We start from the raw sequence: 72,089 nt of genomic DNA, 5'->3' as shown, positions 1-72,089 counted from the left end.
TGTGTGTGTGTGTGTGTGTGTGTGTGTGTGTGTGTGTGTGTGTGTGAAAGAGAACCAATTTCGTCTCCCCGACCATCTGCCCAGCCATTAACGCAAACACTGACATCAATGTGAAAATGATCATAATTATGCAAAAGAAATGCTTGCTTAATCAGAGAGATGCCTGAATTACACTGCAGTCAGTACCAAATGAAAATGGTGTGTGTTTATATTATTAGACATTAGATATGGAGGCATTATCCTCTAAAAACAGTATTGATATTCATACTGTACTTAGCTTCTCATCTTTTTTCTCCTCCCAAGAACAAAAATGTCAAGGTCAAATAAGATGTCAGTTTAAACAGAGTTTTGGTTTTGGGATTCTTGTCTCATTTTCTGCTCAACCTCTTTCAAATCTACGATTTCCCCCATCTCTGAATGATAGTGAATTTTCAGTGTGGTTATGTATAACACAAGGTGTTTTGCCTTGTTTCAGCAAATAGTAGAAAAGTTCCACCATTGTTGCAGACTAAATGTAGACACAAACACAGCAGGTAGGATTAGGAGGGGTGTGACAATACATTTAGCTCAAGAGACAATACATGATATTGTTACACTATTTTTAAGAAATCTTTTGACTTTAAGAAATTACAAAATATATGACTGGAAAAATAGTCATTTAATCGACTGAAAGTCACAAAATGCAAAACAATGCAGGTGCACAAGTGCTGCCATACAAAGGATTTAAAAGTGGCAGGAGCATCTTCTATGCTAATGTCACCCTCACACTCCATCATGCTGATATTGTGAGACAGCGTTTCACCTGATACACCTTTAGATAATTTTTTTAAATTGCTTTAAGCGCTGAAGTGCATAACTTTAATAACCAGCTCTCCCTTTGAAATTATTTGTTAATTATGTTGGACATTTCAGGCAAATCATATTGCAGTGTGCGACCGCACCAGGCAAGGTTTTGTTCAAAAATAGTTCATCAGGTCTACGGCAAGGCTATCAAGATTTTGATGACAACTGTACACTTAATAATACACACTTAATAATGTTCTTGTCCGTCCCCTGAAACCTACCGGGAAGGAATACAAAAATGCCACACCTACATGGGCTACTTGCGTTCACTCATTACAAAGTGCAAATCTCCCTTGCACAAACTTTCATTATGGATGGAGAAGATTTTCCTGCTTAATTTGGAGAAAAGAAGATGCACAATGAAAAGCACTGCACTGAAAAAAAATCCTGCTTTATTCAGGCTATTCAAGGCTATTAGTTAACCATTGTCAAAAGTTAATAAAGCTATATACTTCTTTCCATTCCATTTTTGTGCGTGTGAGTTGTCCTTTGTGGTCTCCCTTGGTTACCTTTTACAGTATTTTGAACAGCCTTTTTTAGTATTTGTATGTCTTGTTGGATGATTCTACCCTCACTGCGGCCTTTTGTAATTTGACATCGAGATGTGTTAATATGGATGAAACTGTGAGACAGCTGCTGGGGTGAACAGTGTCTGTGTTGAAATGAGCTGTGGCTGACATTACTTCCAGAGAGAGTCGTATGGAGGAGATAAGGTCAGGGAGATAGTGGGCATTGTGGAAGGTATTGTGTGTGTGTGTGTGTTTGAATGAGAGAGAGGGAGACAGAAGTAGAAAGCTTCCTTAATAAATGGCCTATCAAGCAGAGGGTGAGAAAGGTGAAGCAAAGCCCTGATGGGCCTAATGTCAGCACGAGTGAGAGAAACAGTAGTGAGGAAGAGAATAAATGAGAGGTAGAGAGTGCATGTGAGACACATGTGAGACAAGGGAAGAAAGTGTCTGAAAGACTGATACAGGACAGACAGCTAACCAGAAATCTCAGTAGGACTGGACAGCAGACAGAAAAAACATGAGTAATGCAGGACAGATTATGGATGAGGAGGAGCGGTGTAAAGGTTAATATAGTAAAAGATTTATTGAAGTAATGATTCTCAGGGAGTGACCCCTTAAACTATTGAATGTGTCTTTGCCTTTTTGTAAATGTCCTCTGCTTAAAGAACAAATATTTCCAAATCAGTCATTCAGAACTTCAGAGAAGTCATTTTATTTCAATTATGGTTCCACTTTTTACTGTGTGGGCTGATCCACTGACGACTGTTGCCCTGCTGCTCTGGACCCACATGCCATGATTCAAGTTTAATATGCCTTATCAAACAAGAACTGAATTATGAATTCAATAAAATGGATATAAATTTTTTTTCATATGTAGAACTAAATGGATTATCTTAGAAACTGATTTGATTTTAGTAAATTAGCTGCACTTTGTTTCACTAGAAATGGATCAGTTGACTATGTGTACTGTCAAAGGCGTCACTCATACTGATGAACCCAAAGAGAAATACTATCTGTCTCAGCAGTGCCCCTGAGCTTTTTAGCCTTTTTTTAACACATACTTTTGGTTTTCTGGCCCGCAAACTCTGCTGTTTTCAATCTCTTTCCCAGGTGCAGCCAGCAGCTGTTTTTAGTGAAAAAGCCCTTGTAAACCCACTGTATGTTACCTGCCCAGCACCAAATGTCAGATGATAGATAAAGCCAGCGACTCGATGGTGAACATAGTGGAACGTTCAGAATAATGCAATTATGTTCAGAAACTGTTGTTGATCATTCATGAATAGTTTTATATTCCTGTATGTAAAGAAGCATCCCTACAAGAATTTTTAATCCCTACTTTAAATTTTAATTTACTGCATACTTTAGGAGGAAAACACAACACTCACAAACTTGAACTGATTTCTCACTACTAGTCAGCTTTTTACTGCTTAGTCATGGAAAAAAATCACTTTTCTGACGAAAAACGTTACACATTTGCTGTCATGATACAGGTATTGAAGTTTCGCGTTGGGTATTGTGCCAGTCATTACAAACTCAATTATTGTTCAAATTCGTAAAACTGTAACTTAAATACTAGTGGAGATTATATAGTTTTCTGAGCGTACCAAAATATGTCTGAATATTTGGATAATGTGTATAAAATTATACACAACACAGTAATTTCAACTGAATGGATTGTTGCAGATTTAGTCTTGGGTTTGATTATTTCACTCACTGTAAACATCATGTATGATGATCAGTGAGTCAGAACAAGCTGATGCTATATATTATATTTAAAAGTCTTTAATTTTTACGTCTTTTATTAAATGTATTCTTTTTCCACGATTACATGGCATAGTCATCTGAACATTAGGGACAAAAAGTCACCTGAATTGCATTGTGAAGGTGGCTGGTAAGATTAGTGTCTCACAGATTCCCCTGACTGCTATCTTTGACCAGCAGGTTGTCCGCAAGGCCAGGTCTAAATCAGACTGCACAAACCACTCTGTTAATAAAGACTTTGTAACCCTCCCCTCAGCTTGTAGGTTTAGAGTTTCCCGAGTCAAGTGCAATAGGAGAACAAATTCCTTTGTTCTCTGTGCAATAATTAATTTTCTCAGGCAATCTCTTTTAGAGATTGTTTTGTTTTTAGATTATTTTAAGTGTACTGTATGTACTGGTCACATTTTTTGTTTTGTTTTTGTTGTGTTGTTTATCTGATCCTTGTATGTTTTTATCTTGTGCCCTGATTGCAAGTCAAGTTTCCCACTTCACAATAAATGAAGTGAACTGAACTGATATTCATACTGTCAGTCAGCATGGATATGATGCTAAGACGACTGTTCTAATCAATATTTTTATGGTAACAATGGACCAAAGGACTACTGAAACATGTAAGGCCTTGCACATCAGAATCCGAACTCTTTTATGTCATTGAATGTAGTTCAACGAGATTTGAGTGCAACTACACTCAATGTACAGTCAGTGAAGATAAGCGAAAAAGACATAAGAGTAATAATAATCGACAGAAATTCACATCAATGGTTAAAAACTGTAATCAGCAGGAATAAAAGGATATTGTGCAATCCACATATCAAAACAAATATATACATAGTGACAAACAGATAGTGATCAGCTGACTCTGTGGTTCCCCTTAGCTCCACAGAGTGTTTAAGCGTCTTTCATTTCATTGTTTTGGTTTTACAACTCACATCTATATTGTTTTGGTTTACTCTCACCACTCTCATCAGCCCCGGGATTGCAGGAGTTGGTGGAGAGCAAAACAGAAATAAAAGCAAGATGAATATTGGCTTGCATTTATCAGATGGTCAGAAACACGACAAATGCTAAGGTTACTCACTGTCTGTGTAAATAGGCAAGTTTGGCATGTTAACTATATACGGTGATAATCAATTGTGTTTACAGTTTGTACTACTTACAGTCATACATTTTGAATTGGGAACAAGAGGAGAAACTGTTAATGGACTGCAGTTCTAATGAAAGATTGATGCAGAATGTATACACAGATACAAGCCAGGACTTTTATTTTCACTATCACCAGTATCACACCAGTGGAAAAAAAACAAGTGGTTTAAGAATGAATGCATGAAGGGAAATGTTCTAAAGTCAAAACGTAATTTCCAACTCACTAATACATTAGCACTGCGTATACATTTGTTCGTTTAGCTGACGCTTTTATCCAAAACAACATACAATTGTTATACATGTCAGAGGTCGCACGCCTCTGGAGCAACTAGGAGTCAAGTGTCTTACTCAGGGACACAATGATGGATGGGTCATAGTGGGGAATTGAACCCGGGTCTCTCACACAAAAGGCTTATCCATTGTGCCATCACCACTGTATACTATACAACACTACAAATTACCCAGATACGTGTCACTCTGCAAGACTGAAGTGAACGGCCAAGTGTCACGCTGGGATGAGAATCAGTGAGAAAGCCAGAGAGGACACGAGTGATAAATGAGAGCGGGAGGCACGCATCCTGCATAGTGAAACAGTGGAGGGAGTTGTGTTAAGAGGAACACTGAATGAATGAAGGATTGCATGCAAGAACGAGAGTGGTGTGAGGAGCAAACAGAGAATGAAGGATGAGAGGGAGGGAGTCCGCAGAGGCTGATGGAGGAGCAAAACAGAATGAGTGATGAGAAGGTGGAAACAGGGGCAGCAAGAGAATAGAGAGGGTGGCAGAGAGGGAAAAGAAGGATGAGGGGGAAGAAAAATAGATGAGACACACAGTAGCAGAGAGATAAATGCAGAGTGAACAATGAGAAAATGGGAAGAAGCTGATGAGAGGGGATGCTGAGAGAACACAGAAGTAATGGTCACCTTTATAATAAATATCATGTCATGTGGTCTCATTTTCACTTTCATTTTGTTTTTGTCAATAATTCTGATGCAGTTTTTATTGTACAAAATGCAAATCACTTGAGAAAAAGACATTAGAACATTCTTGATCTCACTGAGAAATATGCATACTGTAGAAAAATATGTATGTAGTTAGTCAGAGAATCCAAAGATGGACAACAGGGTGTTGTCTGAGGAGATTGTCCTCCCAAGAGAAACAACAGCAACAGTTGTTTCAGCAAAATGTCCAATAATGAAATATGTTTCCCTTCAAGTGACAAAGACCCCGTAGGAATTATGACTCTTCTTTAGCGGGAGCAAAAGAAGAAGGTCAACAAAATGTCAGACTTTGACTTTGAAGAACCTGATTGCTGTTTTCATACATTCCACGTTGGGTTTGTTTAACAATTGGTCATTAACCTTTTTAACCTAAGCTAAGTAGTTATTATTATAACCATGACAATAGCCATGTTTCCATCCAATTGTCATGCAAATTTTAAGCAGACTTTTGAAATGTCGCAAAAAAGAAAAATAAAGTAAATGCAAAATATGTGCGTTTCCATCAGCTGGTGTGAAGCGAATAAACCAGGCTACGGCAAGCGTCGTTACATCAGTAGTTGACGTTACACATGGTTGTAATAAACAAGACGTTTGGGTTCCAAACCAGAAACAAAACCAGTTGCATTGATCTGATGGCCATTGATCTAAGAAAAACCGAGAGAGGTCCACAGGAATGTGTTTCAAGTTGGCTACCAGCCATGTCTCCGCACGTTGTGGGAATATCCGGCGACACGCCGACAGCGGAAACAGCTGATCAGACATGAGTTACAAGTTCGCCACATCAGAACTTATTCGGCAAAAGTGTTTCCATCTCCTATTTAGTGCATTAACTGTTTTTCCACAAAGGCAAAAACCATCTCAAGCGAGCATAAAAACTTTTTTCCCTGAATTTTGCCGTTTCCATCAAACCTTTTCTAATGCGATACTTCAAAATGTGCATTAAAAAATGTTGATGGAAACACGGCTAATGAAAGTCCCACTGAGGTTGTAATTTTGACCCAAACCACAACATTTTCCAAATACTAACCAAGTTTTTTTTCTGCCCAAGCCTAAACAAACCTCAGTGATTTGTAGCGGTTTTACAGCTCACTGACAAATGATGTCGTACTGCTGATTGGAGTGTCAGATTATAAAGAGCTTATAGTTGCTGTTCTCAAATGGCATACTTTGTCTAAGTGTGATAGGCTTAGGGCATCAGTATGCCAAGTGCTCATTGGATGGTTGAACAGAGTCTTTCAGCCCCCAGCCTTCCAGTGAGGCATTTGGAACACAAACAACACATACATTAGAAGGATTAAATTAGCTAAGCTGTGGTGAAAATTATTTTATTTGTGGTGAAGGGTAATTCCCAATGAATTCATCACGCTCGCCTTTTGGAACCAGGAACGATTCTTAGTGGAAGTGTATTTTAAAGTGCGTTGGTATGTAGTGGTTGCTGCTTGATTAGAAATAAGTGAAGACTCAATAATATATCAAGTGATTCTAGATATTTTCTGCAGTGGGATTTGGAAATGTGAGGAGGAAGAGTAAAAGCTAACTAGAAAAACGGAAAGTGATGAGATGGCAGTGTGATGGCGTGGAACAAAGAAGAGGGTCAGTTACAGCAGGGTTCTGTACTCAAAAATCTCCTCTGTATTTTCACATAGGGTTTGTTTTATTGTTGCACTGCTCTTCCTTGAACTGTATTTAGAGGGCATGCAAACCTTATTGCTTTCTGTAACTGCTCAGAGTGTCATATCAATCCTTAAAACCTGCACTAATAAAAAAATTGATTGATTGTGCCACTGTATTATCTGTCAGTGCTGCTGCAGTAGCTTTAGCATACTGACTGACTGCAGCTCATGATTTATTAATGATTACCAAGGGTGATTATCTGACCTCAGGACTTTTGTCTTCTCCCCATCTCACCATGTCTCCCACCCCATCTGTCTTGCTCCCTGTCAAACTCCTGCTCCTCTCACCCTCAATCTCTCTCTCTCTCACTCTCTCTTGCTCCCCCCTAACCCCTCCCCTCCCCTCTCTACCTCAGGGTGAGTGTTCATCCAAGTGCTACAACATGTTCATCATAGAGACGGTGTGTGTGGCCTGGTTCTCACTGGAGTTCATCCTGCGGTTCATTCAGGCCCGCAGCAAGCTGGACTTCCTCCGTGGGCCGCTCAACATCATCGACGCCATGGCCATCCTGCCGTACTACGTCTCCCTGGTGGTGGCAGAGGAGGACCCATCCATGGACCACGAAAGACCAGGAGGAGGTAAGGGCTACTTGGACAAGCTGGGCCTGGTACTGAGGATTCTGCGGGCGCTGAGGATTCTCTATGTGATGCGGCTGGCTCGCCACTCTCTCGGCCTGCAGACACTGGGGCTGACGGTCAGGCGCAGCACCCGGGAGTTTGGCCTCCTCCTGCTTTTCCTCTGCGTGGCTGTCACCCTCTTCTCCCCGCTGGTCCACTTGGCCGAGAGCGAGCTCACAGGCACCCATGACTTCAGCAGCATCCCCGCCTCCTACTGGTGGGCCATTATCTCCATGACGACCGTGGGCTATGGCGACATGGTGCCTAGGTCCATTCCAGGACAGGTTGTAGCACTGAGCAGTATCCTCAGCGGGATCCTCATCATGGCCTTCCCTGCCACCTCCATTTTCCACATGTTCTCCCGCTCCTACCAAGAGCTCAAGATGGAGCATGACCGATTGTTCAAAGAGGAGTGCGCGGCCGCTGCAGCTGCTGCTGCTGCCACTGGGGAGCAGCAGGAGGCGGGAGGTGGGGGGGACTCGGCTCCATCTGCACTGGGATTGCGTCTAGACAAGGACAGCGTGCACTCACTGGAAACTCTCGCTCTGTTGGGGAAAGGTGGTGAATCTGCAGGAAACAACAATCACAGCCTGCCAGCAGCAGCTTTCTGAACAGTACTCGCACTGACTGACTCTGTCCTAAACTAAACTCTGTGTTGCATACAATGAAAGTACTGCAAATGACTATTGCTCCAAAGGCCTCACTTGCTGCGAAGCGGGTGAAGGTATCTGTGTTGCACTGGATAATAGGAGTTTAAACAAACTGTATTTCCATTGCTCTTCGGTCTGCTGATATGGAGTACAAGTGTGCACACAGAAACTGAAAGACTGAAAACCCTTTAAATTGGACAGTCCAGTTTGTCTGACCAGAAAGCCAATATTAGTAACCGGCTGCTTCTATAAACATGCAATATTCAATCCAAAGTTGCTTTTCCTTCCACTGTGAAAATACCAGCCCAACTGCAAGTTTTAGTTTTATTCATATTACTTTTCAATGTATTACCTACAGTATGAGCATACTCTGTCATGAATTCAAAAAAGTGCTCCTCTTGAGAAGCTTGAAGCCATGTTCTGAGAAGAAATATAAACAAACTGATAGTTTGGCTGATATATGATTATGATGTAAATTCATCTCTCTCTCTTTCTCTCTCTCATGTATGATGGTATGCTTGAACTCAAAGAGGTGGTGGTTTCTTCCATTCTCTTTACTACTCCAGGAAAATTATTATTATTGAAGATATTGCAGAAGTTATGATTGTTTTTTCAGTCAGGTGATGAGGAAATGAAAGGAGTGGGTGAGGGAGTGGTTGTGTTGGAGAGAGAGGGTGCGTGAGTGAGAGAGAACGAGCGTTAACAACCATAACGTGTACTTTGCAACGCTCCAAATAAAAGCTCTCCTAGTAATCTCAGAGAAATCCATTTTCTGGGCTGTAGTTTATTGGTTTGTTCTGGGTATGACAGTCTAATCTCCTTGGCTAGGCTGGGGTGCTCAATCAGAGTCCTGCCGCTGAACATTTCTGAGAGAAGAAGAAACAGAAACAGATGTCCAAGCCAAATACACAGATAAGTATTCTGTGAACAACAATTCTGTGGAAAACCCCTTCTTACATCACCTCTTTCTTTTCATGTGCGCAATTGCACCATGCTGGAAGGGTGCCATGTCTTTCTACAAATCTGCAGTTCGTGAAGGGGGATCTTTGTAATGTAAGCTCTGCTTAGTGCTACATCTTCATTTTAAACCATCCTCTCATCCTCGGTCAAATCCTTGGGTGGACTCCAAAACCGGTGGGGTCATGCCCCTTTTTCTGAGAAGAATGGCCAGCCACACCATGGGGTCCAAGAGAGATGAGGAGGCACGCAGGGATCTGCCAGATGTGGATATAATCTAGATTAAAGTTGAGATTAAAACCCCATGGGCAAACAAGTTACTGCCTGAAGCTCAACTTCATCTAGTTGCTTTAAATTTGTTTCCCCCTCAGAATCCCAGTAATTCCAGTGCAATACCTTTTGGGGTATTGTGGTGTCTATGGGCCATATGGCATTCAATATCACCAGCTATAGCTCGAGTGAGATTTATATCTACAGTGGAATTTGTAATTGGAGCTCTAGCAGAAACATATGGCTCAGAGGATATCAGTCTGAATGAGGCAATCCAACTTTTCTTGATGAGACATGATGGATTACACAGATTAAGGCTATTATCCATCTCTATAGTCAACAACATTGATATCATATTTATAAATATGCATAATGTTTCAAAGGCCTCATTATAACTCACAAGAATCATAATTCTAAAAATGATCGAGGTAATGCTTCCTCATCATCAGGTAATGAATATGCTTTTTAGCTGTTCAGATGGTTGGATGGGGCTCACTGGGTTTAATGATGAATCTCTACTTAAAAAACAAGTCATTGCTCCTGCTAATGTAACAGGAACTGAACTCCACCCCAAAGCATCATTTTCGTGTCATTCACTAAAGTGGCACAAAGAATAACATCTTACATGGCATTTTCAGAACTCCTTCAAGGACATTGACTTTTTAATGGCAAAAGTTAGAACTAAAGCAATCACTTAACATATAGAGCAAAAAAGCGTTTGACTTTCTTGTCAAGAATTAGATATGAATATTGATACCATGTCTTAATCATGGAGCTGGAGCCAGGAGGCAACTAGTTTAGCTTAGCATAAAGACTGAAATCAGGGGGACGCAGCTTGTCTGTCTGTTGAATGTCAACACTAGCACCTCTAAAGCACACAAATAATCACATTGTATGTCATTTGTTTCATTTGTACACAGAGAGAAATGTAAAAGCAAAGTTATGGTTTTACCAGGAGTTAGCTGGGTAGAGGCTCAGACGTTCTGTAGAAAAGCAAATAAGCATGTTTTTCCAAAAAGAGTGATTAAAGGAATAGCAACATTTTTGGAAATGCTTATTTGCATTCTTGCAGATATATAAATGAGAATATTGATAACCACTCTCAAAATCTGTATGGTAAATAGATATGAAGCTACTGCTAGCAGCTGGTTAGCTTAGCTTAGCTAGTTACAAGCCATTGCTAGCAATGCGTTAAAAAGTTAGATTAAGAACTGACAACAAAGGTCACTGATATGTAAATTCTGGACTATCATTTAAAACAAAGCAACAATTTCTCCAAATAGGCTACAGAATAACTCAATACAACTGTTCTTATATATTGCTTTTCCTAAGTGGACCACAACTTCTGTGTGATTGCTCACACATCTGTGAGGGCAGCAGAAAAGCAAAAAGATTTAAATATTCAGATTTGATTACCTATCCTGTTGTGAATCAGTTGTGAAGTGCAATGTAAACTCAAGTTCCTGGTACTTATCTGTCACTTCAAAACAACTGAGGTGCTTGTTGACAACATCCAACGAGCATGTTAGCATATTTTTTTCTCAGTTGCTTCAAAAGTTATACATCCCCTTCATCAGTCACAAACCTCTTTACTCCAACACTTAAAAAACAATTTACTCATTACAATGAAAGTGTAAGGGTGGATGATAACTTTGACAATTTAATAACTTTCAAACGTCTCATTGTACTTCAATTCAGTTTCATTTCAGTTTTATATATAGGCGACAGTGACAAAGAAAAACTCCCTTTTAACAGGTAGAAACCTCAAGCAGAACCATGCTCAGGTTGGGAGGATATCTGCCTCAACTGCTTGAAAAATGACTAACATTATTTCTGTTAATTGACTCTCCTCCGAACTACAGCCACTGTAAATAAACTGAGAAGAGTGTTTTTAAGGCACTTGTTCAGTCTCTGATTGCTCTCTCTAAACAAATGGGGATGATATCGGTGATGGGGCCATTAAGCCACATCACTAGAGTTAATTGGCACTTTAATACTTTAAGACTGCCAGGAAGACCCTGTAAATGTTTTGCACTTTAAGCTTTTACACACATACATGCATACTCTCTTCTCAGATACATGCAAACACACACACACACACACAGAGAAGCAGGTAAAGCAGAGGAGGCTGTTTCTTTGGATCTCATTGGGATGGATCTCCTGTTATGTCCCTCTTTCAGCCTTCTCTTAGGCTCTTGTCTGCAGGCTCATCACATACATTGCTGCCAAAGATATCTACACTCCCCTGCTGAACACAAATTGCTCTTCTCTCTCTTTTGGTGTCAGCACACTGTTTGTTTCTTCATTTTTTTCTTTCTAACTGTCTTTCTTTCTTGCTTGCTTTCGTTTTAGATTTTTTAGATTGAAGTTATTCTCTGCTTCTCTTTGTCTTTGTCTCCACTTTCTCAAATCAAACCTTGTATGAAATCCTTAGCTGAAACAGTACTACCAAACCATTATTCAGAAAGTCAAAGACCACTACAGCAGTACAGCACTAAAGCACTACAGCTCTACACATAATACATTTGGTCATATATAATTCATTCAAAGAGTTAAAACATGTAAACAAATCCATTAAAAGTTTGTAAAGGCATGTCTGGCATCTCTCTATCGCGCTCTCTCTCTCTGTCTTCCAAACACACACAACACACACAAACAAATGCTCTCTCATACACACCTACTCACACTGGAGACTGAGGTTTTAGTGGGAGTTTTTCTTGCTCATTGAGAGTCGAAAGGTTGAAGGGGTCATCGCATACATTCATTGTTCCCATAATGTGGGCGTTGGGAAGTCCTCCGAGACTGTATCTATGATCAAGAAGGCTGTGCAAATATATTTAAAATGTGTGTCTCTTGCTGCTGGTAAGTAAGGATGGAGGTGCAGAGGGGCTGGCGCTGAAGAGAGTGAGGTGTTTTGATGGAGCAAGGTGATGATGGAGACTCACTAGCAGACACACCAGATGGATTGACTGTCATGTGCATCTGCCTCTCTCTTAGCACATTTTGAAAATCCTGGCAAACGGTTTGGAGAAAAGGGGAAAACAGACAAGGAAAAGAAAGTTTGATGGTATTTTCAAATTATCATTCTCTCTCACACTCAACTTGTCTCTGATTCTAGTAAATGATCTTGGGGAACAGATTATAATAGTGACGTAGTCTGTATGTTTCATATTTTTTAATCCTTTCAATATTAATGAAATGCCCAACAATAGGATGTGAGTAAAAGCCCCAGGGGCCAGTTGCCCCAGCTCCACACTGCTATGCTAACCTGAGCTAACGGTCTGCTAGCTCTTGCTTTATATGTATTGCATAGACATGAGAGCTGTATCAATCTTCTCATCTGTCTCTCAACAAGTAGACCATTTCCCAAGAGTCAAAGTATTCCTTTTAAACTCTGTGTGTGCATATAGTAACACAGATTTGAAAGTTCAAACTCAGCTAGTGAACTGGTAACCTTGTAGGACCAGGTCTGATTTTTGCCTGGTTTTACTCTGTGGAGACACACCAGTCTCCGACAATCCAAATCTCCGTAAGACATGAGAAGCAGCTGGAAGGAAGGAGTGGAGGAAGGCTATTTAAAATGCATAGCCCGCTTTACTTCCATCCTATATATATACTAATGAGGGCTCAGCAGCTACAGTCAAGTGCTGAGGGGTATTTTCCAAGAAGTGCTGTAATTTTCACAGTGAAGACACCACTCGACATTCCCTGTTCTTCAGCCATTAATTGACTGTGTGTATGTGTGTGAGGACTTTAGCCTATGTGCCGCCCTTAGGGTAGGTCACCTTTAACGAGTGTGCATAACCATATAAAACCATTCCTAGGTAAAACAAATGCAGCGGTATGTGTTTCGCTTAATTTCTGTTGAACACTGTAGTTGCTTGTGTTTTGCAGAATGATTCAAAATGCACCGTGTTGTCGAGTGATTGTTTTCTCCATATTCTTGTCTTTTTATTTTGCAGCCTGTTTTTTTTTACACCATACCAATACAGTAGGTTCACATAACCAACCCTATCACATAAAATTAAATCAATAGGTGATTCAATCTCTAAAGATTATGGTGTGATACTGACGTTTTTATACATCAAATCATTTGACTTTCACTGCAATTATGGACAGCCCAGGAGTCGTGGTAGAAACACATTTAATTGATTGTTGCTTCTATCTGATAGCAAATGACAGTGTCTCTTTATGTGAAATATACAAAAAAAAAGAAAAAGAACATGGAAATTCTGTCACCATTTAAACAATAATTGAGAAAATCTTTCACTGTGTAAAAACGGTTATCTGAAGGTGAAAACTAGACCATATTCATCTTTGTCCTGATGTATGTCTGTGTTTGTTCCCTGGTGGTTGCGTCAAGATGGATACATCCCACAAGATTTCTGATAAGAAGTGGATCCAATTAATCCACACAGACAAGGAAAACCAGGATAGAAACATCTATGGACATCATATCCTACTATCTAGATCAAGAGATCATGACTCAGACTGCAAATGTAGAATTTAATCACCTGAACTCATCTTCAAGAAGTCCTGAAGTATCTTCTCCCCCTAATTTAGTGGAATGAAGTGAAATAAATCTGTGCTTGAATCTGCCAACACTATAGGGACAGAACCAATTTATTAAATAACATAAAACGTGTATGTCAATGAAAAGGGGAAGAAAAGTTGTTTTGCTGGATTTCTTTCTGATATGAAACGTTGGTTTAGCAGAGTGCAGGGGAGAAATCAGAAGTGTGTGGTGATTTGATATAAATGTGAAACTAGCGGAAAACAGAACACCTTTTTGGGAAACAAGAGGCCCTTTATCTGCCTTCTTATCTGAAGCCGGGAACACATTATTCAGTTTCATAATGAGCGGATCCACTCCTGAACCTGTGGATCTTTAAAACCTTATATTAGCACAGGGCACACAGACACACTTGCACAAAGATGGTTAACACCACAAGAGACTGACATAAACACAGAAACTAGCAAACACGACCTTAAGCTCAACAAGAGGACAGCTCAAGCAGTAGCTATGAAGCCTGTAATAAAAGTCCTTCCTACAGGATTCACTATTCCAGAGCCGTACTCCACAAGATTTGCACCAGTTATGAATGATGAGTACCAAAAGAGTGCCTCCGGGGGGAAATAACATAGTTAGAAACAAGGGAGATGCAAATTATAGTGATGAAATTTTATGACTTGAAAACTCAGAGTGGACTGGAGTTGCAGCAGTTTATGAGGCTCATTTGTTTGAAACATTTACATTTTGATCAATGTTTTGTCACATATGCTTGTGTGTTTGACCACGTTGCCTTATTTACCACAGTCACTATGGGATGCCGTTTGCTTCACTCCAGAATAAAATGCAGCAGCTTCATTGGAGATTGTCCTAGCCACCTTTCCTATCATCTGCTGGATTGGATAGACAGATTGGTCCAAATAATCTCTCTCTCTGGTAGATTACTAGCCCCCGTTTGTGCCGCTCATATACTGTAATCACCATTTTCGGATTTGACAATTTCCAATACTGTCAGGTGGTGACAAAAAAGCCACGGGTTTCCTCAAATGAAAGCCAAACTATTAAAGCTGTGGCAGGTCATTTAACATTGAATTTGAAATTCAATCTGTTTCACAATTTGTTCATTGACCCAAACACAATAGCAGCTGTATATCAACATGTCAGGAGCGGTGAGAGGTTCATTGGTTTATTGGCTTGTTTAGTCTGTCTGCTAGTTGAATCCACAGAGTTCAAGGACTATGTTTGGGATATCAGTTGTCTTTATGGCTGTATAGGTGTGTGGGTGGGTGTGTGTGTGTGTGTGTGTGTGTGTGTGTGTGTGTGTATTAATATGTACGTTTCATTTGTGCCTTCTTTTTAGGTATAGGATGAGTGAGGGTTCATTAATGTGTAAATTGTCTTGCTAGACTAGATGGCAACATATGTTCTCCTAACTTGGCATTAACATATACTTGTATGATATTTATTTCATAGCGTGAGAATGTGATATTGTTGTGGAGTCTTACAAGTAAATATTTTACTACACTTTCTTATTTCATAGTTGTCTACTTTATTCTGTTTTGATATTAATTATATTTGTATATTTAGGACTTGTGTAACTAAGTGAATTTGTATTGTGTGTTATATTATAGCTAATTATAGTGGTATTTCTGTTATTCTAGAAACCACATACACCCCAGTCTTCTATTTAAGTACATGAAACCTCTGAAGCATCTCCAGTTTGGTGACCCCCTGACATTTTCCTTTAGAATCACCATGAAGGTTGACTAAAATCAATCCTACTGAGAATGGCAATGTTAACATTGTGATTGTGAGCATGTTGCCATTAGCCTCATAAAGCTGCTAGGTGGCTTAGTCTTTTTATTTAGTGATGTTTGTCCCATTTAAAAATGATTAAGTAAGGACAGACACATGAGCATTTATGTTTGTGTCAGTAACACTGATTACATTATAATACATATTATCACATTTTTCCAACATTATATTTGTCTAACAATTGAGGAAGGGGGATGCTAACAAACAGGGAAGCTATTCCCTTGTGAAATCATTATTTTCAAATAAAGAAAATGCTCCAACAGCAGCTGATCCCACTCATTAAGCCCCAGACCTTCCTCCCTCTTGTATCTACCTGTAAACAACTTTGCATTACCTGGAAACAACGCATGAGTCAACACACCTTTCACCTGGAGACCAGAGCACCGCATCAGCTGGTGAGAAAAAACATTTATATATTCTTATTCAATTTGAGCTGTGTTTACTGCATGTTTTACACACATTTTTTCCTGCACAGGAAACACAAATAATTATGTGTTGAATCCTCATTGCAAGTGAATGGTTTTGGGTAAGGAGAGGCTGTAATGGTTTTACTAGTGCCGCTCCTGTTTACTTTAGTGTTATGTTTACTGGAGGACCAAACAGGCATATATCTTAATTTAGAAGCATTGATCTGGAACCAATATTGCGTCTGTCAGTGTATAACAAGGGCATTGGACATCCAGCAAAATCAGCAGTTGCAGGAGACTATTGAGAAAAATGCATTGCATGCTTGCGCAAGCAGCTTATTACTACTATCCTTATTCACATTTATTGTTAGGTGGTGGCCTCTAATGGCTGCAGTCATTAAAGAGTGAGAAAGTCCACATTGGGAGGTGGCTGGTGTGGATAGGTGGGTCAAACAAACACAGGCTTTTCACCTGGGGTTTGTATCCCGTGTGAAATCCGAAAGTCATCGTTGACTTTCCACTACCTTTCCCGTGGGCCAATTAATTCTGAATATCTAAAAAATGGATTGCTAACAACCGGCCAGTCCAGCCCTGTACGTGACTTACATCACGTGACTTACATCACTAACATACTTATTTTATCAATCAGATTTCAACAAAAACGAGGATCGGCCCAAGTTGGGAGGGGTCGCCCGTATCCCCTCTCAATATTGAAAGTATTGGTTTAGCCCAGTCTGATAGACACAGACAGCGTTGGCTGCAGCTGAAATGGACCGGCCGTTCGGGATTGTTCCCAAAATTCCAAATGGCCAGTCCGCCCCTGCGGTCTACTCACTTTTGTGAGATACTGTAGGAACTAACCTTCCCATTTAAAATGTAAGGTTTCATATAATATGTGAATGCACATACAGTATACAACTATTTCCATGGTATTTATTTTGTTCCTGAGCTGATTAATATCTGTGAGATACCAGCCCGTTCTCATGGCAGGGTGTCATATACCGACGATTTGAGAAAGAGTCACAAAGCGTAGTTATTTCAGTGTGAGACGCACCGGGAGTGTCTGGGTTTGCCTCCCTTGTGTTGCCTCAACGTAGCAAACGGGGGTGTTTCATATGGACGCTGAAGGGTACCTTTAGCCTAAAATAACTACACTTTGTCACTCTTTCTCGCTGTCTGAAAGCGTCAGTAATGACGCATTGAGATGAGAATGTGTTGGAGATACACCTCAGATTTTCACGTGTTGGTTTCTCACGAGTAAAAATTTGTTTACCAGCCCACATCTTAATGGAAACACTACTGATTAAAGTTCTCGTTTTAGCTGGTGTTAGAAAAGGTTTGTGCATGGCCGGTGGCTGACCCGTGTGCAATCGGTTAGTTGGCTGCCTCCCCTTAGCATCATCAACACAGCCATCTGGGTAAGCCCACACACACCTGTGCTTTCTGGGAGTGTGCCACAGAGAGGCAAGCAAAGGCTGAAGCGCTGAAGTAGAGGTGGAGGGCAAGAGACGGGATGCAGGGCTGGAAAAGAGGGGTCACGCATGGAGAGACGAGTGCTTCAACCTATACTTACATAGTTTAAAACAGATCATTAAATCACTGTAAAACTACAACGTCACTAGTGTAAATGCTTTAATCAGCAGTCAAGTATTTATAGGGTGAGAGAGATGTATCGATATGGATTTAGTATCAAAAATAGATGGAAATATGTGACAGAGAAACAAAGACCCTGCTTTTCATAACATCGGCCTGATGCATGATCACCTGTAATATCTTGAAATTCCTCCACACTTGAATAGAACAGTTAATTCCCTTGGGTAAGTGGATTAAGGAGGAAAAACATGTTTTTTCCCCATTTCTGGGAATACTGATGTCAGACATTATTGCATTTTGTCTGTATCATTCTTAGAATAGTAGCCTGGGAAAAATTGGAGGAGGGGTTAGTCACGCACCTGTTCCCTCGCAATTTGGCCACAGTACGAGTTGATCCATGGATTAATGGTTATCCACGTCAAAAAGGTCAAATCTATTTCCCCCTGGGCTTGCACCAAGTGTTGGCTGAGTTTGCGTGTGTCTGCAGAATTTCTGACAAGGCTGTCAGCTGCCCTCCGGAGTAAGCCCGTTCCACACCACTCTGCTCTGCTCTTCTATTCATTCACTAGAATAATTCACACTAAGCTAAAAAACACAACTGACTGCTGAACATTCTCGGGGGCTGAGAAAAGTGAGGAGATGGATGAAAGGATATCTGCGAGCTATAGGGGTGTGCAGATGTGGAGTGTGTGGGTTGGTGTGAGTGAGTGTGCGTACATGATTTGGTTTTTAAGCAGGTTTGAATCCTAAATGATCATTGACTAAGCCTTTTGTCGGGGAAGACAAAAAGAAGGTGCCGAGGGCCAGTTTTACGGTAGCTGACAAGCCTAAAAATTAGCTCACAAAAGGATCTTTAAACTTTCCTCAGACATGGAGCCAGCTATGCAGTTTATAACCCCACAGTTCTTCTAATTAAATCATCAGAGACCAATCAAGCTGTCAAGTTGCATATCTGAATATGTATTATGGCTTCAGAAATACATTTCTTACTGTTCCTGGATAGAGTCATTTTATACACATTTGCAACCTCATTGGGGAAAACAAAAGCACCAAACTGACTTAAATCACTGAGATACAAATCCGCGATGAGGTGTATGTGTGTGTGTGTGTGTGTGTGTGTGTGTGTGTGTGTGTGTGTGTGTGTGGCAAGCCTCCAGTAGGATCTGAAATAAGACTTGTCTTTTATCGTATACTGTGAGCCGGCCAGTCAATGCCAGCAGACTCCCTCCCTGTATGATTACCACCTCATTGTTCTTTCACAGTGACCTTGGCTCATCACACAATCAAGTGTCTGATTGCATCACACACACACACAACCTGACTGGCTTGTTAGCTTTTATGGCATATGTAAGTGGCTGTTGGACACATTCAGGGTGCATCAGTATTCAGAGAAGTCTTGGGTAACACTGCTGTTGCTTTGTGCGGCTACACCCCACTGGCTCATGCACATGACTAGGGGCCAGTGGTCCAAACCAGGACTCGAGCCCCATTCAACTTTATAAGGAGGTGAAGCACTTATGAAGCATATAATCTGCACTTATTAACCAAGAAGATATAGAGCATGCTAGCAGCTCTGTGAGGCTGTTCTTGAGCTAAATGCTAACATCAGCACAGTAACGTCACACACGCTAGGCCTACTAATATATGATTTCACTAATTGTAAGCTAAATAAATGTAATATAATGTCATATGCTCAAAATGGCAATGCTAATTTGATGTTTTTCAGGTATAATGTTTACTGTGTTAACCATTGTAATTTGGTGTGTTATCATGCTAATGCTCATTAGCACTAAACACAGTAGATATTTCAGTATTGGATAAACCAACTGACATTGCCATCCCTAGAGCCACACCGCCGCCACTAGCATGGCTAAAAAACTGTTAACACACAACAACTAAAACCCCTGTTTCTTAGTGGAGAGAGGAAGCTGGTTGTCAACCAACTCAAATAGTTTTCCTTCAAAGACATGAAGTTAAGCTGTATTTTAGCTATTGCATTACTAACTAGCTGAATTGCCATTTTTAAAATAAAAAAACATGGAATAAACAACAATAAAGTTTTAGTCAGCAATGTCTTCTCCAGAATTAGTATGCAGAAATTTTCAGAAATAGCCACTTTTTTTTTTTAGATTAAATTGAGTAAATCCTTGAATCCTTGTTGTCTTTCTTCACATGCTGCAGAGTTTCTATGGAATGCTTCCTTATGTATAAAGAGCTGAGGCTGTGTATGACTCTCTGAAAGTGTAACAGTATTACTTTAGGACTTTTGGGAAATTTAGGGGCAGCCTGCACAGATAAACAAGTGACTGCTGCAGCAACAATTCAGACATATAAAATCAGAGGAGTCCATCCTCCTCTGGAAACACAGCTAAAACACTTCCCTCTGTCTCCACTGTGTCAGGCCTCACCAGCACATATTCATTATTGAGAGGGTGTTCCTCTCCATCTATACCACTGCTCTACCCTTTCCAGTCATCCCCACCATAGATTTATAATTTATCACCCATGTCTATAAATCTTTAATTGTTTTTAGAATACCTGTTGGGGATGTATAATTCAATGTTCTGTGCACTAAAAACTAGCTTTTTCCATGAAAGTTAAATTACAGGAGATTCTCTGAAAAGGGCAGGGACTAGTGATGTGTCGGGTGCCGATTTCAGACAGAGCCAAGCTAAACTTTTATATCTCAAACTAAAGTGTGAGCGGTCCTACAATAACATTTACTAGCAGAAATAAATGCAGTAAATAAAATACAATGTCGTTGATGATGTTGTATGATCATATTGTATGACAGTGCACATAGTAGTACGGAAGAGACTGTTATCTTTGCATTGGAAATATACCATTAATGCAAAATGGAAAAGCAGGCCACTGAGTCACCCCAGCAGAGTCATTTAAGTGGTTTAGTGTTGTGCTGATAGTTCCAGAAGATCTAATGTGATTAACAGACCATAAATAATAATTTGTTGCCACATTAAAGCAAAACTAACTGTCTTTGCCTCTGTCTGCTGACTCAGGAGCCAACAAAAACTTGGCCCAAATACTGGGCACTTGTTTTTGTAATCTTTGATGCTCACTATCTCAAAATAGGAATTCAAAACTCACAATTTCTTGAATGCAACCTTGAGAATTGTCTCTTGATTATAATAATTGACAGAAAGTATTTTTTTTTAAAGGTTTTGAATGGTTTTAATTGCTAATGGACCTCTTAGTAATTTGATGGTAGACAGCATCATGTCTGGGCTTCATCCATTATAAACAAATTTTGCTCAGAGGAAGCGTAAACTCTGAACACCTCATTGGTTTTGACACATTCTGAGACATTGATCATTAGAGGATTCATGTTAGCCGTCTGTGAGGCAGCAGGAGAGATGTAAGCATAGAAGAGTATCACATATGAAAGGACTTGCTGGGTGCCCCGCTGTGTTGATTTGCCACATGCAGAACATCGTCTCGGTTGTCTGAGTCTGTAGCTTGATCTCTGCATGAGGGTGTTTATCACGTGTCCAAAAAAAAAAAAAAAATAATAATAATAATAATAATCATAATATATATATGGAATTACCTGGATTTCTGCATATATTGGTCATGAAATGGGATCCGATTGATCTGATCTGACCACACAAACAATTATATGTTTTCATGTTTTTATTAAACACAACATTCACAGTGCAGGGTGGAAAAAGTACATGAACCCTTGAAATTAATAACTGGTTGACCCTCCTTTGCCAGCAATAACATCAACCAAACACTGAACAATGGTCAGGATGACCATTTCTCTTTACAAAACTGTTTCAGTTCAGCAATATTCTTGGATGTCTTGTGTGAATCGTTACTTGAGGTCATGCCACAGCATCTCAATCAGGTTGAGGTCAGGACTCTGTCTGGGCCACTCCAGAAGGTGTATTTTCTTCTGCTGAAGCCATTCTGTTGTTGATTTACTTCTGTGCTTTGGAGCGTTATCCTGTTAAATCATCTATCTTTTGTTGAGCTTCAATTGGCAGACAGAAGGCCTTACATTTGCCTGCAAAATTTCTTAAACATTGGAATTCATTTTTCCATAGATGCCACCCTTCCAGGCCCTGAGGCAGCAAAGCACCCCCAAACCTTTTTCCCTCCACACATAGGGTTGTGTGTTCTTTCCAAACAACTCAACTTTGGTTTATCTGTCCACAGAATATTTTGCCAGTAGTGCTGTGGAACATCCAGGTGCTCTTTTGCAAATTAACGTGCAGTAGTGTTTTTTTTTTTGGACAGGAGTGGATCATCATTGGTGTCCTGCCATGAACTCCATTCTTGTTTAGTGTTTTACATATCATAAAGTCGTTAACAGAGATGTTGGCATGTTCCAGAGATTTCTGTAAGTCTTCAGCACTCTGGGATTAGGGTGACCATATTTTGGTTTTCAAAAAAGAGGACAGTGGGGGCAGTAGGGAGACAGAATGTTTGACATTAAATTAAAAAAAATTAATGTTAGTATAATACTAATATATTTATAGGTTACACTTTATTTGGCTAATGTCTGCCTACAGATTTTTTATAATCGGCCTGTTTGTAAAAATTGAACAGCTTATCGATATTCAACAATTCAATTGATTCACAAATAAAACCGTTTTCTTGTTAAGATTTGATTGGGGCCAATATTAGTGTATTTGTTACAATTTCAGATAATAGTATCATATATAGCTCAATACTAGTACAATATTAATTCCAGTTACAGCAGTTTCATTATGGTACATTGTTCTCATTTATTAAATCCTTGTGCAAGAATAACGGTCTACGTGGTGGTTAGCAGGGGTGATTCTAAGATCAGACCTTTAGGGGTGCTCAGCCCCTAATGAGAATGTAGCATGCATACAATGCCTTGCAAAAGTGTTCACTAATCGGTGGAGAGTATAAGTAGGCCTACTAGAGAGGAGTTGGTGCAGAGCGGAGCGGGTGAATCAAGGGTGTCACTTGGTGTTGAAAAAGGGTGGGGACATAAGGGCTCAGATTAGTGGCATGATGATACATTTGGGTCATGAGACGTTACAATGGGACAAGAAGATTTTTAGCACTATTCAGATTAAATATTTGATGCAGAAATATATGTGTGGGGGTTCTGGGGGTTTCCTGCATTCTGGATACATTTTCTGCTCCAGTTTTTATATGAGGGAAAACTATATTGCATTACATGTTTTTTTTATTGTGCAAATAAACCTTTTCATTTGTTAGTTAACATTTTTTTGTGCAAGCTATTTTTCAGAACATTTTTAACAAATGCTTTCAAAAAGTGATGGGGACAAAATCAGCCATTTCAATGTGGTGGGGACATGTCCTCAGTGTCCCCAGTGTAGATGACCCCTATGGGGTCAGTGGACCAGTTAGGGTCAGACAGCAGTGTGGAGCTGTAGGCTCGTGTTTACTTCCTCAGACCAGGGAGGGTGTTAAAAGTGTTTACTCATTTAAGTGTTCAGTTTTGTGTTTTCAGGTAAATCTTGTTACATGCTTGCTTTCTCTTTTAAGGAAGTAGTTTTCTGTTGCTGATTGAGTTTATTTTTTAATAAAATAATCTTCATTTTGGTTGCACAGAATCTGTGGAGTATAAATTATTTCTATTAGTATAATATTCTAACATTAAATTAATACTAATTTCATAGCTCGGCCTACTGTTAGCAGTGTTGGGCAGGAACTGTAATAATATTATTTTTTCTCAGTTTACATTTACTCATTTTCCCAGTAACTAGTAGTGTAACGGATTACTATTTCCACATCAGTAATATTATTAGTTACTAATCCAAGTATCGCTGCAGTACTGAGTTACCGAATGCACCATCCTCGGCGTGAATGCGCAACTGGGCGGCAGGTCAGCTGCACCGGACCTGATGTTATTCAAGTAAGCGGTTAGTATAATGTTACTATATTACTTTCATAATCTCAGCATATTCAATACATTTTCATATACTGTATAGTTTACCACAAGTTTAGGCCTATTATGAATATTATATTTCAGTTGCCAGTGTTGGTTTAGTTCTGTAACTTAATTACAAATTAACTGTAACTAATATGTAACGGTGGAAATTGTGTATTTAAATCACAGATACTTATGAAAATGTTCATGATAACATGAGGGGTTACATCTGAATATTTTCTGTAAAAAGCTCGGCTATATGTTGAATAATATTAATTTTTGGGGGGTTTTTTGCATCTTTTTTTTTTACATGTTGCATGTGCACAAAGTCTTTCTTTGCCAGTTCCAGCCATAGCTGTTTAGTAACATTTGATGCTGTTCTGATGGTTTTGATTGGTTCTCATGTCTGAATTTGCAGTGCCACCATCTGCCAGTTAAACTGCCCCTGACTATCTTTTGAAAATGGTTAACAGTTGAAAAAACATTCATTAGAAATTTACAAAAGTAATGAAATCTGTAATTTACTTGGTAAATTTCGCTCAATTCCTTGATGTCTATGAGATCATGATTATATTATCTGATCCCATAAACACTCAACATTTGAGCCAAAATAGCCTAATATGGCTTTTTCATGTAAATTCTGACTACACCAATTAGTTTTAAAAAAGGTAGGTCCTAAGCCATTTATTAGTTTCTGACTCTGATGGGCGGAAAACTGTTCCCCAAAACTATTGTATCTCTGAACTTTCACACATGTAGGCTATTCTATGTGATCTCCTTTTGATAACTAATGCAACAAGTAAGGTAATATTGTTTCATTTCCATTCACTGAGCCTCCCCTGAAACAGTTTGGAGCCCCCCTGGGGAGGCCCGCCTCACACTTTGAAAACCCCTGTGATAAGTTAAATTACTTTGATAGAGTAATTGAAATAGTTAACCTAGGCTACTGTTAAATTTAAAATAGGGTAACTTGTGAATAGAATAGACTTTATTAATCCCACAATGGGGAAATTCACTTGTTGCATCAACTCCAGTACAAAAAACAAACCAAAACAGAAGCAAACAGTAAAAAATAGACATAAAATTACTATAAAGGAATTAATATTGGAATGAATATGTACACTATTTACAGATTCAGGTATCTACAGTTAGGACTGGGGTTAAACATTGCACAGATTGTGCTAGATAAAGTGCAGTAATGGTAATGAGCATTGGAGTGTATAGCAGGCAAGCATACAATACTAAACAGCAGCGCACAGTAGGTCACATTATGTTGCTTCCGAGTTAAAAAGTCTGACTGCAGCAGGAATGAAGGACCTGCGGTAGTGCTCCTTCTTGCACTTTGGGTGCAGCAGTCTGCTGCTGAAGGAGCTGCTTAAAGACACCACTGTCTCATACAGAGGGTGGGAGTTGTTGTCCCTGATGGACTTCAGCTTGACTAGCATCCTCCTCCCACCCACCTGTTCTGTGGTGACAGAGGACAGTCCAGAATAGAGCTAGCCCTCTTAACCAGTTTATTCAGTCTTTTTCTGTCCCTCTCTGTGCTGCTGGCTCCCCAGTAGACGACTGCGTAGAAGATCACAGATGCCACCACAGTGTCGTAGAACATCTTTAACAGTGTCCTGCACACACCGAAGGACCTCAGCCTCCTCAGCAGATGGAGGCAGCTTTGTCCCTTTTTATACAGGACATCTGTGTTGATGGACCAGTACAGTTTATTGTTGATGTGAACACCCAGGTGTTTGTATGACTCCACCGTGTCAATGTCCACACCCTGGATGTTCACTGGTGTAATCTGAGGGCGCTTCCTGCGGAAGTCAACCACCATCTCCCTTGTTTTGCTGGCGTTGATGTGGAGGCGGTTTAACTCACACCAGTCAACAAAGTCAGCGAGGACGTCCCGGTATTCCTGATCGTTCTCCTCCGATACCCGCCCAACAATGGCAGCATCATCAGAGAACTTCTGCAGGTGACAGCTGCTTGTGTTGTATCTGAAGTCCGATGTGTAAAGGGTGAAGAGGAAGGGAGCAAGAACTGTCCCCTGTGGTGCTCCTGTGCTGCAGACAACCACATCAGACACGCAGCCTTGGAGCCTCACATACTGTCTGTCTGTGAGGTAGTTGATGGTCCACGCAACTAGGTGAGAGTCAACTCCAGTTCTGAGTAGCTTCCCGCCTGAGTAGCGACGGTTGAATTGTGTTCAGTACGGGAGAGGTCAAAGAACATGACCCTCATTGGGGTGGATGATGACAGCATCATCCACCCCAACGCCCGACTGATAAGCAAACTGAAGGGGGTCCAGCTCCGAGTTCACCAGATGTCTCAGGTTTTTAAGTATAATTCTCTACATGGTCTTCATCAGGTGCAAGGTTAGGGCTACTGGTCTGAAGTGGTTGGGCTCCCTGAGGTGTGATCGGTAACCTATTACATTTCCAAAGTAACCTTCCCAACACTGCCCAGTGTTACAGCAGTTTGATTTTTGTGGAACGTTCCCATTTATAAAATCCATGAGCAAGAAAAACAGTCCACCTTGGTCTCTAATTTATTAATTCTAAGTAAATACTTGTCAATAATCATAACCATTCATGCAGAAAAATTACGGTACGCCGCACACTGTGCTCGTAAATAATTTTACCACTTCCCATGTATTTATTTTTTGGAATATGCGAGTGAAATACTCTGTAGAGCCCTGCTTAATCCATCCTGGCAACTGGTCCCCTTGCGCTGCTGTTCTGCTTGTTTTATTGGCAGGTGTTGTAGACTTCCCGTCTCAGTTACAGCTAATGTTCTAACGTTACATATTGCAACTGGCTTTACCGGAGGGGAACGTAGCAAACATTTCAAATACACCCAGCATAATTTACTTAAGAGTGCTAAAATAGTTAAATATAATCAAAAACTAGTCCCATAAAATAGAGCGGCTTGTGTGTGTGTTTGCATAAAAATCAAATCGCTTATCTTCAGCTCTGAGTAGGCCTCTTCCTGGCTCAGCTTCCCCTGTGCTGGCCTCTGTTAATTGTACAGCTACATATGCATGAGAAGAAAATAAGTAATAAATATGACTAACAGTAATACATTTTCTAATTCTATCTCTACTAATGATTGCCTACTCAACCCTGCATACTGCCCCTATACCTTTCACAGTTTTTTCTGTTTCCATTGACCTTCTCCTCCTCCTCCTGCGGCTCCACCTCTTTCTTCTCTCCCTCCTCATCAACATGACTAGGGTCATCATCACCCTGTCCCTCTGCATCACTCCACTGACCTTAACAGCTAATATACATAAAGTTTCCTCGCTTATAGCAGGATGTTGTCTCGGAGTGATAACACATTGCAAACTGTCATTTTTCTTTTTTCTTTCTTTTCACCATATTTACCATCTCTGTTGCACTTGTCACACAACCCTGGGCTGACTTCAGCCGCAACAAAACGGAGCAAACGGTGCAAAAGGTTTCGGATTAAACTTGCCCCAGATGGAAAGTAAACTCCTCTGATCTGCGCCGTTGAGCCAATCAGAATTCAGCAAAAACAAGGATCAGTCCATGTTGAAAGGGGCCGCTCGTACCCCCCTCAATAGTGAAAGTATTAGTTTGGCCCAGACTGACAGACATCCAAGCAGTGTTCTGTGCTTGACCAGTCCCCCAGTGCGGTTGCAGATCATTCAGTAAAATATTAGAAACTGAAAAATGTCAGTACTTAGGGACATTAAATCCATTTAACATGAAACTGTGGCCTAATTGGTTGTCTCTTCTACTGCTTTTCCAAAATCTAACGAGGACAAAAAATAATTTTCAGAAAATAATAATAAATTACTGTATTTTTTTATGGGTGCTTAGATGAAATTTAGGGCTGCTTCAGTACCCCTAAAAATGGTCTAAAATCATCCCTGGTGGTTAGTCTTTGATTTGTTAATGCGAAGTTTTAACTTGTCTCCATTTTCTCCATTTATAGACAACTTGCCTTACCATGGACTGATGAGCATCAAGGCTTTTAGAGATACTTTTGTAACCCATTTCAGCTTCATGCAAGTCAACAATTCTTAACCTTAGGTCTACTGAGAGTTCTTTTGTTCGAGGTATGGTTCACATCAGGCAATGCTTCATGAGATAAGCAAAATCCAAATTGGTGAATGTTTTTTACAAGGCAGGCAGCTCTAACCAACACCTCCAATCTCATCTCATTGAGTGGACTCCAGCTTGCCTGACTTCTGACTCCAATTAGCTTTTGGAGAAGTCATTAGCCTAGGGATTCACATACTTTTTCCACCCTGCACTGTGAATGTTTAAACGATGTGTTCAATAAAAACAAAAAGACATATAATTGTTTGTGTGCTATTAGTTTAACAGTGTGTTTGGCGATTATTGCGACTTAAATGAATATCAGATTGCATGACCAATTTATGCAGAAATCAAGGTAATTCCAAAGCATTCACATACTTTTTCCTGCAACTGTATATAAATATAATACTATCTGACTTTATTTAGAAGTTTTATAAAAAATGTGACACTTAATGGCACATTATAGATGTAACACTCATAACTAATTTACATGGCCTTAATATTGCAGTGCTGCAATACAATAGACATTATTTGGAAAATCCTGCATTTCTGATGTAGAACAAATGGTACTGTGTGAACAGAATATATCATTGTATAATACTGTTTAGGGATACATTTCACTACACACACTACTCATTTGACTCTCCCTTGACATGAAACTACAGTTTGGATATATAAACAATTAAGTATAAACTTCATAACAGTCACAACTGCCTGTTTGAAGAAAATAACTGTTTTTATTCTGAATGATAAGGTCATAACACAAAATTATGTGTTAAATTCACATAAATCACATGAGAGATGTCTGTATTCATGTTTGTGTCCTTGCTGTCACTGGTTTGAAGTGGGCAGGGTTTAGTAAAAAAAACAAGGTGTTGTCACAGACAACCAATTACAGTTTGAATCTAATAGTGATGACAGTTTAGGGTTGTTTTCTCATTTTGCTAGCACTGTCAATCAGTAGACTGGCGGAGTTTATGATTGTTAAACATCTTAATAAATATTAACTAAATATCTTAATTTTTCTAAATCTACTCAGAAAGGGAACAGACGCTGGCAAATACAAGATAACATTATATTTCAGTTAAAATCTGCTCTTTGTCTCTTTCTCTTGACTCTGAATCATATATACATGTGCATGAACTTATGTATACACTAGAATGCATAAGTTCAGCCTGGGATTTCACATAACAAAGCACCTGCGCTCTTGATCACATATTGTTTGACCCTTGGACCACTTACCCTGGAATGTGGTTTCTCTGAAGAGTACTGTCAGGCATGTGTGTGAGTTACACCACCATGTGACATGGGCCAAGTGCCAAGCCATTGCCATCAGGTTGTGAAATCCCTCCAAACCTGGAGAACTGGCCTGCAGGAGGAACATCATGGTTTCAATATGACCACAACAGGTACAGCAGAATTATGATTTTACATTCAAAAAATCACTGTGTATGTAAATTCTACTGTGAATTTTGTTACGTTTCACCTTGACTTGTATTGTGAGCTTTTGTGGTCATGATCCAGATTTGAGTACAGACCTCTTTCAGTCCAATCACACAGGAGGTGGGCAATCTGTATAATTAAAATGCTTGAAAATCCTTTTTAAACAGGTTCTTATGCAGTCTTATGCAGTTATTTATTTTTCATCAACGGAAAGAGGAACTGAGCTAAATCCTATCATGCTTGGCAAATCTAATCTGCTTGCACTGACTGTGGTCCAAAGAGATAACAAACAGCTTACAATTGCAAATTTTCACTTTTTATTCTCCTTTAGGTGTAAAATCTGTTGTGTAAATTTCTCAGACAATTCAAGATATTGTGTCACACATGCAGTCTGCTTGACATAGAGCTAGTATAAATCCTTGAGATGAGATAATATGTTTGATGAGAAAGAAATTATCACAGGCAATGCTTCATATTCAATGTATTTCTTATGCATTAAGATACACCAATCAGCCTTAATATTATGACCACTCACAGGTGAAGTAAATAACACTGATTATCTCGTTACAATGGCACCTGTCAGTGGGTTGGATATATTAGGAAGCAAGTGAACATTTTGTCCTCAAAGATGGTGTCAAATGGGCAAGCGTAAGGATTTTAGTGAATTTGACAAGGATCAAATTGTTAGAGGTGGTATTATGCTCATTTTCATGTTCAAAATCTTATTTAGGGGTTGTACCACGACAGGTTTACATGGTTTCATTTTTAAAAAACACCATATTTTTGTCATACTGCACATTGCTGCAGCTCCTCTTTTCACCCTGTGTGTTGAATGCTTCGTTTTAGCTATGGATCGATGGACGATATCTTTGTTGGGAGTTGCAAATGTGCAGTTCCTAGTTAAGGACTACTAGCCAATCAGAAGCAGAGCAGGGCAGGTCAGTAAGAAGCCGGTAAACACGGCTATGGTTAAGCTGTATATCCCGTTTCCAGCTTAGCAACATGGACTGGAGCAAGAGCTTCAGAGTGGTAAGTTATTAATCTGTAACAAAAGTATTTTTCATCCATAAAGTTTTAACTGAGCTCTGTCTCTACATCACAGTAACAACTTTGTGTCCATTGACTGCCTGGAGGGTAGCAAGTGTTTGGAAGGGAGAGGATAGGTGTGTGCTGCAGCTCAGTGTTTTTCCAACTGTGTTTTTGAGGGCGTGTCTGACTAGCCACTTGGCTCATTGCGCTTTCATCGCTGTGTCGTCACTGGGATGAAAGAGAAGTGGCTGGACTACAAACGAGCTGTTTTCAGGCAGTTCAGAGTAGTGTTTTCTGTGGGAGGTGGGAACTCCCTTTGGGGTGGACTTTGGGCTTTATTACTTTGCACATCTATTATATGCACAAAAAAAGATTTAAACTAATAAAAGAGAGGGAAAAAGCCAAAAAGCGTAACACCACCTCTAGATGACTGGGTGAGAGCATCTCCAAAACTGCAGATCTTGCGGGTTGTTCCTGGTCTGCGGTGGTCAGTATCTATCAAACGTGGTCCAAGGAAGGAAGAGTGGTAAACCACCACTGAAGCACGTAGGGAGGGAAGGCTAGGCTAGGTGTGGTCCGATCCAAGCTACTGTAGGTCAATTGCTGAAAACGTTCATGCAGCCTCTGATGGAAGGTGTCAGTTGTTGTCTGTGGGGTATTTTCTTTTACATCACGTAGATAGCCGGGTGCGTGTGCGTCACTTACCTGGGGAACACATAGCACCAGGATGCACTATGGGAAGAAGGCAAGCTGTGATGCTTTGGGCAATATTCTGCTGGGAAATCTTCCTGTCATTCATGTGGATGTTGCTGTGACATTGTTGCAGACCATGTACAGTATCTCACAAAAGTCAGTACACACCTCAAATTTTTGTAAATATTTGATAATATCTTACGCTGAAGAAATGACACTTTGCTACAATGTAAAGTAATGAGTGCACAGCTTCTATAACAGTGTAAATTTGCTGTCCCCTCAAACATGGCATATCACACAGCCATTAATGTCTAAACCACTGTCAACACCCATAAGTGAAAATGTCCAAATTAGACCCAAAGTGTCTATATTTTGTGTGGCCACCATTATTTTCCAGCAGTGCCCTCTTGGGCATGGAGTTCACCAGAGCTTCACAGGTTGCCACTAGAATCCTCTTCCACTCCTCCATGATGACATCACAGAGCTGTTGGATGTTAGAGACCTTGTGCTCCTCCACCTCCCGTTTGAGGATGCCCCACAGATGCTCAATAGGGTTTAGGTCTGGAGACTTGCTTGGCCAATCCATCACCTTTACCCTCAGCTTCTTTAGCAATGCAGTGGTCGTCTTAGAGGTGTGTTTGGGGTCATTATCATGTTGGAATACTGCCCTGCGGCCCAGTCTGCAAGGGGAGGGGATCATGCTCTGCTTTAGTATGTCACAGTACATGTTGGCTGTAGCTCCCGAGTGCCGGCAGCACTCATGCAGCCCCAGACCATGACACTCCCATCACCATGCTTGACTGTAAGCGAGACACATTTGTCTTTGTACTTCTCACCTGGTTGCTGCCACACACGCTTGACACCATCTGAACCAAATAAGTTTATCTTGGTCTCATCAGACCACAGGACATGGTTCCAGTAATCCATGTCCTTAGTCTGCTTCAGCAAACTAGTTGTGGGCTTTCTTGTGCATGCAGACCAATTTGATACAGTGTGCGGCTTATGGTCTGAGCACTGACAAGCTGACCCCCCACCCCTTCAACCTCTGCAGCAATGCTGTCAGCACTCGTACATCTATTATCAAAGACAGCCTCTGGATATGGTGCTGAGCTCGTACACTCTTTGGTCGACCATGGCAAGGCCTGTTCTGAGTGGAACCAGTCCTGTTGAACTGCTGTATGGTCTTGCCCTGCCACAAAGCAAATCAATCCATTTGAGAATCTCTTGGATGTGCTGGAAAAACAAGTCCGATCCATGGAGGCCCCCACTTCTCAACTTACAGGATTTAAAGGATCTGCTGCTAACGTCTTGGTGCCAGATACCACAGCACACCTTAAGAAGTCTAGTTGAGTCCATGCTTCGACAGATCAGGACTGTTTTGGTGGCAAAAGGGGGACCTATACAATATTAGGCAGGGATTATAATGTTATGGCTGATCAGTGTACATCACCAGTGTCAACAGAAACAAGCCATGACTGTATATGATGATGATGATAATGTTACATGATATGCATTAACATGTCAATTTATACACTCACTGGCCACTTTATTAGGTACACTTTGCTAGTACTGGGTTGGACCCCCTTTTGTCTTCAGAACTGCCTTAATTCTTTGAGGCATACTTTCAACAAGGTGTTGGAAACCACGCAGTTGCTGCAGATTTGTCGACTGCACATCCATGATTTGAATCTCCTCATCCACCACATCCCAAAGGTGCTTTATGGGATTGTGATCTGGTGACTGCAGAGGCCATTGGAGTACAGTGAACTCATTGTCATGTTCAAGAAACCAGTTTGAGATGATTTGAGCTTTGTGACATGGTGCATTATCCTGCTGGAAATAGCCATCAGAAGAAGCGTACACTGTGGTTATAAAGGCTTGACATGGTCAGCAACAATACTCAGGGACGCTGTTGCGTTAGTCAATTGGTACTAAGGGGCCCAAAGTGTGCCAAGGAAATATCCCTCACACCACTACACCACCACCCAACCAGGCTGAACCATTGATACAAGGCAAGATGGATCCATGCTTTCATGTTGTTGATGCCAAATTCTGACCCTACCATCTGAATGTCGCAGCTGAAATCGAGACTCATCAGACCAGGCGACGTTTTTCCAATCTTCTGTTGTCCAATTTTAGGTGAGTCTGTGTGAATTGTAACCTCAGTTTCCTGTTATTAGCTGACAGGAGTGGCACCTGATGTGGTCTTCTGTTGCTGTAGCCCATCTGCTTCAAGGTTCGAACGTGTTGTGCATTCAGAGATGGTATTCTGCATACCTTGGTTGTAACGACTTTCTGTCATCTCGAACCAGTTTGCCCATTCTCCTCTGACCTCTGACATATACAAGGCATTTTCGTCCACACAACTGCCGCTCACTGGATATTTTCTCTTTTTCAGACCATTCTCTGTAAACCCTAGAGATGGTTGTGGGTGAAAATGACAGTAGATTTGCAGTTTCTAAAATACTGAGACCAGACTGTCTGACACCAACAACCATGCCAAGTTCAAAGTCACTTCTTATTTCGGACCCATTCTGATGCTCGGTTTGAACTTCAGCAAGTTGTCTTCACCTTGTCTACATGCCTAAATGCACTGAGCTGCTGTCATGTGATTGACTGATTAGCTATTTGTGTTAACAAGCAATTGAACAGGGGTACCTTATAAAGTGGCCTGTGAGTGTATACTAGTGGAACAACATCAAGCCGCCTCTTAAAAATGACCAACAATAAATAAAAAAGAGCTATAGGCATGGGTGCAACAAGCAATATTAGGCTACATACATTAAACAACCTGAAACTTTAACAGCAAAATAAAACATCACCAAGGTTGTAGAGCCAATCTCGACAGCAGCTACAGTCTACAAACACATATTAAAGCAAAAAGAGAGCCCACACAGTTGTAGTAATCTAGTAGCGCATACAGTACACACACAGCATGGTTACAGTTACAACAGTCAATGAGTTGATTGGTTGAACAGGGCTGAAATGGAGAGCTCAGGCATACCTGCCCAAGGGCTCCACTAAGGCTGCTCTCCCCCGTCATGGAGTGGAGCATGAGAGTTGACATTGGTGCACAGCTGCAGTCCCCCAGGGAAATAACAACCACATCTTCTCGCAAGTCTGTCATCCTCGCTGAGCTCACCATCACATAGAAGGAGGGAGCTGAGGCTGCAGTGAGCAGAAGAGAATGAATAAAGTATTCAGAGCTGGCTGCTGAATTCAAGAAGTCGGGCTGGAGGATCATCAACTACCCTGTGGAGGTGGGGTGCCTGGGCTCTGTTAGCGCATCAGCTTCACGGTTGCTCTGCAATATGGGAGCAACAGGCATGTGTTCAAAGAACTTGCTGAGAAGGGCAGATTTTAGCTGTGGCTGAAGTATAAGAATAGAAGCTCAGTTACCAGATAACCCAAAAGCCATTGGCAGGGAGTGGGAGGGAGACGTTCCTGTCACTGCCTCACCACCAGGAGACAGGTTAAAGGAGCAAAATGGTACAATAACTCTAACCTTAACCATAACCCATGACGTCATCTAATTTAATTGTATTGTTGTATTTTCTTGTATTACAACTTATCTCCCCACACCTCTTGTCATTTGCCCAGTGAATGTACACATTTAGCATGTAACTGTCTTTTACATAGTTTCAGCTGAGTGTCACCTCTCTGGACATGGAGCTTTGCCCTCCTGCAGCTTCAGACTAGCCTTTTCTGCTGCAGCTGCTGATTTAGAAGATTTCTCTTGTTCCACTCTCACAAGATTTATCTTGATTTTTTCATGTGACTTGCTTTTACTCTGTAACGGAAGCAACTTACAACACTAAATAATACTTCAAATAAAAAATACTTTACATAAAAATAAAATTACTGATTTAGTACACACAAAAACTTACTTTGTTACAGTAACAAGAGCAAAGGTGATTTGTTACTTCCACACCTGTATACAATAGATAAAAAATATCTGTCTATTTTTCCCTAGTCATTTGAGTATTGCAAACACCAGCGCAGGTCAGCATGGACTCTCCAGTGAAGGCTCAGAAGGCAAGGGTAGCTCCTGATGGTGGCTACGCCTGGTTCATCCTGTTCTCCTGCTTCCTGGTCTTTGGCCTGACTTTTGGGGTAATTAAAGCCTTTGGTGTATTCTATGTTGAGATACACCAGTACTTCAAAACCACAGCAACAGGAACATCTTGGATTACCTCTATTGCGGTGGCTACCATTCACATTGTGGGTAATTATCACAATCGTTTCTATTACAAGTAAATAGCAAACACATTTTACACCCCTCAATTTCCTCAGTGTTTCATGTTCATATCTTTCAAAGTCCCTCCACTCTTTTTGATCTTGTAGATGGCTCAGCACAAACAGACTTTCTGTTCTGACCACCAGGAGGCTCTTTCCTACACAATTATATATATATACTTATATCATGTCATCTTTTGTTGTTTGTAACACCGTTATCACACACAAATAATAGTAAAATACAATAAGATTGCTTTTTGATTTTCAAAATGAGTGTGTTGGTAAATATAATTTTTATCTGCTGCAATTGTAGCAGTGTTCTGCTGTTTAACTTTAAATTTTCACTGAGAATATTCAAACAAGATTATGCTTCCAGAAAACATTGTGATTTATACATCTTAAAAATAAATAGGACCTTTTACCTGCTGTGAAATGCATAAACAAACAGTGTCCTGCAATAGTGTTGCCCCAAGTAGGATTATGTACATGTCCTGAATAGGACTATATATGTATAAATGTCCTTTGTGTCCCTATGCAGCTCCTGTAGCATCTGTTCTGAGTGCTCGGTACAGCCATCGCTCAGTAGTGATAATCGGAGGACTGATGTGCAGCTTAGGAGTTGTGTTTGGGACGTTTGCTCGTAACCTGACTGAACTCTTCTTAACAGTGGGGTTCCTAAATGGTGAGTTGTTTGAAGCAAACACACATAAACTCAAAAATATACTTACAAAATATGATAGTCACTGGTGTCCTTTGCTGCAGGTTTCGGCTATGCATTGACATGGACCCCCACTGTGACCATGCTGGGCTTGTACTTTGAACAGAGGCGTCCATTGGCAAACGCTTTGGCCAGTGCTGGAGAGTGCATCCTTACCTTTGTCCTCACACCCCTGTTCCAGCTGTTGATTGACAGCTACTCCTGGAGGGGTGCTTTGCTAATCCTGGGGGGTCTACAGCTTAACCTGTGTGTATGCGGGATGTTACTGAGGCCCCTAACAGCCACCAGAGATGTGACTTGTGAGATCAAAGCAGAAGAAGAAGGCTTGTCCCTGGAATTGCTACCAAAAAAAGAATTTGAGCAGAGCAAACCAAGCTGCCTAGAAGCGGAGGAGCTGAGAATATCTAAGGGGGCTGATCAAGGGACAATGAAGCCATGTCCTGTGGACCCTGAAGCGATACCTGATTTGACCATGAAATTGCAAGACTCAAACAAAAGGAATAAGAGGTCTGAACTAAGGACCAAAATCCTTCGCTACGTAGATTACACCCTTATCACCAATGCTCGATTCATGGTCTACTCAATGTTTGGGGTGTTTGCAGCACTGGGTTTCTTTGCTCCCGCTCTGTTCCTGGTTCCATACGCTCGTAGTAAGGGAATTGAGGAGTACCAGGCAGCTGCACTCATGTCCATCTCTGCAGTGTTGGACCTGTTTGGAAGGGTGTTCTTTGGCTGGGTGGCAAATTTGAGACTGGTGGTGACAGTAAGTTCAGTTGTACAGTTAACCAGAGCAATAACATTTTGAAAATCATATATCTGAAAGCAAAGGCATGGCTTCGGTATCTGCACCATGTAGCATAGTACATTTGAGCATATTAAAGTAAAAGTTTGACATTTTGTGAAATAAGCTTATTCACTTTCTTGAGATTAAGACAAACTGTTACCACTATAATGTCTGTAAATATAAGCTAACATCACCAGCTAATTATCTCAACTTAGCATAAAGACTGGAAGTAGGGGGAAATACCTAGCCTGGCTCTGAGTAAAGACTCCACAAAATAGTCCAGCACATACTAAGTAGAAAGATTTCCTTTTTTTTGTACCTCTGGAGAGAGCCAGGATCTCTGTTTCTTCTTGCTTTTAGTCCTCCTGCCAAGCTAAACTAATCTGCTGCAAGTTGCAGCTTCATATTTAGCTAAAGACATGAGAGTGTTAATGATCTTCTCATTTTACTCTCAAGAGGAAAGCGTATTTTCTGTATATTTCTGTAAAAACACCTTCATGATGCCTCTTTTAGTGCGTATAGGTTGTAGATAGATAGTCCCGAATTACAAGCATTTCTCCCGACTCCTGTCCGGTTTGTCCCAAAAATTAGACTTAACGTGAGTTTTGATTATAATCTAATTAAACATTCAATACTGAACATTGTGTTGTTCTCAGGCTCCAGCAGGGCTTGCAGTATAGCTGTACATTGTGTCAACAGCATTGTTATAGCCTCAAAGTAACACTCTTTTCCCCTTTTTGTTTTCTAGTGGACAGGGAAAGTGTAGCTTCAGGCAGCCACGGCGGAGAGATCTTCATGCGCGTTGCACAGACAGATGTGACAGACACTACACTGATAAAATGAACAAAAAAAACCCACTGTTACATACATACATTTTAGCGTTGTGTTTTGATTTTCACGTGTTATAATGTTCATTGACACTGAATGTACCGGTAGCCACTGTCCCGAATTTCACCCATTCTCATCTGGTCACCCTAGTTGTAGAGGCAAGGTGGAACAGCTTGTGCACAATCCATCTCCTGTGTCTCTGTTCCTATCAGGTGAAGCAGCTGACAGCTACAGTAATTCTGCTGGGTACTGTGCTAATCCTCTGCCCACTGACCTCCTCGTTCTCAGAGCTGGCTGCATTCAGCGCAGCTTACGGCCTGGTGTTTGGTGCCACAGTCGCCATCCACATCACCGTGTTGGCTGAGATTGTGGGCGTCAACAGGCTTGGAAGTGCGCTGGGGTTCTTCATGCTCATACGCAGTAGCGGAGGCCTGCTTGGACCGCCCATTGCTGGTAAGTGAAAAAGCTTTTATAGTCAAATGCAAGTGTACAGTGTACCTATTGTGCATATATAAAATGGATTTCAGCTTTGAGTTAATGCTTTGATATTCCCTGTGATCTGTCCCACCATGCTAACTGGCATGCTATCTACAAATAAATATGCTGCACAGAGTAAAAAAGAAAAGAATAAAATTGTATTTAATTTACGCTTTCTTAACATTTCTATGATAAAATCTAAATCATTAACTCAAGGTTACAGCGTCTGTCATTTTCCTGGGCATATTCTTCTAACACGTTAAACATCACACAATGGATGTGCTTATGCACCGTTCTGCATTGTAGCAGCCCAGAGAGCCAGCTGTGCAAGAAACTATAATATCATGATACTTTATGGTTGTGTTAATTTCATGGCTGATTGCTTTCCAAAAATAATTTTTTCCCCTTTAAATGGAGTTTCTTCCCCACTGACTTTCCATTTTGTTACCTTTGATTTGACATTTGTCCAAACACTGTGTTCTACAGAACATGAGAACAACTGTAATACTATAATAGCATAACAAAGTAATGAAGAAAACCAAAACATATTGTGAAAGCCAAATAGGATTTTTTTTATGGCTTAAACATGCAGCCAAAGCAATAATTGACGCTTTGGTCACAAACTGTAAACAACGCACACAACTGACATATTTTAAGTTGATATGGTGAACTCCAGGAGATACAGAAGATACAGAGCAACATTAGCCCTCATTTGGATTTGTCTTTGTGACCAAGTTCAACAGAAAACGACACTGATGAGAGCAGTGGGGGTGAACTAAAACTGTAAAGTAAAGAGTAGAGCTGTAGGAAACTGCAGGGCCAAGTGATAATTCTCATGAGATATCTTGGCCGTCTAAATCACATCCTTCTTCTCTCACTATAAAAATCCTTCTTTGCTTTTCATGATGTACATTCCCTCTTTTGTGATTAGCGTAGCTTTAGTAAGGAAAATTAATTAAGGATAGCGCCTCATCCCCTTATCTGTGCACTTAAAAATTAAGCTTCTTTTACACTAGACAAAAAAACTCACTAAAACCTGCTAACACCTGGCTCTTGTCTTCAATGTGAAAAGGTACAATCGGCATTAATCGGCATTCACTCCCAGGTCAAATTACCGGCAGAAGTCACAGGTATTTATCGGCTCCAGCTTCAGTCGGCTGTGATGGAAACATTACACAGGGTTTACACACTAACCTTTATAGCACGACTGATTCATCTGTTTCTATCCTGGGATGTCTATAAACATCCACATGTTTATGTAGTATTACATAGACTAAGAGTCCATCATCTGGGACGTCTTGACTTCAAACACTATAAATACACCGACCAGCATGGAGCTATTAACTAGAAACACAGTGTTTGCACCTTATTCTATGGGCTACACATGGCAACCATTGACACTGGCCTCCATGTTTCTTTCTACCGTTTACTGACTCTGTTTTCTGGCTTGGTTGTGATGTCGAACGAGGCCCATTAGGAAAGAATAGAAAAAGCAAACTCGCCTCCTGGCAATGTGAAAGGAGTCAATCACCTATTTTAGTGGGTTTACCTGCGTTCACAAAACCTGCATATACACCAATGTTTGTGTGAAAAGGATATAAGGGTAGGGTAGATATAAGGGTTTGTCAAACTGTTATTTTCTCACATACACTGTAAATATATCTTCAGGACTACAATTCAAACATTTTCAACATATAAATAATTAGTATGGTTCTCCAAAAATGTTTATTTTTAATACATATAAGTAAACATGTGGGTTTGTGTAATGCCTGAAAAGCTTCTCAAAAGTTGGCCAATCTGTTTGCAATTATCTTTATTAAAATATTCTATTGTGAAAAATTTAAAATAAAGCTATTAAACTAATATGGCAGGTAAAATGCCCATGGCGCTCACAGCCAGTAGAATGAAGTCTTTTCCTGTCCTCCATATACTGCAGCCCCACCAACCACTGCACTGTCCTACAAACCAGTGAGCATTTGAACCTGATTACTAAGGTTGTGAGCTATTTTCACACAGAACTCTAAACAATAGTAGTAAATACAGCCTTAAAAACACCCAGTCTGACTTTGGCAACCAGGCACAGCCACCCCTGCCAGAAAGCACAGCCAGCAGTAAATCAGCTAGGGAAACCTCTCCAACAGAGTGGAAAAAACACATTCATATAATTGTAGTTTGGATCGCTCATTTGATGGTATCTATGGATTTCCATGAAGACTATTAATGTGACAAAAACAAAAATAAGAGTGATTTGAGTTATTAAAGTGTCACAGGCTGCTATTCCTTAGCTGTCTGGATATGTTTTTTATTATAAATTATGTGTCCACTGTCACTGACCTGATGTATGAGGAAAATAAATTCAATGAATTCTCCTGCTCAGTCCTCATTCCTCACTTAATTACCCACTGAAATCCTCCTAAGTTGGATTAAAACAATACCACCACATGTAAATGTTAAATATAAGATAATGCTAAAAGCTGAAACTGACCTCAAATAAAGTTAAGAGCTAATTAAAGCTGAGGTGCTATTCTATTTATAACTTAACATGGTCCCTCTGACACAAAGGCTATTTATAACTTATTTACTGTACCGTTCAGTACTTTGAGTGCTTTGAAGACCAGAGAGTTGGTGGATGTTAAGGATTCATCAGAGCGTTCTAATTATGTTTCCTTCACGAGAGGAAGGAACTGGCATTACTGCTTTAGGATAAAATTAATCTTTGTGCAGTCATCACTTCCTCATCTCTGCCTCAGTCTTTTGCCTCGTTCATAACTATCTGTCATTAAATTAAGCCAAAATGGTACCAGAAGTGCGGTGTTGTTGTGTTTTGGCCAGAATGGGTGCATTCCAGTCAGGAATTCATGTTGTCATTAGATTAAAACATTACAAAAAATATGAGTGTGTGAAAGCTGCAAATCACTCACTCACACTTTGCCCTTTAGGATTCTTAATAGACAAGATGAGTGATTATGGAACGGGCTTCCTCATGGCAGGAGTGGCTCTCATCGTCTCTGCTCTGTTCCTGCTCCTCCTCCATCAGATGAACCGTCAGAGTCAGAGGTCAACCACCCTAAACCACGATATGCATACAGACAAAATTGGACAAAGCGTCAAAGCTGAAGCCAAAGAGCTGGACATGACATGAACGAAGGAAAAATAGTCTCTGTTGCTGATAAGACAATGACATCTGGATCTTAAGATCAAAGTAAAAAAAAAGACTGAATAAGTGTTTTTTTCTAATGGAGAAATAAGACAGTGGAAGTCAGACGTCTAAAAGATATTAAAGGAAGCAAATGTTGCGGAACAGGCAGAAGTCACACCTCAAGTGTTTTTACAAACCTAAGGAACTGTACAAAAACGAATGGTGGGGGAGGCAAGGTTTTTTCCTTCTGTTGAACATTACTAATATGATCAGTTCTGCAGGCGTCCCAAAGTCCCATGTTCATGAAACAAGAGCTTACTGGTATTACAGCAGTTAGTTTGCTCTTGTTTCAAAAATAGAGAGTGGCTGGAATAGTAGCTAAATGTGATGCAAATTACTAATTTAATTTCTAATGTGCGTATTGGCTGCCCACACTGAAACAAAATGTTTATTAAGATATTAAATGGATACTTCATCTCCTTTACGCTTTTCCTCCTAGTTATGTATTGATAAGGATTTTTACTGTTTTATTATTTACGATAATGATGTTTGTTTTTCTCCATTGTCAAGGGCCAAAGGTTCAGCCCTGCTTCCTACCCCATTCATTTTTGGACGGTCCCTAAAGTTTCCATATTGAACTTACTTGAACTAAACTATAGGAACATACTGTCACTTTCCTACTTCAGATGCTGTATGTCTTAATGTCACACTATTTTTTTATGTTTTAGTCCTTTATTGCAGTGGTGTCATTTATGGATAAATGCTGGGTTGCAAAGTGAAAATGTGATTATGGCTCCCTCCAGTGAGAAGCTACTGATATTGTAATTGCAATCTTAACAACTGCAGAACTGAGCTGAAATGTGCAGGTATATCCAGACATTATACCAGAGGGAAGATTCGGGAATTTACAGATGCAGACCAAACAACCAAATTACAGAATGTAGCATCTGTTCTTGATTCAGTATTCAAATTGAATGCAGTATCCTTTGCAGCTGCAAGTAGAATATGCATGCTGTCATTAACCTACAAGCAAATAAACAACAAAAAAAAACAATTGGACGTGTTAAATTACACTGCTGAAACAACAAAACAAATGGTTCCATGAATTTTAGTTAGAAAAGCTTTTCTTCATTTCTTTCCTTTGCTGCAGAATGTTTGGAATGTGCAGCCATCAAGAAAACCAGCTTTAATAACCCCAAACCAACAAGAGGCACCAGATAAACATCTTCAACCTGGTGTAATGCAAATATAACAAGTACAAATAAACATGTCACTCTGCATAAATCTGCAATAACAAACTCCAAACCAAGGTTTACAAACAGTGGCCTACACTGAAACACACACACACACTCTAACACAAGCTAAACACTCACACATAGACACACATACACAAACCAAATGAAAGAGATAGCAGAAAAGAAAACTTGCCACAACAAGAGAGCTGGTCACAAAATACCACAAGCCTTTGATCTGCCAGACAGGAACAAAGACATAATCCACGTTTCATAGAAAGTCTACATGAAAACCAAACACACACACACACAGACACACACACACATTGTATGCCATGGTTGACTGCCAAGAGAGAAGAGGCCACCTATTATCAGGGAAAGGACGACTGCAGATACAAAATTATCAGAGGATATCCAATTCAGTGAACCAACAATCTACTGTAACTTGATACACGAGGAGGTTTGATCATTTAATTGCCGATCAGCCTGCTTGAAATCCCTAAACCCTTATTTACACACACTGTCTGTACTGCTTGTAAAAGGAGTAACATGTCTGAACAAGCAATAAACAAAACAGGCAGTGTGGAGTTAAACACCATTTTCTTTAATATATTAACATAGTTTTATTGATTGAGATGATAGATGAATAAATTACCTTAAATACTAACTACGATGTGACCATGCATGTTCTGTCTAGTATGTGTAAAGTAATCTTAAAGGGGCACTCAACCAATTATTAAATATGAAGTTCCTATAAAAACAGCTGTATAATGTCTTCTTTGTTTCTGGAGGGAGCTTTCCAAAGTTTGAAAACTGAACCCTATTGAGGTCATTGTGATGCCGTGTGGGTTATCTTGTCTTGTTCTCAAGACTTACGCTTTTTATCAGAAAGCCTGAGTTACAAACTTATGGAGGTGAAAAGAAGTGGCCATTTAGGAGCTTGGGGAGGGTCTGATGCTGGTGTTCACGCAATGCCACGCAAATCCTGTCGGGGGCGCGCTGGAAGCACTGGTTCATGCAAAGTAATTTTAAATTTTTCAACTTGAGCATGAAATTCGTATGATGCTATAGCCTATCAGCGATCAGACTGTCCAGATATCACAGATGGCTTTTCATAGTGTTGTGTGAAGAAGATGGAAGAGCGGAAGGACAGAGCTACTGCTCGCCGACAAACAGCTGCTGAGGTGCGGGGAGCTCTGGAGGAGAGAGCCGAGGGCGCTGCCGAACCTTTGGACAAATAAACATCCACAGTCAGACTGGATTCTGCTCTGAAAACGGAGCAGGTTAACGGCAGGAGGAGCTCAGAGTTAATTTCTTTTAATAAATTAACTTTTTACTTGTTATTTTTGGGAATGAAACGTTGATTTATCTTCACTCGCACTTCTCAGCAGAGATTTCAATTGTTGTAGCTGCGAGAGCTCTGTAGGACTACTTCATATTTATAAATACTGCTTGTAGAAAAGTTAGTGAGGAAGTTGAACTACCAGGTAAGTTCAGAAAAAACTATAACTCGTTATAAATCATTATACGTCACTATCAAAGAAGTTAGCATTGCATGGCCCTGATCGATTTGAACTCCATTCAGAAAACATGCATTTTAAAAGTTGCTCTCCATCTTGCTGACAGACCTGACAAAGCATAACTTAATATTTTAAACAAATTATTTAATTATCGCAACTAAATCACAGCAAAATGTTTATTTTGGGTTCATACAGCTGTAGTAATGGCGGATTGTGTTTATTTGCGTTGCCGCATTGTGTGCGCAAGTAGTCCAGCAGTCAAACTCACATGATAAGCGCAATGCAATTTGCGCAGTGTGTGAAACCGGTTTGATGAACGATGCTATTGTGTTCCATCATGGCAAATGTAGCTTGACCCATAATAGGGACTAAAAGTCAAGATATCTTGGCCTGCTGCTTTGATTTTGATCATTCTTTTTTAAATCTTTCTCTTTTATCTCCCTAACTTTTTGAATGTGACACACACACTGATCATGTTTGTTCATATGTTGTTGTTGGGCTTCTGTAAATAGCATCATAGAGTACGGTCTAGGCCTGCTCTTTTACGAAAAGCGCTGTGAGATAACTGTTGTTGTGATTTGGCGCTATACAAATAAAATTGAATTGAATTGAATATGCAGGAAGGTAGAAAACTGGTGAGACAAGCACATGTGCTTTAACTTCTAGCAACTAAGTGGGACAAGTTCAGTTTACACGTGGCCCACAACACAGTCTATGAGTGTGGGTGGAGAGAGAGGAGCAGCGGTGAAATGGGACAGTCTACATTTGACCCTTTCAACATCAACTTCAATAAAGCAGAAATCACTGGAAGAGCTTCGGAGTCTAACAGGACTTACTGAATCGCCTCCTGGTCAGTTTGACCCCACAGTGAAATCCCTGGGCTCATTGTCGCTATAGAAACAGCTGAAATAGTTTTAAAACTTTTTCTTTCTTTTTTTTTTTAGCCGACCTTGCTCCTGGGGGTCATGTTGAGGAATGCTGCACAGCTACCTGAGTTCAAAGCACTTGGTAGCGGGATTAGAAAGAGCAGAGGTTAAAAGTGAAGGAGTAGGGCAAAGGGAGAAATGGGGGACGAGAAGGGAGAAAAGATGATAACTGCATGTGAAGGAGGAGAAACCAGTTGGAAGAAAGTTGGGAGAGGAGGAGCTGAAGAGGGGACAGGAAGAGTAGGAAAGCCAAGGCAAGGGAAAATGAAAAGAGCTGAGGAATGTGAAGAAAGAGGAGGAGAATGACAGAAAAGAAGTACAGAGCTAGCTGAGTGCAGTCCGACTGTATGCTGGTTAGAAAATATTAGAGGATGAAGGATACTGATACAGCAATGAATTAGTCATAAAGGGGATGCAGTTGAGATTGGGCATGGCTTTAACCTGCTCACTGAAAAGAGACAGACAATGGTGATGATAAATGATTTTTGTAACTACAAAGGGCCAGTTCATGATCAGCTTGATTTGTTTTCAGAAGCCAAAAATATTCCACAGCTTTAGCCTCCAAAATACTATCAATAAACATTATCCAGGAATGTGCAGAGATGACTCCTCTACTGGTTTGGTGTGTTTTTATTTTGAGCGTCTCCTTCAACAAATTATTTCAGTTTGCAAGATTTTGGCAATTTAAGCATTAGTCCACTCAGATTTTCTGAATTTTAAGATACAAGATTGTAAAGATTTGAGACGTGAGACGTGAGAAGCAGACAGACAATACAGAAGTCAGGCAGATGTTTGGTCTACGTCAACCCCTCTTTGTCTGTTGTCTATCATTCCCCACAACCCTCTTTCTCCGTTTATCAACCCATCTGCATTTCTTCTGTACTGAAGCTTCTTATTTTCTTCCCCCTTGGTCTTCCTCATCTTCCCTTATTTTTCCATCAGCCACTGCCAGCCAGCATCTTTAAACAGCTGTCCCACTATAACTCATCAAGGTCATTGTGTTACTGTACCTTGCACACAAAAAATGGCATCACACGAATGCACGCAGAAGCTACACAAATCAGACGATGACATAAATTATGTGATATGAAGCCCCCTGAGACTCATGGACACTCCAACATGCATTGACTACTACAGTGCATCTTTGTCTCCAGAGAAGGCCTCTCACTGCCAGTGTATAAACATTTCCATTTCTGTGTTGATGTATCCTGTATAGCCTAGTAAAGTGGAGCGGATGGCACCAGTAATACTACTCGACTCTCTCTTTATTGTCAAATAAATTCACAACACAATCTTGTTCTTTGTGTGCATCTATACTGTGTATCTATGTGTGTGTGTGTTTTCTGTTTCCTCACTGACAAAAACAGCCATTAAGTCAGAGATTTATCTACCCTTGCTGCTTGAGGTTTAAATTCAGACACACATTAAAACCAAATGCTGGTCTGCAGATAATGCTTTGCTGAACTTTTTAAATGTGAGAAAGTAAAACAGAGCAAAGTAGACTTTCATTGCTGTTAATATACAGCACCGCAAAAGGAGAAATTTAGTTTTTGAAGAAACTGCTTGAGTCAGAGTGCTATTAAGATTTATCCTTTGCTCAGTCGAAGAACTATGGTGATGTGTCTTCTTCCTCACTTGGCACAACTGTGCAAGATGAAATCACCTCATCTCAATAACCTCTCTCCAAATCAGCAGCCTATCAGCCATAAAAACCAATCAGAGATGACCCCTGACCCCTCAGGCTGACCTTTGACACAGGCTGACAGCCCTGATTTGGAATGAATGGCTTTGACAGGTGTCTGACACAAAAGCGGCCCACCTGAGTAGCGTGCTAATAAACATTAAAGTGACAATGAAACGATAAATGCCATGTCCACCTTGTTAGCTTGTTTTACCAAAACCATAACAAACTGTTTATCTTTTGTATTTTTAGCCATACCTGCACCATGCCTCTGTGGATCGTCTATTGGTTGGTCCACCACTTGTTCTTAACTGGAATGTTTCCACAACTATTGCATGAATAACCATGACATTTTGTTCGTTCTTGGTCCCCAGAGGATAAAACCCACTGGTTTTGTTGATGCCCTGATTTTTTTTCTAGTGCCACCATGAGGCTGACGTTTTTGTTTTTTAGTTTTCAACAGCTATTAGATGTGTTAACATGAAAGTTTGTACACATATTGTCACAATCCCCAGAGGATGAATTATAACAACTCCAGTGATCACCTGCCATTTCACCTAGCACCATCATCAGGTCAACATTTTGCATTGTCCAATAGTTTGGTTTGTGATCAAATACCTGCAAAACTAATGACATTCCCATCAGCTTCAACTTCACATTTTGGTTTTGTGTTAATGATCTAATGTTAACATACTAACACACTAAACTAATATGGTGAACATGGTAAATATTACCTGGCAAACATGTTAGCATTGTCATTGTGAGCATGTTGCTGATTAGCATTTAGCCCAACGAGTACAGCCTCGCAAAGCTGCTTGCATGACTGTAGACTCTTATTCTTGTTTGCTGCTGTTTCACCCTAAACAAACTGTCTCCTATGACAAAACATTTTCTATGTCAGTGCCTAAAATGTAGGGTAGGCAAGGGTCTACATTTATGTTACAGCTGAAGATTGTTATAAAGCATTTTTGGATTTCTAAACATTTCTGAACATCCCTCTGTATCAGTGTCTTGCACAAAATTCAGAAATGTGATGAATAACAGAGGCAATCAATCACAGGTGTATACACTTAGATACAATAAATAGATTCTGTATTTACATATTACATCTTGTAAATATTTTGAGTACACAGACAGACACCAAACACTATCAGCACATTTGCATATACCTCTGTTAGTTCACGAAGTGCACATCTTCCGTCCAGATGCACAAACTGGGCTTCATTATGAAACATATACCACACATGTTCGCATTTGGCTTGTATTTAATCATACTTACTGTGCTCGTGTAACCATCACGTGTGGCTGAGGAGCTGCCCTGACCGCTGAGCCATCTCTGGACAGCTGCCAACTATTACAGCATGAATCAGACTGGAATTAATCTTGACCATCACAGAATAGAAGCATGTGGTATAAAGCCCCCTGAGACATGCAAAGTTGCCATCCTGCATTAACAACTACAATGCGTCTTTGCCTCCAGAGAACACCTCTCCAATGTAAGGAATTTCTGTCTTTTGAGTGGAGAGTCTGTCATGAAAAAGACTGATCATGTGGGAGATGTGATGGATGAAGAAGAATGTAATAAGTGGCTTGATACATGGTTTTATAAAAGGTGCCACAGAGCCCTTTGGATTAGGTTGTTTTGGGTTAGGAGGGCCCGATGACCAGAGCTACAGATAAGGACCTTGACAGAGTGTCCAGACTTCGCTGATAGTAAAGAACTGAGACAACCTTTGAGATACTGTTGATGGTTATTTATGGTAACCCATGTTTGTTTCTCCCTCTTTGTTATAACAACTAAGTGCTTTGCACTGTGTCTTTAAGTTATTGTATGCTTGTGTCCATGCATACATGATGTACCAAGGCTTTTCTGTTAACAGATCTGTGTTCTATTAAATTAATTTACTCAAGCAAGGACAACTGAGGCTCTTCAAGTAATTCTTTTATTAACTAAATTAAGACTGACATTGGTACAAGTTCTTCATCATCGTCAGTCAGCATACTTTAGCTCCCTCCTGCATGGCGGCGTGTGTTGGTGCCCATGACCCTCCCTCCCTCCGCCAGGTGCTAAGCTCTCCTGTTCGGTTGAACACAGAGGTTGCTGCCTGCCAGGCCCCCCCACGGCCGGCATCCCCGCCCTTTTGAGGCCACATGCATCTCCACATAAACGTGCTGGAGCTCCTCAGGTGTGGAAGGTGGTCCGACACTACACCCCTCTGCTGCGGTGCCAGCACGCGCTGCAGCGGCCTCCATAAGCCGCCAGGACAGGGTGGCGGCACAGGTGCCGGGCAAGGCGGCTGCTCCTGTGGGCGGACACTCATTTGCTCTCCATCAGAGCGGAGTACATCCCTGGGATGCTGAACAGAGGGGCGGACATCATGTTGAGGGGGGGCCCTTGCCCAGACGAGTGGCACCTCCACCCCGATCTGGTTGTCCAGATCTGGTTCCAGTTCAGCGTGGCAGAGGTGGGTCTGTTTGCCTACTTTTACTGTCCTGTTTTCTTTGTCTTTGTTTTTAGATATTAACACTATTTAAAAAGCTTAGAGTGCTCTTTTGATTCTACCATCTCCACACGGCTGATCCTCAGTTAACAGAGCTGAGAAGAATTACAAGGATTAGAGTCCCTGTTTTGTCTGCTGTTAACTTGTTGACAGGGCCCGCTGAGATGGGGAATCAAAGGAGTAAAATAAGCAAAGGTGGGATCAGGAGTTGCCCCTGTGGGTCCGGCCGCTGAGAGGCGGTGCCTGGAGGGTCTAGGTCTCTCCCGTGAGGTTGTTTGCACCATCCAGGGGTCGAGAGCCGCCTCTACTCAGTCTTCTTACCCCTCCAAGTGGTCGGCTTTCCAACAGTGGTGTTTGAACCAGGGGTTGGAACCAGTGGCCTGTCCGCTACCGGGGGTGCTTTAGTTCCTCTAGCTGCTCGTGGACAGGAGTCTGGCGTTCAACACGGTTAAAACCTACGCTGCCGCCATCTCGTCCTGTTACGAGGGTTTTGGTGACAGGACGGTGTTCGCTCACCCCCTGGTGAAGCGTTTCCGGAAAGGGATGCGGAGGCACAGGCCGGTGACACGGCTCTGACATCGGCCAAGAGGGTCAGCGATCTGGCTGCCCTCTCTGTGGTTAAGTTGTGTTTCAGGAGTCAGGGTGACGGCAGCTCAGCTGTCCTGTGTCCCAATGCTACATTCATGCCGGTGGACGACATCTGCACGGCGGCTCCCTAGTCATCCCAGTGCTCTTTCGTTCATAAAACCACCAGCGTTTCTTCGTAAGTTTGGTACTGAAATCGGGATAAATAAAGATACCTTTAAACACAAGCTCCTTCTTTTCTCTGGCAAGATGGATTATTCTCACCTTGTCCTGAAAGTTAAGAAGTTTAATCAGGATAGGCCTTGGACAAGATCTATCGCTGTGACGAATGCTGGAGTGCGTTGAGCTGTTCATAGTAAAATACAACAATATCTGGAATAAAGTTACAGACACATATTTTCTGAACTCACCAGGTAGCTCAACTTTGTCGCTTTCTTTTCTCCAAACGATGTCCAGTTTTGTCCGGTTTTTATATAAAGATGAAGTAGTAGTCCAACAGAACTCTGGGTGCTAACCGACACTAACAACAACAGTGGAACCGCATGTGCATGGAAGCTAGCTGCAGAGAAGCGCGAGTGTGAAGATAAATCAAATTGTAATCCCAAAAACTAAAGTAAAAAGCCAATTTAATAAAAGCAGTTAACTCGTTCTATAGCAGCTCTCCATCAGCCAACAGACTGTCATTACACCGCTCGACAGGTCCTCTTCAAACAACGCTCCAAAGCCGCCTGTGATGTTTGGACAGTCTCACCGCTGATAGGCTTTCACAACGTCAAGTGAAGCGAATTTCTAACCCAAGTTGAAAAATTTTAACTCGTGCGAACCAGCGGATTCGCAGGAATTTGCCTATACCAGTAATCACATTACAATTACTAATAACAATATCGTTGTGTTACTGGCGTACTGGTTCTTCAACTATCCGCATAACAAGAGGAGAGAAAAATAAATCAAATGTCCCTTTTTGTATGTACTCACTTTAGATTTTAGTGCCAGTTCATGAAGATGCAGAAATGGCAGAGATGCTAAAGACGTCTTTCAAGGGGTGGAAGTATTGTATTAGTTTCGCGAAAGTACAATGATACCCTCTAGTGCACCTGTGGCGAGGCACAGGTTGTCTGAAAAAATGATTTGAGAGACTCCTGCTCATCAGGTATTATCACTTTTTTGATAAGCATGTCTAGTAAGAGGGAAAAATCCACTTTAAAGCCATAGTTTGGCAAGTGAGCTACAGTAAGTTTGTTGTGTGGGTTTGGTCTGTTAACTGCACAGTTCAAATTACATTCCATATGCTAAGTTTTTCATTTGAAGTCTCACCATCATTTGATATTGTGATGAGGGCTCTTATTTTTTTTCTTTTTGATATTATTTTCAACAAATTAATATTTGCACTGGCTGGAAGGACAACCTATTTTAAGTTATGTTGTGTTGTAATGAAATTCATTATTTAAAAAATAAAAATAAATAATAATAAAATAAAGTTGATGATGAAATGCCAATTAAAGTTTTGAGCATTATAGTACTGTACTTTAGCCTTGTTCTTCTCTTGACAAATGTTGGGCTGATGTTCATAACTTTGTTGTCAGCTTTGTAATATTAAAGATCATAAAAGAGAGATCATGTGTATGTTCTCATTATAATAAAGATTTATGTTGATCTGGGCATATATGAGGTGTAACTTGTTATTTGGCAGTTATTGTGCATCGCAGGTGATGTTACGCTGTAATCCAAAAGTAATGTAATAAAACTAATAGTGTAACTAGTTACATTCAGCAGTGAGTAAAAAAAAGTAAGGCATTACTTTAAAAAAGTAACTAGTAATGTGTAATATATTACCTTTTTTGAACACTGTCAATATCTAGTTTCAAGTACTCTTCAATACAGCATGATGTTTATTTTGTAAATTATGGCACCATTTAGAGGAAAATGCATGATAAAGCAGGGTATGCTTTAGTGTGTAATGGAAAAGTCACTGCCATGGTGACCTAGAGGTGAATCGTATCCACTGCACTGTGTACATTTAACCAGCGCTGTTAAAAAAGCTTATTTATCGGTGCTGCATTTAACTAGCGGTGAAATTGTTTTTGAATGCTGTCTGTGTTTTTTCATCTAAGTACTTTTTTTTAGTACTTAGTTTTCAGTTCATGAAAGTTAATTGTAGCATTTTAAGCGCCTACAAATGTCTTGTTGTGCATTCTGTTCAATAAAAAGATACTGTAAGGAGTGAGCTGTTAATTTCTTTGTAAGGTAAGTACATTTTCTTTTTCACCCTGTGCTCGCTAGCCAAAATTGACCCTTCGCTAAGCCACGCCCCGAATACACAGCCAATCACAGTGCGGTAAAGGTCTCGCTTTAACTGAGGTCCGACACTTTCATGGCTGTGCTCCATTAACTTGCATGCAAAAGGAGTCATTTTCTAGCTTTATTTTGCAGTATTTTCCAAGATATGGTGAAATGCTGTTTCCGGGGCACTTGTAATAATTACAATTGCTACCCAGAGAGGTTGAAAGGAGAAGTACGATTTATTCTCTTTCCAAAGCCTAAAACAAATCCAGAAAAATGTAGTCTGTGGATTGTTCCTAATGTAATGTTAGTTAGCCAAAGGTAGCTAAATTACTACAGAATGTAATGTTATAAAGCTCTGTTATATTACTTTTTAATGATTTTAATAGTGAATAGAGACCTACCCAGCTGTACAGGAACAGTGTCAATCCTTAATATCGTTGTCGTTTGTCTCAATCGTATGATGCAGTGGTCCACTTTTACTCTACTGATCGGTAGGCTTTAGCTTCTGTCTTTATTTGTTTCACATCAGTTTCTCAGCCTGAATACAACCTAGAAATGTATAATGCAAATCTTTCTGTCTCCTTTCCCACAGGTCCGACAGTTTGTCAGACTTATGGTGCTTTCCATTTGACATGGGTAGTCGGAATTTCCAAATTTAAAGTCTGAAATTTCAAAGGGAACGCCCCCTTAAGTTAGATTTCCGACTGCACTACCCCGACTTCGTGATCCAAGATGGCTGCTCTAAGTATCAACAGTTAGTGAAAGCTGTAGTTTATACTTTTATTTTTATATATTTATTTTATTAGCACTTCTGTGTACTTGTGTCTCACTTGTGAAATTTTTGTTCAACTGCTGTATGTGTACGTATTGCTACAGTGTTTAGTACGATTAAATACCGCACCATGCAGGGTTTTTTTATCGACCGTGGCTAGTTGATAAACAACAGCTGGCTGAGCGAGGTTTTCAGACTTTTACAGGAAAGCCCTCCTACTCGGGTGTGATGTCAGTCCCAGCTCCGACCTCCAACTTCCAAGGTAAATGGAATGCACCATTAGCAACAGAATAAGGGGGCGTGGCTTAGCGAAGGGTTAATTAGCATCCCAATTAATACCACAATTAACATGAATTACAGGTGGATATTACTAACCAAGCTAGTTAGCTCCACCCATCGAAATACCTAGATAGTGTATATTACAACATATATTTATTGATGAGACTGCAATCTTTTAATTCCTGCTGGTTAGAATATTTTAATATAAATGATGCCAGAGAAATAGAGCAGAGGGTGAAAAGTGTGCCAGCCAACCCTGGTCTCCCCTACATGGTGCTGTAAGAATGATACTCAATATTTAAAGAGTTTGAGGGTGGTGTGTGTTTTGCCATTCCAGTATCAAAAACAGAAGGATGGATTAAAGAGTGTTTTTGTCTGCTCTAACAAAACTACAAACATTGGGATGTCTGACTAACTAGCCTACAAGTTGCAATAAGAACTTTGCTGTTTCTTTATTTAAGTAAGCTTAAGCCTCAGTCTTTGAGCATGATATAATGTATGTATAATGTATGTATATTCTATGCCATATTCTGCCAATAGAGCCCCCTAACTTACACACTGGTCCATTCAATGCACCTCAGCACCATAAAAATGATGACCTTCAGTAATAGATGGGAAGATCCCACTGTGTTTCTCACATATTCATTCATGCAGTCTCTTCCACTGCCCTCTTTTATCTCTATATCTCCGCCCTTTCTGGTCTCTCGTTTTTCTCTCACTCTAACTCTTTACTCTGTCTTTTGTGTAGGAGAAGCTGGGGCCTCCCAGTGACATGAGCCCTGCTCCTGTAAAACTAATAATGACTGAGATTTGTGCAGGCTTAGCATTCTTTCTCCCTTTCAGCGCAAGACACTGAGAATGGAGTGAGGGGAGGGGACGGGAAGGGGAGAAAGGTCTACTAATGGTAATGTGGGGGGTGAGACAGGGGGAATATGTCCTAGTTTGAGACGGTGCAACTTGGGAGATTGTTGAAAAAGGAAGAGAAGCGAAGCACAAGATGGAGAAAGAGACAGAGAGGCCCCTGTCCACCACATGGTTTCATTCTTTATGGTTCAATGCCTCTGAAATCACACTGCATCCTCTCCAAACGTATCACACAGACACAGGAGTGTACACACATGCGCGCACACACACACACACACACACAAATTCATACACATTCAAGTGTGTTCAAGTATTCCCTGTCACCCTGTCAAATAAATCAAATCAGGAATGAAAACATGGATGCTGAACAGTTAATAGTTACAATGCATGCTTGATCTTAGCAGTCAACAAGTATTTTCAAACCCCACGCTTAGCAAAGCCATTTATTTTCCCTCCTACAATACCGCACGCAAGCAAAACATGTGAAAAGCCACAGAATATAAAATATGTCCCAACCGCACATTGACACAACTCTGTAAACTTCACATAAAGATCACCAGATGTGCTGCGAGATGCAACAAGGGGGCAAGGGGGGAGGTCTCACACACTGCCTTCTCTAACGCTCTCCCCTCCCTCTTTCCCACCCCTCCTCTCCCCTCTTCTCTCCCAGAGACATGTGCACACGCTGTGCCGGCAGACAGTTCAGCTTGCAACAACTGATGCAAGGACAGCTGCTGTTTCTCCCTTCCCCTCCTCTTGTTTCCTTAACTATTCTCCTTTTTTTGTTTCTTCCCTACACTGCCTCCATTCATCCCTTGTGTGCTTTCCCATTCCTTACTTTTACTCTGGCATTCTGTATTTTTTCCTCGGGCGGATATTAAGGCAGGTCCTGTTGGAGGGAAAGAATCTCAGGCTGCACATGAGCACCGGAGAGTTATTGCTTCAGCTGGAAAGGCAACTTAACAGAAGACTCACAAACACATAAAGGACAAACGTTGGAAGAAGGAGAGGAAGAAGGAATACCTCTGAGGCAGGAAGGGAGGAGAGGGAGGGAGACGCAGAAAGAGTTTGGAGTTGCGGTGCAGGACACAGACCATGCCGGGCTCTGTGGTGCTGCTGCTGTCCCTGTTGGCCCTGTCCACAGGAAGTGATGCCAGACGAATCAGGAAAAGAGGACTCAACCATAAGGTGGGGCTGCTAACCTTACCTTTATCTTTTGTATATGTGCACGTATGAATGCATGGCTTTCTTCTCTATTTCTGTCTTATGGCTGTTTTCAGAATATCCTCCTGAGTGGAAGTAGGTGAAAGCTCACAGCATTACAGCACAATACCGGCACTGTTGCAGAGAGCTGGTTTCACACAATGAGAGCAGTTTTGTAGCTTAGGTGAGAGGTGTTCAAGTTGACCTGGCATGAGTACTTTAACCCAGTAATAAAAAGAACTGTGTAAATTAAGTAAGTACATTTATCCAAGTATTGCATGTACTTAAAGAAATATTTCAACATTTAGGGAGTACGCTTGCCAAGAATTAGCCAGACTGTCTGGTAAATATAAGACCACAGCCAACAGCTGACTAGCTAAGCTTATTGTAACAAACAAGATAAAACATATTTGTTATTTTTCCACTTTCTGTATGCTAAACTAATATAACTGGCTACTACTGCTATATGCTATATATGTAGCTTTATATTTACTTTACAGACATGTGTAATTAGGGGATTTTGAGGAACTTCAGTTAAGTACATCCACTTTATGCTACTTTTTTACTAATACTTAAAAGGAGTAAGGGATAGTGGAATATATTTCTTATTCCACTACTTTAACAGCTATAATTATTGATTGGCATATTAAGATTTTACAAACAAAACATACGTTCAACTTTTAATACAGGATATGTACATTGTTATAGACCAGAACTCCCAAAAGTAATAAAATAGTAAAAATTAGCTCCATTTCAGCCAACTACAACATAAAAACGCTGCTCATCTGATAATGCATCCCTAATAATAATAATGCAATAATATAATAACATAGCAATTTTACTTGCTATGGAGCATCACTACATTGTGATATTTCTTGTTTTTGGACGCTTTTTGATTTTGAAGCACAAAAAAATGTACAAGGAGCAGAAAATGTAGTGTGCAACAGGTTGGAATAAGTTGCTGATTTTCACGTTTCCATATGAGTAATTGAAAGGCACACTGAATGTACAACTTTGTGTGTGTGTGTGTGTGTGTGTGTGTGTGTGTGTTTGTGTGTGTGTGTGTGTGTGTGTGTGTTTGCAGTGGATTATTAGGGCAGGAACTGAACTTGCAGACCGGGCCCCTGCTTGTTAACTCAGTGTAGCTGATTGATCATCTCTAACAAGTGCTCACTGTAGCGTGCTGCCTTCTCTTTCTTTTTCCCTCTCTGCAACCTCTCGTGCTTCAATGTTCTCACTTTCTAACTGGTTTATGCCCTCAATGACCCTTTTCTCTCTCTCATTGTTGGCCTCATCTCTCTTCCCCTCTCTCACATGAATCAGGTACCCTGTCACCCTCTCTCTGCCCTGTTTTCTCCTTCCTTTCACCCATGTGCCTCTCTCAGCATACCAACCCACAGTTTTCCCTCTTTCATGTATCTTTTCTTTCGTCTCCTCCTGCTCTCCAAAAGCACGTCTTGCTGGACTCTGCTTCAAAGCTGCTGTAATTGGAACATGCTGAGACGGCTGTGCAGATGGAGTTTGTCTCTTTCTCTCTGAACCTTTTCATCTCTGCATCTTTTAATCTTTCATTTTTTAACCACCTCCCCCATATATACACACACACACACACACACCCTCAGCCTCATTCATAACACCAGAGCCGTGCAGAAAGACAAATTATAGTCACTAAGTGTTTCACGTAGGCACTAGACTATGGAATAGTGTGTCTTGAAAGGAAAATTGGTAAAAATGCATAACAAACCCAAGACCACCAGCGTGCTCAGTACCTGTCTTGCATGGTTCCTCTTGTTCTCTATGCATATTAGATTTCACCAGATTTATTTATCTAAAAACAAAAAGTTGAAGTCAAAACTGCTAGACGAGGCCAATAAGTATCGACATAATAAAACAAATTGATGTACTTTTTCAAATGCTTGGTTAGAGATTGTGTGGATAAGCTGCCTTAAAGAATATGCAGATATATAAAGTAATTTTTGAGTTTTAAAATCACAGCTTAATTAAAGTACAATGTATATATGAAAGGGGTCAGTGATTGTTTTTATGCAATTTTCAGCGTAAACTGAGAGTGTATGTCTGCTCTGTTTCCTTCTGTTTTAAATCTGTTTTCCTTTTTTCTTACTTGCCTTACCTGGCAGGTAATTTAGCTTTACTAGAAACATTATTTTTAAATAACATGTATGATCACATTCTTTAATGTAGAGAGGAAATGTATTATAAAAATGTAAGCAGCCACTATTAGCCAAATTATTATAAAAGCTACACTGCAGACACCTTTCTGAGTAAATCTCAGAAAGGTGTCTGTTCAACCTCTGGATCTGATGGTCTTCATGAATCATGTCCACCATCTCTTATCTACACCTCCCCAAATCAGAAACAATATCTTCATTTCCTCTTTTCATTTGCCAGGGCAGATGCCTGCCAAATAATATGTGGCCTGTAATAAGGGTGTAGAGGAAAGTAAAAGCATTAGAGTGAAACTTACAATAAAGAGAAAGATGGTTGATGGGTAGATAGAGGAACAGCTGGAATCGACAGTAGGGAAATAGAAAAAGGGGCGTGGACGAAATGGTAATAACAGAGGCTTTACATTTTGGGTTTTTGGCAGCTTATTGATTGCTATACAAAGAATTAGAGCTCATTTCACTCAACAATATTCAGGAACAGCAAGGCATCAGGAGAAAACCTTGTATCTCCAAAGTACAAAATTTTAAATTTTTGGAAACTATCTTGATGATTATGCATTTTTGACATAATCGAGTGGGTTATGAAAAGGTTTCATCAACCCAAGTCTGTGACTGAAAATGAAAAATACAAAGTGTGATGTTTTCACTCAACAGCAGCAATACTTAAGTCTAAAATGAAAAGCGTACAGCACCTGCTCTTCATTCACAAACTCCAGAGTCATGTCGCACACAGCCACACATACACACATTATTGCACACGCCCACACACACCAGATTATTTTGTCTCATGCAGCCAAAACACAGTCTGGCTCAGACACCTGCCTGGGCATGTCAGTGAGCATGAGCGCTGTCAAAAGCTATCATAATAAATCTTAACAGTTTCATTTATTTAATGTGATGTGAAACACTCAGACAGCACCTGGTCTTAAAATAGGGGCCCTGCAGATGCTCAGATACACATGTACTTCCTGTTCTTTGGCCGGCCGACTTGGCCTGGGGCCACTATGTAAAACAAAACAGATCTATACGCTGCTCTTTCACCGAAGGAAATTTGTAGCTTTTAAGGAAGTGATGCTTTGTAAAGATAAGATTAGTTTGCACTATGTGATCACTACTGATGCTATCAAATAAAAGTAAAGCACAAGGGCCATGTCATGAATGTTACTTGAGAATCAGTGTTTATTAAATGTAACCGAATTACACAATTACTTACTGACACAGCACAGTCTGCCTGTACTGCTTTATGTCTATTAATTAGTCAAGTTTACTCATTTTAATGTTTGTTTGTAATGATTTGTCAACAGCATTGGGTTGTGTCATTTTTGAACATGCAGCCTGCTTTCCACTGCTGAACGCAAGGAATGTATTATAGTTTATCAACAAACAGTTTGTGGCCTTTAAGGCTGAGTGTTGACAAATCCTAGGAATGCATGACAAATATACAACAAGCTTGGCAAGAATTGGCTGTATGGCCACACAAGCATGTGAAATAGCAAAATTCTATTGGATTGAGTTGAAATCACCATGCATTCGGAATAAAAAAATCAAAAAAATGCCGTGACGTGAACACAACAACAACTCAGGAAGTCAAAGAAATGCTAATATAATAATAATACTAATCCAACACATCTATGTAGCAGCGTCCATGTTGTTTCCACAACAACAACAGCAAAATGCTGGTAAAATATACAAATGGCTGGTAAAGTTACTTCACTCACAAGCCAAAAAACAATGGTAATCTATTGAGTGGCTGGTAGACTTTGAACATTCATTGGCTGGTGGACAAAAAAGTTAATTTTGCACCCTGATGACTTCACAGTTTGGGAAATGGGACCATCCGAGGTGCATGTGAATATACAGAAAGTAAATCTGTGCAGACTTTTACCTGAGAATTTGCAATGCCCAATAGCAAACATTTTTGACAGGGCTGACCTCTGAGTGGATGGAGAGCCATAATGGAGGATGCTGTTGTAGCTTACTAGCTGTGTTGCACCATTCACTTTTATTTAAACTCCTCTGTTGGCGACAGAGGTAGTAATGCATGATTTGCAGACAGTTATGAGACAGCAATCATTGGTACAAATATGTGTTTTGAATAAACTGTGTGAACTTTTGACTGACTAGCACTAGCCCAGTTGGCTACTGTGTCACAGTTTGCTCCTCAACCCCCCTCTCCAGCCACATTCCTACAACCTCAAATACATTCACTGCCATTCTTGCCCTGTTTTTGACATTTTCTCCTCTTCCAGTCATCTCTCTCCCACGTCCAGTCACTCCCTCATACCTGCAACAACCCCTTTCACACCACTGTCAGTCACCAGACCTTCCCCGCTCACCTGATCACCTGTTTCCACTCTCACTCATCAGCACTGCAGATATTTAACCAGCTCATTCCCACTCCTACTTTGCTAGTTCATTCAGTTCATTCTATCTGCCTTCAAGCTGCATCACCCATAAGTTTCCCTGTATAACCAGCGGTGACATAGGGAGTTACTGGTTGGCTCCCCAACTACAGCAGTTAGACCTGTGCTTATTAGTCACTATATCACCAAGTTTCTAGGAAAAAATATATCACAAAGACATGAGATAAATATCGCTGTTCAACTCTCTAGTGTGACCAGATCTTAAGGCTGCATCTACCAAACAAATCAAATGCAACAATAAAATTCCCTACAGACAAAATGAAAACAGTTTATATGAAGATTGCATACTACATACACGTTTACAATTACTCAAACTCATCAACTCAACAACACACTTCCATACCTAACAAAATATGATGGATTAAAATAAAATAAAATAACATTTTGTAATATTTTTGTAGCCTAAAAGAAAGGGAGTAATTGTAGTCAGTCAGTCATCCAGTTTACCATTAGTTTCATGAACTGGTGTGTGCAGCTCTAGGCAGTACTAATCCCAGTCAGATGATGTGAGCCTGCCGGTGAGAAGCACATTACTGGATTTACACTGGAGCCGCTTATAACCATAGATAAAAAACATAGACTCCGCTTCATTTTTTTTCACCTGGAACCTCTGATGTTCCAGACATTCCTTTTATTTTGCAGCAGAGAGATTTTCCACGCTATATCATCTCCAATGACAGAGAGATCATTTATAGCATCTGTATATGAGACCACAGAAACTCAACTCTAAAGTGCATACCAAAGTATAGACACGGCTGTTCCTAAGTATAAAATGATCTTGAAATATTTCCACTGTGCAACCTTAAGTTTTGTTGTTGTGACTGCTGCACTAAATGAGAATAGAGGAGTAATACAGTACATGAGTTCGGGGCGGAGGGCGCTCTACCATGAGTATCCATGCTACCTCAGGTTATCACTGACAGGTAGTAGGCACTATTTCAAACTGTTATAACAATACTAATTAGCTGCAAACTGCTCAATTACTTCTGTCATGTCGTGTAAACCGCACCTCATATTGGTTCATTCTGTTCGTCTGAATTTCAAGGTTAGACATCACTGCTCTGCCAATACGTTACCAGGTCTATTTCGGCTGCTCCCAGCTGTGCATCTACCTGTTTGTCTGTCAGCATGTCTCCCTTTCACTCATTGAAACTCTCATCTCCGACTGATTTACAGACTGTCCGTTTACCTCACAGTTTAGCCTTCTGCGTCGCCATCCATTTGCACGTCTGTCTATCTTTTCTGTCAAACTGACTGCTTGTATAGAGACAGGAAATGAGTCCTGACAACCAAAAGCTAACCAGATGTGTGCTGTGGGCTACTTTATTTAGTGTACATAGGAGATCTGGCACATTTGAGTTGACATTTATATGAAAGAACACAGATTTTCCTTGTTTATGCATATGTGTGCACAACTTTGACCCTACATTACTGAATGTGCATCTAACTGAGATTTGGTGTGTTTCTGGCTATGTGTGTCAGTGTGCAAAGGAAGCAGAACCCTTAGTATCTATCTGAGATCTGTCCTTGGAACCATAAACGGCGTGATCTCAGTCCAGTTATGGAGCCAGACGGAGCCAGATGGTCTCCAGTGGCTTCTCCCCACAAACTCCCCATAAACGAGCAAGAGCACTAAAAAGACAGGCTGAAAGAGAAAAAGAGCAGTTTGTGATCGATTGTTACAGCCTCCATCACAACACCACTTTTCAACATCAATGAAGAGAGTTAGTGAGTCAGACAGAGAGCGGGGGAAATATGCCCACAGATAGACATGAACTTCACACATAGGCCCAATGGCAGTCTCCCCACAGGAGAGCAGCGCAGTAGACGGGAGTATAAACAAACAATGTGGAACATCAGAGAGATGTGTGCAGGATTGTGTGATAGAGCGCAGAATGTAGGATGTCCTTCTGGCATACAAAGACATGAAGGCAAGGGTGAAGACACAAGAGGAGCCCTGAGAGTTAAGCACTTACAGTAACAGCCAAATGTTGGCAAAAGCACAGTAAAAATTTGTATGTAAATAAGTAGTATCTGTAATTCTGGCAAGTCAATACAGTGTGCAGATATTAATGAACGAGTGTATTCGTGTGTACCAGAAAGCTCACACTTTACGCATGCAAACACATTCATATAAACAGGAAGGGCACACTTGACGTTTTGTAGGAGACGCTTGAAGCGGACTTTAGCAGCAGATCGGATATGAGACATGGGGAGACGGCAGTAGTCATTATGTCATTATCCCGTCACAGTGCACTTTGTAGTCCCCATTCATAGATCTAATTGTACCAAGAGACATTGTGAACCACTGGTTTCACCTACCTCTTGAGAGTCATGATTGAGGAGTATGAAGGACCTGTAGTCTACAGTGTGTGAGACCATGTACAAGTAGTAACTGTAAAAATGGCGGTCAAGTCATCAGGGCTTTTCATTGTTTGAAAGTTTGAAACTGGTGTCAAAATGTCAACAACTATTTAAAAAACCTCTATTTTAACGAAAAACTTAAATTGTATGTGAAAAAGGTTGTATAAACCCTTTTGCGGCTCCAGAGTGACATCACTTGGGTCTTAAGTTTTAAATTGAGAAAAACCTAGGCATGTGGAGTCGGGTCTGAAGAAAAGCCAATGCAAAATTAAGGTTGCCTAGAAATGTCTTATTCAGCGTTCGGTAACACTCTAGACACTACTAGACAGGAGTCAGTTGTTCATTTTTGTTTTATGCCTGTTTCCCTGTAGCCTAAATTAGCATACCAATTAATATAACGGTTAATGTGAATTACGGATCCACCTTACTAACCAAGCTCCACTCTCACCACAAACCGGTGGGTAACACCTCTGTGCTAGGTCCACTTCTTTTTATGCAGTCTATAAATTAGACAGAAGTGAGCTTACCAGACCTCTATAGCTCTACTAGCAAAACATGCTAGAATCTCTGTCCGAACTGTCGTAGCCAAGTTGCATTGTGGGTAATATAGCGACCAGGTTTTCATAAGAAAGACGATTGCAATTAATAAAAAAGACAATATATCTGGCTCTGCCCATCATGAGTCTGATATTCCCTTGGCCACTTTGGGGCAGCACAAAAACCTGTAAAATAACATTTGCATATTGTGATATAGCAAACTTGTTAGCAAACAGTGGCATATTTGCTAGACTTACACAGGAGTAGATCATGCTTAGTGCCATAGATAGTGTACACGCAGACTGACAAAAAACAACTATTGCTTGACTCTAATATTCCATTCATAGGTGACGCCTTTTACATTACACATTATAATTTGATCTATTGTTAATATAAATGTATTGATTTAGCTTTAAATAGGAAATATCTCATTAAATAAGTAATAACCTTAATAAGTAAATAAGGTTAAGAATCTGAGGATACATTTCAGTACCCCAAAAGTAATGAAATTTGATTCCTATGCCTACAAGTGATGTTCAGTGATAATAATCACTCTTAACAAGTGGTGGTAAGCTACTAAGTACATTTACTTAAGTACTGTTCTTAAGTACTAAAGTAAATGTAATAAATATTGAGGTACTTGATTGTTTCTGTTTTATGCTACTTTCCACTTTTACTTCATTATATTTTGGAGGTACATACTGTACTTTCTACTCCACTACATTTATTTGACATCTTTAGTAACTAATATAATTACTTTGCAAATTGTGTTTACAAAATACATTGAACAAAATTATAAACACAACACTTTTGTTTTTGCCCCCATTCATCATGAGTTGAACTCAAAGATCTAAGACTTTCTCTATCTACATAAAGGCCTATTTCTCTCAAATATTGTTCAAATCTGTCAAAATCCGTGTTAGTGAGCACTTCTCCTTTGCTGAGATAATCCATCTACCTCACAGGTGGAACTGGGATGTAAGAATGGGATGTTTTCAGCAAGAACTGGGAATCCTTGCAACATTATCATGCTGCAGAAATGAACATTCATTTCACGGGCAACAGTTCTGGTGAACATTCATGCAGTCAGCATGCCAATTGCACACTCCCTCAAAACTTGCGACATCTGTGGCATTTTGCTGTGTGATGGAACTGCACATTTTCGAGTGGCCTTTTATTGTGGCCAACCTAAGGCACACCTGTGCAATACCCATGCTGTCTGATCAGCATTTTGATATGCCACACCTGTGAGGTGGATGGATTATCTCGGCAAAGGAGAAGTGCTCACAAACATAGAGTTCGACAGATTTGTGAACAATATTTGACAGAAATAGTCCTTTTGTGTACAAAGAGAAAGTCTCAGATCTTTTAGTTCAGCTATTGATGAATGGGTGCAAAAACAAAAGTGTTGCGTTTATAATTTTGTTCAACTAATGAATAATGATGAGGTTAATTAAGATTTCCAATACTGGACTTTTACTTGCCCACTGTGGAATTGCTACTTTACTTTTACTTTACATCTGAATACTTCTTCCACTGCTTAATTCTGACCCTAAACTCTCATCTCAGAACTTTAACTACTAACTGTAATATGCAGGATCTTAAAGTAGCTTTTACAAACGGTAAGAAACACACATTCCCCCCCCCCGCAAAGAACCCTCCACACACTGCTTGCAGCTGCCACAACAAGTTAATGTGTGGTTAAAGGGAACACAAATCCAGTGTGAGTGATACCGTGTCAGCGCCAAACATTTGCTTTCATTTTTCTGGTTGGTTTGTAAGAGCATTCAGTAAGCCTGCCAAATAAACAGCACAGTTTTAATGACCATGTGCAACCCACCAGCTGATTAACTAATTACTAATCTTGTGTAAAACGTACATGTCTCTCTCTCTCGCTCTCTCTCTCTCTCTCTGGGATACCCTCCCAAATGGGTAATGGCTGAGACTACAAAGTCAGAGAAATTCACAACTGGAAAAACATACTGTACATTCACCAATACTGTGACACAGCACCCCAGAAACGGCCGAACATAAAAAAAACAATCCTTAAATTATTCCTTGTTATGTTCTCCTGTGGTTGTTAGACTAACCAGTAAACACTACAGTATATTATATAGTAAAAAGTAAAAAGTGGAATGAACTGGAAACTTGATCGTTCTGAAGCTTGTTATACAAAATCAAATAACAGTATACAGGATGAGAAAATATGAGAGTTAATATTTAGTCAGGGGCAGCTGTGCTTCTTGGGATTTTGTTGTAATATTTCCCATGTGTACATGGGTGTGTACATAACCCAGAACAATGAATGGCTGCATACACTGTGGCACAAAATATGTGATATTTGATACCAGCGATGTGAAAGAGTATGTCCAGGACATGTCAAACCGATGAGTAGGAATCAGTAAAGAGCTGAAGCTTGGTAAAAACTATTAAACCACAGAGACCATGGCTGTGATACAGATCCCATTTTGTTAGCCTCTGAAAGCATGCAAGAGCAGAGCTTCTCAGCAACAGTGGGAAAGTGTGGGCATTGGTGTGTGTGTGTGTGTGTGTGTGTGTGTGTGTGTGTGTGTGTGCGTGTTTTGTGTGTGTGTTTGTGTGTGTGTGTGTGTGTGTGTGTGTGCATGTAGGCCTACACTTTATGTTGCACGATCCTCCAAAGTGTGTGAAGTGTGTCTTTGCTTGGCTTAGGGTCCTGTGGCCTACTTTCTCCCTCTAAGACTCACAAGGGAAGTGTTTATTCCCACAGTGAATCACCTTCCCAATCCAGATCAAGACGTTAGCAGGCAGTCATGCATACTAAAGCCAAACTTTCAGTGTCTTTGCTGTAGCTTTGTTGTGTTAAAAAAGCAATCACTAAGATCCATTGCTGCCATCTGGTGGTCAAAAAGTGCAATCTATGTGCATCTATAAGCAAACTGTGTGAACATCCAGTGAAGAGCATTTTTTTTCAGTTTGGAACCAAATGTTAGTCTGCCTGTCTCAACTTTGTATTAATTGGAATCAAAGTATGGACAAAATCCTGGAGTAGAGGGAGGGAATCATCTACAACAGAAACAAACCACATCTACATTCTTATTAATTTATAGTCTCTTTTTCTCTCTCTCAGGACTACGAGTACCCCAACCACCCCCAGTCCACACAGCACCAAAAGAATGACCGGTGTCCGCCGCCACCACAGATGCTGCCAGAAAGGGCCTGTGAGGTGCCGGGCTGCCGCTCAGACTCTGAGTGCGAGCGCCATAAACGCTGCTGCTACAATGGCTGCATCTACGCCTGCCTGGAGTCTGTTCAGCCGCCACCAGGTCAGCAGAACCAAAAGACAGATGGCTGCACACACAGTAGTGTTTGTGTAAAATTGGACTTTGATAGGTTTATGACTTTTTAAAAAAAGTTTTAGCTATGTGATTCTGTCATTGCATTCTCAGCAATCATGTGTGTGTGTGCATTCTGAACAGTGCTGGACTGGCTGGTGCAGCCCAAGCCTCGGTGGTTGGGGGGTAACGGCTGGCTGTTAGACGGCCCTGAGGAGGTGCTGCAGGGTGAGTACTTCAAAATGTAATCCTTTTCCCAGTGAGTATGAACAAAATAGTTTTCATTTAGTGCATTATGGTTTTGTATCGACCATAGGGGTCATTTACACTGAGGACATGTCCCCACCACATTTTGAAATGGCTGATTTTGTCCCATCACTTTTTGAAAGCATTTGTTAAAAATTTTCTGAAAAACAACTTGCACAAAGAAATGTTAACTAACACATGAAAATGCTTTGAAAAAGGTTTATTTGCACAATAAGAAAACATGCAATGCAATGTAGTTTTCCCTCATAAAAAAAGACATTTCCACCGTAAATTGGAGCAGAAAATATCTCCAGAATGCAGGAAATTACCAGGTTAATACTCAAAATCTTCTGGGTGAGGACCCCCCTCACATATATTTCTGCATCACATATTGAATCTAAATACTGCTAAAAATCTTCTTGTCTAGTTCTCTTGCATCGTCACATCTCATGACCCAAATGAAATCCATCCACAAGATGCATTTAATTAAGGGTACGTAATTAATACTTCTTGTGTTCCCATTGACTGGAAATACATTATTCTGCCATTCTTCTGTAGATATAAAAGTTTGAGTGAGCGATGCAAAAAAGAAACTAAATGAAGTTGAAGTAAAAAGTAGACATGGCAGGTTGAGGGAATGCAAGTAAATAAAAAATGTAATAACCACAAAACCAGAAAAACAACCCTGGTGTATTTCATGTTTGTGTTTACTTGTAATGTTTTCTGCCCACTAGCTGAGGCCTGCAGCACAACTGAAGATGGAGATGAGCCTCTTCACTGTCCTACAGGCTACGAGTGCCACATCATCAACCCAGGAAACCCTGCGGCTGGCATCCCTAACCGGGGACAGTGCATCAAGCAACGCGGTAACTCCGGTATGGCTAGAGGACTTCTGGTAACTGAAATGTTTAGCCATGTGATTGTGATTTGGTTTTGAATCCAGGTCACATCATCGCCTATGTTCATTTTATTTTTACAACTAACCTCCTAGTTATCTAGGGTAAAGGAACTTCTCTCCAAAGTGTGTGTCCTTATGAAGCGTCAAGGGAAAGAGAGAGGATGCTGGGCAATGCCAGCAGCTGTCTTTGGGTCTGGCCTGGTATCTCTTGGCAGATAGCATGCTGTTAGGCACCAAGTTTCTCCTATTTAAGAGATCTAAAAATATGCAAATTGAAGTGACCTGGCAACTCAGTAGACTGCCTCAGCTTGTGATCTGTGGCAGAAGCTGTTAATATTAAACTAATGATTTAATCAAAAGAACATACTGTTTTTACTTTATAGATCAGATGTCAGTTTTTTAATTTGGTTTTCCATTTTGGCCCTTTTATTTACAGATGGACGTGGTCTGAGGCACAAATACTTTAAGGACTACAAGGACTACTTAGGTAAGTGAGGTAATGTGGACAACTTGAAAACCTGCACTATTACTGAAGCAGAAATAGCACCAATCTGCCTTACGTGCTGAAGGCCTTTTCACTCTGACAGGTACCAGTTCTAACAATGCAGTAGGCTATGAAAAGCATCACCACAAGCACCTGGGATGAAGTACGTTTTCAGCCACTTTGAAATGTCATGTCACAATAAAAAACAATCACCTCTGCACCGTTATCTCGCTTTATACAAAGCCTTGTGTTTCTGTTGTATCTGCTCTTAGATCAACCTGACCTCAGCCTCAGCTACGACCATAACACAACCTCAGACATCAGCTCCAGTCCTGTTCAATCTGCTCTCATCACACCTGAACCAGGATCAGATGTGACCTTTTTACCAGACCTACAGCTGCTACCTCCTCTTTGCAAAGGCCCTTGCGTCCTTGTCCTCAGTCACGACGTCCTTTGGGAGACAAGTCTGACGTACAGAACACAGCCAAAGAAATAAGTGCTTTTTTTGTCTCTCTGGTATCTATGAAAGGAAGAAGCAGAGGGTGTTGATGGTGAATCAGAGGAGAGGACCAATGCTGTGTAAAAAGTCTCAAAAGGAAAAAAGGAACCCATGCCATTTTTTTTGTAATTTCCTTCTCCCTCCCTACAACTTGTGTCCTCGCACACAAAGACACTCTCGAACCTTAAGGCTTGGTCAGCAGAGAAAATTAAGACTATATGGCCCTATTACTTCTTCTGCCTCCCTTGTTCTTAGGAGGACGGTGCTCACATTTCTTGATCTGAAACCTGGAACATTTTGTAGACAAATAATAAAAATTCCAGCTGCAGGTGTTGCATGTTGAAATCAAATCCAAATGTGGTTTAATATTCTGGCAAATAACTATAATTAAAAGAAAGAATGCCATGTGAGTGTGTGGATTGTGCCCATTTTAAAGGAGTTGGAACAGCTGTAGATTAGTTGCAGCAAACGGATGCTAACGAAGACTATGAAAAGACTATTTTCTATGAAAAGTAAAATGAGAACCAATCGTTTACTTCTGAGGTTCATTTGGAAGAGATGTAGATTCAAAGGGATACCAATTGCGAAGTAGGAAGCCATTAAGATCTTCAAACAAGCCTACAGACAGCAAGTGTTGAAAAGATTGATTTGGGGTGGATTATTCCTTTAAACCTAATCTGTGTAAATATTATATCTGTAACTAATGCAGTGACACAGACCATACAACAAATATCTTCCATTGCAGTATGATTATTCAAACATTTCATAATTTTGAAAAATCATACTGCATTACTTTCTGTTAACACTATCACAATCCCTATTGCAGTACAGGTGAAAAAAAACTAAAAGGGCTTTTGCACAGAGCAGATATTTAAAACTGGTGAAAGGATCTTCTGTGTTATTCTCAAACTTACCGACTTGGTTCAGTCGACTGTTCAACCTAAGTTATCTCTGTTATCAATTCAAATGGTGCTCAGTTTCATTGCTGCCTAAAATAACAGAAGAATAAGCTGGTCACACAATAAGCTGAAGGTGTTAAACAAAAGCTGTAACCATTCTCTCTATATGCAGAACTAAAGTGATGTCTGAATGTTGCTACCTGACTGGTGTTGTAATGTTGCCTTGTTTCTTCTAAATAAACCACATTGTTGGACTTCATCTGAGTTTTGTGATGTTTTTCCCTTTTCTGTAAGTAATCTTTCATTCATGACAAAGTTGATGTACAAATGATGGGGGGCAGCCTCCTCTCTGCCACATTTGTAGCATCATTATAATATCTTGGATAGGTTGGCTCTCCCAAAAAGACTGGCACCTCACATGCAGACTAAGTACTTTCTGATGTGCTTCCTAAATGTCCTGTCAACATGGGCCTCAAATCCACAATCAAGAGATTAAGAGGCTCATGCCCTACTGAGTGAGCTAGGCAGGCTGACAACAGGGTGGAGGCAGCCTTCTCTCTGCAACATTTGCAATATCCATTTGGTCCTCAAACCCTATGATCCAATACTCAAAGATGCTGTGAGTAGAGAATTTATGGACCATTGAAAAAAGGGGATGGACCAGGTTGGTAAAGAGGGATCAAAGAGGGATAGGGGATCCAAAAAAGGCTGAGCAAATAAGAAGTGTCTTATGGAGGCGGGGACTCAAGCATACATACCCCAATTAGCCTAACCGTTACTGAGAGTCTGTGGCCTGCAGTTTGGGGTTCCAAATGCCATAACTAATACAGTCCTGCTTCACAGTCGATCTTCTGAGTCTGTCCACAATGAGAAACTCCCCCAGCATATCCTTCATGTTTTTCTTGTTTTTTTTGGTCCACCTGCGGTTGACTTTGAATGTAACAAACATAAAACCCTTGCCTCACATTGGGTGCTTGTGCTTTTCCTTTAATGTCAGAATCCAAAATTGAAAAATGAGAAAACCAAAATCAGAACACGGTCCAAATTTTTTAATTTTCCTGTTTGAATTGAAGAATGATGAAAGGTGATACAGAATAAAAAATAACTCTCAAAATAAGCCAGGAGGATAGAAGGGCCATTCTATAAAAGTCTAACATTAAGCAATTATACCAAGGAAACGTGAAAAGGTAAATAAATGCATACATAGGCATAACATATTTTTATTTTTTAACTGTCCTTCCCAGAGTATGAGGAGCTGGAAACAATGTCCTGCCAGACAGATTTTACTTTAACAAGAGAGGATTAAGGTTTGCTGTAGCATATCAACTTTATTAAAGTCCCGCCCCAGATAAATTGTAGTCTGTTGGACAGGAAGTAATGAGAAAAATTTGGCAGTTCTAAACCACCACAATCTTTAGCTTTTTGTAGAGTTTTTAAACTGATTCGTTTATTTTTCCACAAAAATTTAGCAATGTTTGAGTCCAGTGACTTAAACCAGACAGCTGAGGGTTAACATTGTAAACAGGTAATTGATTTTAGGTAGGACCATCATTTTTATGGGGGAGACTCTTCCCATGAGTGATATGGGCAATGATGTCCATCGCACAAAGTCATCCTCTATTGATTTAAGTGTAGTTAAGCCATGTCAGTTCTGACATTCTAGAGGAAATATTGACACCCAGATATTTAATATTCCCTGACTTTAGCGCTGTGGTAGATATACTCTGGAAATCAAACATTACAGGTAAAACTATGGATTTACTCCAGTTAATGGAATAGTCTGAGATGGGTGAAAATTTATTCTCAGAAAGAGAAGTTTGTGAGTTTAGGAGGTAAAGTAATACATCATCCGTATAAAGGCTTATCTTCTGGTGTACATTTTGTGTTTGAATTCTTTTAATATTTTTATTTTGTCTTATTTAAGTCTCCTGAACATTGGATGAGATCAGAGAAAGAGCTCAAAGAAAACTCAGCTATGACTCCTGGGATCTGATGATTCTTCTCAAATATGTCTCGGTTTTCTCATAGTTCCCTCAGGAAAAGCTCATCTCTTATCTCTGATCAAAAGATGAGATTTCTACAGTATCTTAAATAAGTGTAATTTCAGTTTCCAGAATGTGGATCAGAAAAAAAGCTCCAAGATATTTCTCAGTTTTGTCTTAGTGACTTAGTGTCTTAGTTATTTTACTCAAGTACATTACTTAAGTCAAATGTTGAGGTTGAGAATTTTCTTTTTATGGTGGTTTGTACTTTTACTCCCTTTAATTTCAAATCCTTATTGTATTTATTGTTAATTATCTTATATATACTTATATAAGATATCTTATACTTATAATTAACTTATATTATATATATTGTTACAATTTACTGCGAAAAATAATAAAATACATTTTGACATTGAAAATAATGCACTTTCAAATGTCATGTTTTCCAATTTGTCATAGCCAGCATAACTGGAAAACCCAATACTTTGACATGATGTTTAGAGATTAATTCATTAAGGACCGAATGCACGCAAGAACTGAGATACAACATGTATCTGTCATACAGAATAAACACTTTTACTTCTGATACTTAAGTACATTCACTATGGAATATTTTTATACCTTTTACTTGAGTAGAATTTTGAGGACTTTAGTTGTGGAAATGGTGTTTCTCCCCTTTTAAGTTTTGGCGCAGCGCTGTCTTATCACCCTTTGAACAGCAGGAGTGGGGTTCAAATCCAGCTCAGGGCAAACCTCCAGCATGGTTCTCCAAGCATAGACAGTAACGTAATACAATCAAACTCAAAACATCTCCACAGTTCTCCCAACTCCTTTTTAGGAGCAATAAGCAAGACATTAATGAATTCAAAAAGATACAATGATGAGATCTCATCTGTTACTTCCATTTATCCTATTCTAATTTCAATTCAGTATCCATATGTTTTACCCAAGTCTCAAAACCTCAATCTCTCTTCATCTCATCCTTTTCTCCTAAGGGGTTTTAGGAGCAACAGTTCAGATTGGAGTGATCTCAAAAACATATACTATTAAGATCTTAGTGTTTTCTCAAGAGTTAAAGAAAAGACTATTCTGAGCAAAAGATTTTTCCTCTGGGAACTCATCATCCCAAATAAACAAAACATAGGAAAATGGAAAAACTGAGTCAAACACCAATCAAAAAACTTTACTCATCGAACTGCTCTTAAAGAACATAGATGCATCACCCCCAAGAATGACTAGAAGTCCTTTCAGGATAAGGCATCTAATGGCTGTTGGCTCAGTGCTCTGCAAAGAGATATAACACTAGAAATAAATCTTTATCAGTTTATTTGTTCATATAGAGAAGTACCACAAGGGAAGGTGGG

At 40.2% G+C, this 72,089-nt stretch overlaps 3 protein-coding genes and 1 long non-coding RNA gene across 17 annotated transcripts in view; 3 read left to right on the top strand and 1 right to left on the bottom strand.

The window, feature by feature from the left end:
* The window catches only part of kcng4a (potassium voltage-gated channel, subfamily G, member 4a), a 25,744-nt gene extending 16,794 nt beyond the window's left edge, over window positions 1-8,950 (top strand). For all 4 annotated transcript variants that reach the window (XM_046038358.1, XM_046038357.1, XM_046038355.1 and 1 more), the window contains exon 4: window positions 7,286-8,950. In XM_046038358.1, the coding sequence (XP_045894314.1) occupies window positions 7,286-8,158 (873 nt within the window). In that variant the 3' untranslated portion in view covers window positions 8,159-8,950. The remainder of the gene's footprint in view (window positions 1-7,285) is intronic.
* Window positions 8,951-29,034: 20,084 nt separating this feature from the next.
* Window positions 29,035-42,998, top strand: si:dkey-246g23.4 (uncharacterized protein LOC559426 homolog). Of its 7 annotated transcripts, XR_006822835.1 has the most exons (7): window positions 29,035-29,106; window positions 34,836-35,087; window positions 35,637-35,780; window positions 35,861-36,579; window positions 37,717-37,881; window positions 40,845-40,962; window positions 42,195-42,212. XR_006822835.1 is itself a non-coding variant. In XM_046037897.1 (6 exons), exons 2-6 carry the CDS (start codon window positions 34,871-34,873, stop codon window positions 42,294-42,296), a joined length of 1,347 nt encoding a protein of 448 aa, XP_045893853.1. In that variant the 5' UTR covers window positions 29,035-29,106; window positions 34,836-34,870; the 3' UTR covers window positions 42,297-42,998. The 7 variants fall into 7 exon arrangements, 6 of the variants coding, with proteins under 6 accessions (XP_045893853.1, XP_045893852.1, XP_045893849.1 ...); XM_046037897.1 differs by lacking the exon at window positions 40,845-40,962 and having other exon boundaries at window positions 42,195-42,998; XM_046037896.1 differs by lacking the exon at window positions 40,845-40,962 and having other exon boundaries at window positions 37,641-37,881; window positions 42,195-42,998.
* Window positions 42,999-54,424: 11,426 nt separating this feature from the next.
* On the top strand, window positions 54,425-68,999 carry wfdc1 (WAP four-disulfide core domain 1). Of its 5 annotated transcripts, none has more exons than XR_006822816.1 (7): window positions 54,425-54,875; window positions 65,510-65,705; window positions 65,859-65,942; window positions 66,695-66,835; window positions 67,295-67,354; window positions 67,446-67,505; window positions 67,615-68,999. XR_006822816.1 is itself a non-coding variant. In XM_046037846.1 (7 exons), exons 1-6 carry the CDS (start codon window positions 54,783-54,785, stop codon window positions 67,502-67,504), a joined length of 615 nt encoding a protein of 204 aa, XP_045893802.1. In that variant the 5' UTR covers window positions 54,425-54,782; the 3' UTR covers window position 67,505; window positions 67,615-68,999. The 5 variants fall into 5 exon arrangements, 3 of the variants coding, with proteins under 3 accessions (XP_045893802.1, XP_045893801.1, XP_045893804.1); XR_006822817.1 differs by having other exon boundaries at window positions 66,695-66,855; window positions 67,295-67,345; XM_046037846.1 differs by having other exon boundaries at window positions 66,695-66,826; window positions 67,295-67,345.
* A 3,035-nt stretch (window positions 69,000-72,034) lies between these two features.
* Window positions 72,035-72,089, bottom strand: part of LOC123961356 — a 602-nt gene continuing 547 nt past the window's right edge. The window contains exon 2 of the long non-coding RNA XR_006822721.1: window positions 72,035-72,089. This exon is cut by the window's right edge and continues 169 nt beyond it. This is a non-coding gene — a long non-coding RNA (uncharacterized LOC123961356).

This window comes from Micropterus dolomieu, linkage group LG22 (assembly GCF_021292245.1).
Source record: "Micropterus dolomieu isolate WLL.071019.BEF.003 ecotype Adirondacks linkage group LG22, ASM2129224v1, whole genome shotgun sequence".
NCBI classification, from domain to species: Eukaryota; Metazoa; Chordata; class Actinopteri; order Centrarchiformes; family Centrarchidae; genus Micropterus; species Micropterus dolomieu.
The sequence above is the reverse complement of the archived record's forward strand: the minus strand, read 5'-3'. Positions and strand labels throughout refer to the sequence as shown.

Excerpts from the sequence above, each read along its gene's own strand:
- si:dkey-246g23.4 (XM_046037893.1), top strand. The coding sequence starts at position 34,871 with ATGGACTCTCCAGTGAAGGCTCAGAAGGCAAGGGTAGCTCCTGATGGT. Across the intron at positions 35,088-35,636 it reads GGCTACCATTCACATTGTGG|CTCCTGTAGCATCTGTTCTG; the intron begins GTAATTATCACA and ends GTCCCTATGCAG. Across the intron at positions 37,882-40,844 it reads GCTTGGACCGCCCATTGCTG|GATTCTTAATAGACAAGATG; the intron begins GTAAGTGAAAAA and ends TTTGCCCTTTAG.
- wfdc1 (XM_046037845.1), top strand. The coding sequence starts at position 54,783 with ATGCCGGGCTCTGTGGTGCTGCTGCTGTCCCTGTTGGCCCTGTCCACA. Across the intron at positions 65,706-65,858 it reads GTCTGTTCAGCCGCCACCAG|TGCTGGACTGGCTGGTGCAG; the intron begins GTCAGCAGAACC and ends CATTCTGAACAG. Across the intron at positions 65,943-66,694 it reads CCCTGAGGAGGTGCTGCAGG|CTGAGGCCTGCAGCACAACT; the intron begins GTGAGTACTTCA and ends TCTGCCCACTAG.